General features: G+C 47.2%; 1 long non-coding RNA gene across 1 annotated transcript; it reads right to left on the reverse strand.

Moving 5' to 3' along the window:
* Positions 1-19,195: 19,195 nt before the first annotated feature.
* On the reverse strand, positions 19,196-48,332 carry LOC125774567 (uncharacterized). Its single transcript, XR_007421050.1, has 3 exons — positions 46,977-48,332; positions 34,699-34,768; positions 19,196-20,287 (listed from the first exon to the last, which is right to left on the reverse strand). It is a non-coding gene; the product is annotated as an uncharacterized LOC125774567 (long non-coding RNA).
* Between the last annotated feature and the right edge of the window lie 23,757 nt (positions 48,333-72,089).

Consider the following 72,089-nt stretch of genomic DNA (forward strand, 5'->3'; position numbering starts at 1 on the left):
GACACCTTAGCCAAGACACTTTAGCCGAGACACATTAGCCAAGACACCTTAGCCAAGACACCTTAGCCAAGACACATTGACAAAGACACCTTAGCCAAGACACCTTAGCCAAGACACATTAGCCAAGACACCTTAGCCAAGACACCTTAGCCAAGACACCTTAGCCAAGACACTTTAGCCGAGACACATTAGCCAAGACACCTTAGCCAAGACACCTTAGCCAAGACACATTAGCCAAGACACATTAGCCAAGACACCTTAGCCAAGACACCTTAGCCAAGACACATTAGCCAAGACACCTTAGCCAAGACACCTTAGCCGAGACACATTAGCCGAGACACATTAGCCAAGACACCTTAGCCAAGACACCTTAGCCAAGACACCTTAGCCAAGACACATTAGCCAAGACACATTAGCCAAGACACATTAGCCAAGACACATTAGCCAAGACACATTAGCCAAGACACCTTAGCCAAGACACATTAGCCAAGACACATTAGCCGAGACACATTAGCCAAGACACCTTAGCCAAGACACCTTAGCCAAGACACCTTAGCCAAGACACCTTAGCCGAGACACATTAGCCAAGACACTTTAGCCAAGACACCTTAGCCAAGACACATTAGCCGAGACACATTAGCCAAGACACCTTAGCCAAGACACCTTAGCCAAGACACATTAGCCAAGACACCTTAGCCAAGACACCTTAGCCAAGACACCTTAGCCAAGACACATTAGCCAAGACACCTTAGCCAAGACACTTTAGCCAAGACACATTAGCCAAGACACATTAGCCAAGACACCTTAGCCAAGACACCTTAGCCAAGACACCTTAGCCAAGACACCTTAGCCAAGACACATTAGCCAAGACACCTTAGCCGAGACACATTAGCCAAGACACCTTAGCCAAGACACATTAGCCAAGACACCTTAGCCAAGACACTTTAGCCAAGACACATTAGCCAAGACACCTTAGCCAAGACACCTTAGCCAAGACACCTTAGCCAAGACACCTTAGCCATGACACATTAGCCAAGACACCTTAGCCAAGACACTTTAGCCGAGACACATTAGCCAAGACACCTTAGCCAAGACACCTTAGCCAAGACACATTAGCCAAGACACATTTGCCAAGACACCTTAGCCAAGACACCTTAGCCAAGACACCTTAGCCAAGACACTTTAGCCGAGACACATTAGCCAAGACACCTTAGCCAAGACACCTTAGCCAAGACACATTAGCCAAGACACATTAGCCAAGACACCTTAGCCAAGACACCTTAGCCAAGACACATTAGCCAAGACACCTTAGCCAAGACACCTTAGCCGAGACACATTAGCCGAGACACATTAGCCAAGACACCTTAGCCAAGACACCTTAGCCAAGACACCTTAGCCAAGACACATTAGCCAAGACACCTTAGCCATGACACCTAAGCCAAGACACCTTAGCCAAGACACTTTAGCCGAGACACATTAGCCAAGACACCTTAGCCAAGACACCTTAGCCAAGACACATTAGCCAAGACACATTTGCCAAGACACCTTAGCCAAGACACCTTAGCCAAGACACCTTAGCCAAGACACTTTAGCCGAGACACATTAGCCAAGACACCTTAGCCAAGACACCTTAGCCAAGACACATTGACAAAGACACCTTAGCCAAGACACCTTAGCCAAGACACATTAGCCAAGACACCTTAGCCAAGACACCTTAGCCAAGACACCTTAGCCAAGACACTTTAGCCGAGACACATTAGCCAAGACACCTTAGCCAAGACACCTTAGCCAAGACACATTAGCCAAGACACATTAGCCAAGACACCTTAGCCAAGACACCTTAGCCAAGACACCTTAGCCGAGACACATTAGCCAAGACACATTAGCCAAGACACCTTAGCCAAGACACCTTAGCCAAGACACCTTAGCCAAGACACCTTAGCCAAGACACATTAGCCAAGACACCTTAGCCGAGACACATTAGCCAAGACACATTAGCCAAGACACCTTAGCCAAGACACCTTAGCCAAGACACATTAGCCAAGACACCTTAGCCGAGACACATTAGCCAAGACACCTTAGCCGAGACACATTAGCCAAGACACCTTAGCCAAGACACCTTAGCCAAGACACCTTAGCCGAGACACATTAGCCAAGACACCATAGCCAAGACACCTTAGCCAAGACACCTTAGCCAAGACACTTTAGCCGAGACACATTAGCCAAGACACCTTAGCCAAGACACCTTAGCCAAGACACTTTAGCCGAGACACATTAGCCAAGACACCTTAGCCAAGACACCTTAGCCAAGACACATTAGCCAAGACACATTAGCCAAGACACCTTAGCCAAGACACCTTAGCCAAGACACCTTAGCCAAGACACTTTAGCCAAGACACCTTAGCCAAGACACCTTAGCCAAGACACATTAGCCAAGACACCTTAGCCAAGACACTTTAGCCAAGACACATTAGCCAAGACACCTTAGCCAAGACACCTTAGCCAAGACACATTAGCCAAGACACCTCAGCCAAGACACCTTAGCCGAGACACATTAGCCAAGACACCTTAGCCAAGACACATTAGCCAAGACACCTTAGCCGAGACACATTAGCCAAGACACCTTAGCCAAGACACTTTAGCCAAGACACCTTAGCCAAGACACCTTAGCCGAGACACATTAGCCAAGACACCTTAGCCAAGACACCTTAGCCAAGACACCTTAGCCAAGACACTTTAGCCAAGACACATTAGCCAAGACACCTTAGCCAAGACACCTTAGCCAAGACACCTTAGCCAAGACACCTTAGCCAAGACACTTTAGCCAAGACACATTAGCCAAGACACCTTAGCCAAGACACCTTAGCCAAGACACTTTAGCCGAGACACATTAGCCAAGACACCTTAGCCAAGACACCTTAGCCAAGACACATTAGCCGAGACACATTAGCCAAGACACCTAAGCCAAGACACCTTAGCCAAGACACCTTAGCCAAGACACCTTAGCCAAGACACATTAGCCAAGACACCTTAGCCGAGACACATTAGCCAAGACACCTTAGCCAAGACACCTTAGCCAAGACACATTAGCCAAGACACCTTAGCCGAGACACATTAGCCAAGACACCTTAGCCGAGACACATTAGCCAAGACACCTTAGCCAAGACACCTTAGCCAAGACACCTTAGCCGAGACACATTAGCCAAGACACCTTAGCCAAGACACCTTAGCCAAGACACCTTAGCCAAGACACTTTAGCCGAGACACATTAGCCAAGACACCTTAGCCAAGACACCTTAGCCAAGACACATTAGCCAAGACACATTTGCCAAGACACCTTAGCCAAGACACATTAGCCAAGACACATTAGCCAAGACACCTTAGCCAAGACACCTTAGCCAAGACACCTTAGCCAAGACACCTTAGCCAAGACACCTTAGCCAAGACACCTTAGCCAAGACACTTTAGCCGAGACACATTAGCCAAGACACATTAGCCAAGACACCTTAGCCAAGACACCTTAGCCAAGACACATTAGCCGAGACACATTAGCCAAGACACCTTAGCCAAGACACCTTAGCCAAGACACTTTACCCGAGACACATTAGCCAAGACACCTTAGCCAAGACACATTAGCCAAGACACCTAAGCCAAGACACCTTAGCCAAGACACTTTAGCCGAGACACATTAGCCAAGACACCTTAGCCAAGACACCTTAGCCAAGACACCTTAGCCAAGACACTTTAGCCGAGACACATTAGCCAAGACACCTTAGCCAAGACACCTTAGCCAAGACACATTAGCCAAGACACCTTAGCCAAGACACATTAGCCGAGACACATTAGCCAAGACACCTTAGCCAAGACACCTTAGCCAAGACACATTAGCCAAGACACATTTGCCAAGACACCTTAGCCAAGACACATTAGCCAAGACACATTAGCCAAGACACCTTAGCCAAGACACCTTAGCCAAGACACCTTAGCCAAGACACCTTAGCCAAGACACCTTAGCCAAGACACCTTAGCCAAGACACCTTAGCCAAGACACATTAGCCAAGACACATTAGCCAAGACACCTTAGCCAAGACACCTTAGCCAAGACACCTTAGCCGAGACACATTAGCCAAGACACCTTAGCCAAGACACCTTAGCCAAGACACCTTAGCCAAGACACATTAGCCGAGACACATTAGCCAAGACACATTAGCCGAGACACCTTAGCCAAGACACCTTAGCCAAGACACATTAGCCAAGACACCTTAGCCAAGACACATTAGCCAAGACACCTTAGCCAAGACACATTAGCCAAGACACCTTAGCCAAGACACCTTAGCCAAGACACCTTAGCCAAGACACATTAGCCGAGACACATTAGCCAAGACACCTTAGCCAAGACACATTAGCCAAGACACCTTAGCCAAGACACCTTAGCCAAGACACATTAGCCGAGACACATTAGCCAAGACACATTAGCCAAGACACCTTAGCCAAGACACATTAGCCAAGACACCTTAGCCAAGACACATTAGCCAAGACACCTTAGCCAAGACACATTAGCCAAGACACCTTAGCCAAGACACCTTAGCCAAGACCCTTTAGCCGAGACACATTAGCCAAGACACATTAGCCAAGACACCTTAGCCAAGACACATTAGCCAAGACACCTTAGCCAAGACACATTAGCCAAGACACCTTAGCCAAGACACCTTAGCCAAGACACCTTAGCCAAGACACATTAGCCAAGACACATTAGCCAAGACACCTTAGCCAAGACACCTTAGCCAAGACACCTTAGCCAAGACACATTAGCCGAGACACCTTAGCCAAGACACCTTAGCCAAGACACATTAGCCAAGACACCTTAGCCAAGACACCTTAGCCAAGACACATTAGCCAAGACACCTTAGCCAAGACACATTAGCCAAGACACATTAGCCAAGACACCTTAGCCAAGACACATTAGCCAAGACACCTTAGCCAAGACACCTTAGCCAAGACACATTAGCCAAGACACCTTAGCCAAGACGCCTTAGCCAAGACACATTAGCCAAGACACCTTAGCCAAGACACATTAGCCAAGACACCTAAGCCAAGACACATTAGCCAAGACACCTTAGCCAAGACACATTAGCCAAGACACATTAGCCAAGACACCTTAGCCAAGACACCTTAGCCAAGACACCTTAGCCAAGACACATTAGCCAAGACACCTTAGCCAAGACACCTTAGCCAAGACACCTTAGCCAAGACACCTTAGCCAAGACACCTTAGCCAAGACACCTTAGCCAAGACACATTAGCCAAGACACCTTAGCCAAGACACCTTAGCCAAGACACCTTAGCCAAGACACCTTAGCCAAGACACCTTAGCCAAGACACCTTAGCCAAGACACCTTAGCCAAGACACATTAGCCAAGACACCTTAGCCAAGACACCTTAGCCAAGACACCTTAGCCAAGACACATTAGCCAAGACACATTAGCCAAGACACATTAGCCAAGACACCTTAGCCAAGACACTCTAGCCGAGACACATTAGCCAAGACACCTTAGCCAAGACACCTTAGCCAAGACACCTTAGCCAAGACACCTTAGCCAAGACACATTAGCCAAGACACATTTGCCAAGACACATTAGCCAAGACACCTTAGCCAAGACACATTAGCCAAGACACCTTAGCCAAGACACCTTAGCCAAGACACATTAGCCAAGACACTCTAGCCGAGACACATTAGCCAAGACACCTTAGCCAAGACACCTTAGCCAAGACACCTTAGCCAAGACACCTTAGCCAAGACACTTTAGCCGAGACACATTAGCCAAGACACCTTAGCCAAGACACCTTAGCCAAGACACATTAGCCAAGACACATTAGCCAAGACACATTAGCCAAAACACCTTAGCCAAGACACATTAGCCAAGACACATTAGCCAAGACACGTTAGCCAAGACACCTTAGCCAAGACACCTTAGCCAAGACACCTTAGCCAAGACACCTTAGCCAAGACACCTTAGCCAAGACACATTAGCCAAGACACATTAGCCAAGACACCTTAGCCAAGACACCTTAGCCAAGACACTCTAGCCGAGACACATTAGCCAAGACACCTTAGCCAAGACACCTTAGCCAAGACACCTTAGCCAAGACACCTTAGCCAAGACACCTTAGCCAAGACACCTTAGCCAAGACACCTTAGCCAAGACACCTTAGCCAAGACACATTAGCCAAGACACCTTAGCCAAGACACCTTAGCCAAGACACCTTAGCCAAGACACATTAGCCAAGACACCTTAGCCAAGACACCTTAGCCAAGACACATTAGCCAAGACACATTAGCCAAGACACATTAGCCAAGACACCTTAGCCAAGACACATTAGCCAAGACACATTAGCCAAGACACCTTAGCCAAGACACATAAGCCAAGACACATAAGCCGAGACACCTTAGCCAAGACACATTAGCCAAGACACCTTAGCCAAGACACCTTAGAAAAGACACATTAGCCAAGACATATTAGCCAAGACACATTAGCCAAGACACCTTAGCCAAGACACCTTAGCCAAGACACATTAGCCAAGACACATTAGCCAAGACACCTTAGCCAAGACACATTAGCCAAGACACCTTAGCCGAGACACATTAGCCGAGACACATTAGCCAAGACACATTAGCCAAGACACCTTAGCCAAGACACCTTAGCCAAGACACATTAGCCAAGACACCTTAGCCAAGACACATTAGCCAAGACACATTAGCCAAGACACATTAGCCAAGACACATTAGCCAAGACACCTTAGCCAAGACACATTAGCCAAGACACATTAGCCAAGACACCTTAGCCAAGACACCTTAGCCAAGACACATTAGCCAAGACACATTAGCCAAGACACCTTAGCCAAGACACCTTAGCCAAGACACATTAGCCAAGACACCTTAGCCAAGACACATTAGCCAAGACACCTTAGCCAAGACACCTTAGCCAAGACACTTTAGCCGAGACACATTAGCCAAGACACCTTAGCCAAGACACCTTAGCCAAGACACCTTAGCCAAGACACATTAGCCAAGACACATTAGCCAAGACACATTAGCCAAGACACCTTAGCCAAGACACCTTAGCCAAGACACCTTAGCCAAGACACATTAGCCAAGACACATTAGCCGAGATACCTTAGCCAAGACACACTAGCCAAGACACATTAGCCAAGACACGTTAGCCAAGACACCTTAGCCAAGACACATTAGCCAAGACACATAAGCCAAGACACCTTAGCCAAGACACATTAGCCAAGACACATTAGCCAAGACACATTAGCCAAGACACATTAGCCAAGACACATTAGCCAAGACACATTAGCCAAGACACCTTAGCCAAGACACCTTAGCCAAGACACTTTAGCCGAGACACATTAGCCAAGACACCTTAGCCAAGACACCTTAGCCAAGACACATTAGCCAAGACACATTAGCCAAGACACATTAGCCAAGACACCTTAGCCAAGACACATTAGCCAAGACACATTAGCCAAGACACATTAGCCAAGACACATTAGCCAAGACACCTTAGCCAAGACACCTTAGCCAAGACACATTAGCCAAGACACCTTAGCCAAGACACATTAGCCAAGACACCTTAGCCAAGACACCTTAGCCAAGACACTTTAGCCGAGACACATTAGCCAAGACACCTTAGCCAAGACACCTTAGCCAAGACACCTTAGCCAAGACACATTAGCCAAGACACATTAGCCAAGACACCTTAGCCAAGACACCTTAGCCAAGACACATTAGCCAAGATACCTTAGCCAAGACACATTAGCCAAGACACATTAGCCAAGACACATTAGCCAAGACACATTAGCCAAGACACATTAGCCAAGACACATTAGCCAAGACACCTTAGCCAAGACACCTTAGAAAAGACACATTAGCCAAGACACATTAGCCAAGACACATTAGCCAAGACACATTAGCCAAGACACCTTAGCCAAGACACCTTAGCCAAGACACATTAGCCAAGACACATTAGCCAAGACACATTAGCCAAGACACCTTAGCCAAGACACATTAGCCAAGACACATTAGCCAAGACACCTTAGCCAAGACACCTTAGCCAAGACACTCTAGCCGAGACACATGAGCCAAGACACCTTAGCCAAGACACCTTAGCCAAGACACCTTAGCCAAGACACCTTAGCCAAGACACATTAGCCAAGACACATTAGCCAAGACACATTAGCCAAGACACATTAGCCAAGACACACTAGCCAAGACACATTAGCCAAGACACGTTAGCCAAGACACCTTAGCCAAGACACATTAGCCAAGACACATAAGCCAAGACACCTTAGCCAAGACACATTAGCCAAGACACATTAGCCAAGACACATTAGCCAAGACACATTAGCCAAGACACATTAGCCAAGACACATTAGCCAAGACACCTAAGCCAAGACACCTTAGCCAAGACACTTTAGCCGAGACACCTTAGCCAAGACACCTTAGCCAAGACACATTAGCCAAGACACATTAGCCAAGACACATTAGCCAAGACACCTTAGCCAAGACACATTAGCCAAGACACATTAGCCAAGACACGTTAGCCAAGACACCTTAGCCAAGACACCTTAGCCAAGACACCTTAGCCAAGACACCTTAGCCAAGACACCTTAGCCAAGACACATTAGCCAAGACACATTAGCCAAGACACCTTAGCCAAGACACCTTAGCCAAGACACATTAGCCAAGACACCTTAGCCAAGACACATTAGCCAAGACACCTTAGCCAAGACACCTTAGCCAAGACACTTTAGCCGAGACACATTAGCCAAGACACCTTAGCCAAGACACCTTAGCCAAGACACCTTAGCCAAGACACATTAGCCAAGACACATTAGCCAAGACACATTAGCCAAGACACCTTAGCCAAGACACCTTAGCCAAGACACATTAGCCAAGACACATTAGCCAAGACACATTAGCCAAGACACCTTAGCCAAGACACCTTAGCCAAGACACCTTAGCCAAGACACATTAGCCAAGACACTTTAGCCAAGACACCTTAGCCAAGACACCTTAGCCAAGACACATTAGCCAAGACACATTAGCCAAGACACCTTAGCCAAGACACCTTAGCCAAGACACATTAGCCGAGACACATTAGCCAAGATACATTAGCCAAGACACCTTAGCCAAGACACCTTAGCCAAGACACATTAGCCAAGACACCTTAGCCAAGACACCTTAGCCAAGACACAATAGCCAAGACACCTTAGCCGAGACACATTAGCCAAGACACCTTAGCCAAGACACTTTAGCCAAGACACTTTAGCCAAGACACATTAGCCAAGACACCTTAGCCAAGACACCTTAGCCAAGACACCTTAGCCAAGACACATTAGCCAAGACACCTTAGCCAAGACACCTTAGCCAAGACACCTTAGCCAAGACACCTTAGCCAAGACACCTTAGCCAAGACACCTTAGCCAAGACACATTAGCCAAGACACCTTAGCCAAGACACCTTAGCCAAGACACCTTAGCCAAGACACCTTAGCCAAGACACCTTAGCCAAGACACCTTAGCCAAGACACCTTAGCCAAGACACCTTAGCCAAGACACATTAGCCAAGACACCTTAGCCAAGACACCTTAGCCAAGACACATTAGCCAAGACACATTAGCCAAGACACATTAGCCAAGACACATTAGCCAAGACACCTTAGCCAAGACACTCTAGCCGAGACACATTAGCCAAGACACCTTAGCCAAGACACCTTAGCCAAGACACCTTAGCCAAGACACCTTAGCCAAGACACATTAGCCAAGACACATTTGCCAAGACACATTAGCCAAGACACCTTAGCCAAGACACATTAGCCAAGACACCTTAGCCAAGACACCTTAGCCAAGACACATTAGCCAAGACACTCTAGCCGAGACACATTAGCCAAGACACCTTAGCCAAGACACCTTAGCCAAGACACCTTAGCCAAGACACCTTAGCCAAGACACTTTAGCCGAGACACATTAGCCAAGACACCTTAGCCAAGACACCTTAGCCAAGACACATTAGCCAAGACACATTAGCCAAGACACATTAGCCAAAACACCTTAGCCAAGACACATTAGCCAAGACACATTAGCCAAGACACGTTAGCCAAGACACCTTAGCCAAGACACCTTAGCCAACACACATTAGCCAAGACACATTAGCCAAGACACCTTAGCCAAGACACCTTAGCCAAGACACATTAGCCGAGACACATTAGCCAAGACACATTAGCCAAGACACCTTAGCCAAAACACATTAGCCAAGACACCTTAGCCAAGACACCTTAGCCAAGACACATTAGCCAAGACACATTAGCCGAGACACATTAGCCAAGACACCTTAGCCAAGACACCTTAGCCAAGACACCTTAGCCAAGACACATTAGCCAAGACACATTAGCCAAGACACATTAGCCAAGACACCTTAGCCAAGACACCTTAGCCAAGACACATTAGCCAAGACACCTTAGCCAAGACACATTAGCCAAGACACCTTAGCCAAGACACCTTAGCCAAGACACTTTAGCCGAGACACATTAGCCAAGACACCTTAGCCAAGACACCTTAGCCAAGACACCTTAGCCAAGACACATTAGCCAAGACACATTAGCCAAGACACATTAGCCAAGACACATTAGCCAAGACACCTAAGCCAAGACACCTTACCCAAGACACCTTAGCCAAGACACATTAGCCAAGACACCTTAGCCAAGACACCTTAGCCAAGACACATTAGCCAAGACACCTTAGCCAAGACACCTTAGCCAAGACACCTTAGCCAAGACACCTTAGCCAAGACACATTAGCCAAGACACCTTAGCCAAGACACCTTAGCCAAGACACCTGAGCCAAGACACATTAGCCAAGACACATTAGCCAAGACACATTAGCCAAGACACATTAGCCAAGACACCTTAGCCAAGACACTCTAGCCGAGACACATTAGCCAAGACACCTTAGCCAAGACACCTTAGCCAAGACACCTTAGCCAAGACACCTTAGCCAAGACACCTTAGCCAAGACACATTAGCCAAGACACATTTGCCAAGACACATTAGCCAAGACACCTTAGCCAAGACACATTAGCCAAGACACCTTAGCCAAGACACATTAGCCAAGACACTCTAGCCGAGACACATTAGCCAAGACACCTTAGCCAAGACACCTTAGCCAAGACACATTAGCCAAGACACCTTAGCCAAGACACATTAGCCAAGACACATTAGCCAAGACACCTTAGCCAAGACACATTAGCCAAGACACTTTAGCCAAGATACCTTAGCCAAGACACCTTAGCCAAGACACATTAGCCAAGACACATTAGCCAAGACACCTTAGCCAAGACACCTTAGCCAAGACACATTAGCCGAGACACATTAGCCAAGATACATTAGCCAAGACACCTTAGCCAAGACACCTTAGCCAAGACACATTAGCCAAGACACCTTAGCCAAGACACCTTAGCCAAGACACAATAGCCAAGACACCTTAGCCGAGACACATTAGCCAAGACACCTTAGCCAAGACACTTTAGCCAAGACACTTTAGCCAAGACACATTAGCCAAGACACCTTAGCCGAGACACAATAGCCAAGACACCTTAGCCAAGACACCTTAGCCAAGACACCTTAGCCAAGACACCTTAGCCAAGACACCTTAGCCAAGACACATTAGCCAAGACACCTTAGCCAAGACACCTTAGCCAAGACACCTTAGCCAAGACACATTAGCCAAGACACATTAGCCAAGACACATTAGCCAAGACACATTAGCCAAGACACATTAGCCAAGACACATTAGCCAAGACACCTTAGCCAAGACACATTAGCCAAGACACCTTAGCCAAGACACATTAGCCAAGACACCTTAGCCAAGACACCTTAGCCAAGACACTTTAGCCGAGACACATTAGCCAAGACACCTTAGCCAAGACACCTTAGCCAAGACACCTTAGCCAAGACACATTAGCCAAGACACATTAGCCAAGACACATTAGCCAAGACACCTTAGCCAAGACACCTTAGCCAAGACACCTTAGCCAAGACACATTAGCCAAGACACTTTAGCCAAGACACCTTAGCCAAGACACCTTAGCCAACACACATTAGCCAAGACACATTAGCCAAGACACCTTAGCCAAGACACCTTAGCCAAGACACATTAGCCGAGACACATTAGCCAAGACACATTAGCCAAGACACCTTAGCCAAAACACATTAGCCAAGACACCTTAGCCAAGACACCTTAGCCAAGACACATTAGCCAAGACACATTAGCCGAGACACATTAGCCAAGACACCTTAGCCAAGACACCTTAGCCAAGACACCTTAGCCAAGACACATTAGCCAAGACACATTAGCCAAGACACATTAGCCAAGACACCTTAGCCAAGACACCTTAGCCAAGACACATTAGCCAAGACACCTTAGCCAAGACACATTAGCCAAGACACCTTAGCCAAGACACCTTAGCCAAGACACTTTAGCCGAGACACATTAGCCAAGACACCTTAGCCAAGACACCTTAGCCAAGACACCTTAGCCAAGACACATTAGCCAAGACACATTAGCCAAGACACATTAGCCAAGACACCTTAGCCAAGACACCTTAGCCAAGACACCTTAGCCAAGACACATTAGCCAAGACACTTTAGCCAAGACACCTTAGCCAAGACACCTTAGCCAAGACACATTAGCCAAGACACATTAGCCAAGACACCTTAGCCAAGACACCTTAGCCAAGACACATTAGCCGAGACACATTAGCCAAGACACATTAGCCAAGACACCTTAGCCAAAACACATTAGCCAAGACACCTTAGCCAAGACACCTTAGCCAAGACACATTAGCCAAGACACATTAGCCGAGACACATTAGCCAAGACACCTTAGCCAAGACACCTTAGCCAAGACACATTAGCCAAGACACATTAGCCGAGACACATTAGCCAAGACACCTTAGCCAAGACACCTTAGCCAAGACACCTTAGCCAAGACACATTAGCCAAGACACATTAGCCAAGACACATTAGCCAAGACACCTTAGCCAAGACACCTTAGCCAAGACACATTAGCCAAGACACCTTAGCCAAGACACATTAGCCAAGACACCTTAGCCAAGACACCTTAGCCAAGACACTTTAGCCGAGACACATTAGCCAAGACACCTTAGCCAAGACACCTTAGCCAAGACACCTTAGCCAAGACACATTAGCCAAGACACATTAGCCAAGACACATTAGCCAAGACACCTTAGCCAAGACACCTTAGCCAAGACACCTTAGCCAAGACACATTAGCCAAGACACTTTAGCCAAGACACCTTAGCCAAGACACCTTAGCCAAGACACATTAGCCAAGACACATTAGCCAAGACACCTTAGCCAAGACACCTTAGCCAAGACACATTAGCCGAGACACATTAGCCAAGACACATTAGCCAAGACACCTTAGCCAAAACACATTAGCCAAGACACCTTAGCCAAGACACCTTAGCCAAGACACATTAGCCAAGACACATTAGCCGAGACACATTAGCCAAGACACCTTAGCCAAGACACATTAGCCAAGACACATTAGCCAAGACACCTTAGCCAAGACACATTAGTCAAGACACCTTAGCCAAGACACATTAGCCAAGACACCTTAGCCAAGACACCTTAGCCAAGACACCTTAGCCAAGACACCTTAACCAAGACACCTTAGCCAAGACACTTTAGCCGAGACACATTAGCCAAGACACCTTAGCCGAGACACCTTAGCCAAGACACATTAGCCAAGACACCTTAGCCAAGACACCTTAGCCAAGACACATTAGCCAAGACACCTTAGCCAAGACACCTTAGCCAAGACACATTAGCCGAGACACATTAGCCAAGACACATTAGCCAAGACACCTTAGCCAAAACACATTAGCCAAGACACCTTAGCCAAGACACCTTAGCCAAGACACATTAGCCGAGACACATTAGCCAAGACACCTTAGCCGAGACACATTAGCCAAGACACTTTAGCCAAGACACCTTAGCCGAGACACATTAGCCAAGACACCTTAGCCGAGACACATTAGCCAAGACACTTTAGCCAAGACACATTAGCCAAGACACATTAGCCGAGATACATTAGCCAAGACACCTTAGCCAAGACACCTTAGCCAAGACACAATAGCCAAGACACCTTAGCCGAGACACCTTAGCCAAGACACATTAGTCAAGACACCTTAGCCAAGACACATTAGCCAAGACACCTTAGCCGAGACACATTAGCCAAGACACCTTAGCCAAGACACCTTAGCCAAGACACCTTAGCCAAGACACCTTAGCCAAGACACATTAGCCAAGACACATTAGCCAAGACACCTTAGCCAAGACACCTTAGCCAAGACACATTAGCCAAGACACCTTAGCCAAGACACCTTAGCCGAGACACATTAGCCAAGACACCTTAGCCAAGACACCTTAGCCAAGACACCTTAGCCAAGACACCTTAGCCAAGACACATTAGCCAAGACATATTAGCCAAGACACCTTAGCCAAGACACCTTAGCCAAGACACCTTAGCCAAGACACAATAGCCAAGACACCTTAGCCGAGACACATTAGCCAAGACACCTTAGCCAAGACACATTAGCCGAGACACATTAGCCAAGACACCTTAGCCGAGACACATTAGCCAAGACACTTTAGCCAAGACACCTTAGCCGAGACACATTAGCCAAGACACCTTAGCCAAAACACATTAGCCAAGACACCTTAGCCAAGACACCTTAGCCAAGACACATTAGCCAAGACACATTAGCCGAGACACATTAGCCAAGACACCTTAGCCAAGACACATTAGCCAAGACACATTAGCCAAGACACCTTAGCCAAGACACATTAGTCAAGACACCTTAGCCAAGACACATTAGCCAAGACACCTTAGCCGAGACACATTAGCCAAGACACCTTAGCCAAGACACCTTAGCCAAGACACCTTAGCCAAGACACCTTAGCCAAGACACATTAGCCAAGACACATTAGCCAAGACACCTTAGCCAAGACACCTTAGCCGAGACACATTAGCCAAGACACCTTAGCCAAGACACCTTAGCCAAGACACCTTAGCCAAGACACCTTAGCCAAGACACATTAGCCAAGACATATTAGCCAAGACACCTTAGCCAAGACACCTTAGCCAAGACACCTTAGCCAAGACACCTTAGCCAAGACACAATAGCCAAGACACCTTAGCCGAGACACATTAGCCAAGACACCTTAGCCAAGACACTTTAGCCAAGACACCTTAGCCAAGACACCTTAGCCAAGACACAATAGCCAAGACACCTTAGCCGAGACACATTAGCCAAGACACCTTAGCCAAGACACTTTAGCCAAGACACTTTAGCCAAGACACATTAGCCAAGACACCTTAGCCGAGACACAATAGCCAAGACACCTTAGCCAAGACACCTTAGCCAAGACACCTTAGCCAAGACACCTTAGCCAAGACACCTTAGCCAAGACACAATAGCCAAGACACATTAGCCAAGACACATTAGCCGAGACACATTAGCCAAGACACCTTAGCCAAGACACCTTAGCCAAGACACCTTAGCCAAGACACCTTAGCCAAGACACATTAGCCAAGACACCTTAGCCGAGACACATTAGCCAAGACACTTTAGCCAAGACACCTTAGCCGAGACACATTAGCCAAGACACCTTAGCCGAGACACATTAGCCAAGACACTTTAGCCAAGACACATTAGCCAAGACACATTAGCCGAGATACATTAGCCAAGACACCTTAGCCAAGACACCTTAGCCAAGACACCTTAGCCAAGACACCTTAGCCAAGACACCTTAGCCAAGACACCTTAGCCAAGACACCTTAGCCAAGACACCTTAGCCAAGACACCTTAGCCAAGACACATTAGCCAAGACACATTAGCCAAGACACATTAGCCAAGACACATTAGCCGAGACACCTTAGCCGAGACACATTAGCCAAGACACCTTAGCCAAGACACCTTAGCCAAGACACCTTAGCCAAGACACCTTAGCCAAGACACAGTAGCCAAGACACATTAGCCGAGACACATTAGCCAAGACACCTTAGCCAAGACACATTAGCCAAGACACATTAGCCGAGACACCTTAGCCAAGACACATTAGCCAAGACACCTTAGCCAAGACACCTTAGCCAAGACACATTAGCCAAGACACATTAGCCGAGACACATAAGCCAAGACACCTTAGCCAAGACACCTTAGCCAAGACACCTTAGCCAAGACACATTAGCCAAGACACATTAGCCAAGACACCTTAGCCAAGACACATTAGCCAAGACACCTTAGCCGAGACACATTAGCCAAGACACCTTAGCCAAGACACCTTAGCCAAGACACCTTAGCCAAGACACCTTAGCCAAGACACCTTAGCCAAGACCCATTTGCCAAGACACCTTAGCCAAGACACCTTAGCCAAGACACATTAGCCAAGACACCTTAGCCAAGACACATTAGCCAAGACACATTAGCCAAGACACATTAGCCAAGACACATTAGCCAAGACACATTAGCCAAGACACCTTAGCCAAGACATATTAGCCAAGACACATTAGCCGAGACACCTTAGCCAAGAAACATTAGCCAAGACACCTAAGCCAAGACACCTTAGCCAAGACACATTAGCCAAGACACATTAGCCGAGACACATTAGCCAAGACACCTTAGCCAAGACACCTTAGCCAAGACACATTAGCCAAGACACATTAGCCAAGACACATTAGCCAAGACACATTAGCCAAGACACATTAGCCAAGACACCTTAGCCAAGACACATTAGCCAAGACACCTTAGCCAAGACACATTAGCCAAGACACCTTAGCCAAGACACCTTAGCCAAGACACCTTAGCCAAGACACCTTAGCCAAGACACATTAGCCAAGACACCTTAGCCAAGACACATTAGCCAAGACATATTAGCCAAGACACCTTAGCCAAGACACCTTAGCCAAGACACCTTAGCCAAGACACAATAGCCAAGACACCTTAGCCGAGACACATTAGCCAAGACACCTTAGTCAAGACACTTTAGCCAAGACACTTTAGCCAAGACACATTAGCCAAGACACCTTAGCCGAGACACATTAGCCAAGACACCTTAGCCAAGACACCTTAGCCAAGACACCTTAGCCAAGACACCTTAGCCAAGACACCTTAGCCAAGACACATTAGCCAAGACACCTTAGGTTGGCCGAGACACATTAGCCAAGACACATTAGCCAAGACACCTTAGCCGAGACACATTAGCCAAGACACCTTAGCCAAGACACCTTAGCCAAGACACCTTAGCCAAGACACCTTAGCCAAGACACCTTAGCCGAGACACATTAGCCAAGACACCTTAGCCAAGACACCTTAGCCAAGACACCTTAGCCAAGACACCTTAACCAAGACACCTTAGCCAAGACACTTTAGCCGAGACACCTTAGCCAAGACACAGTAGCCAAGACACATTAGCCGAGACACATTAGCCAAGACACCTTAGCCAAGACACATTAGCCAAGACACATTAGCCGAGACACCTTAGCCAAGACACATTAGCCAAGACACCTTAGCCAAGACACCTTAGCCAAGACACATTAGCCAAGACACATTAGCCGAGACACATAAGCCAAGACACCTTAGCCAAGACACCTTAGCCAAGACACCTTAGCCAAGACACATTAGCCAAGACACATTAGCCAAGACACCTTAGCCAAGACACATTAGCCAAGACACCTTAGCCGAGACACATTAGCCAAGACACCTTAGCCAAGACACCTTAGCCAAGACACCTTAGCCAAGACACCTTAGCCAAGACACCTTAGCCAAGACACATTTGCCAAGACACCTTAGCCAAGACACCTTAGCCAAGACACATTAGCCAAGACACCTTAGCCAAGACACATTAGCCAAGACACATTAGCCAAGACACATTAGCCAAGACACATTAGCCAAGACACATTAGCCAAGACACCTTAGCCAAGACACATTAGCCAAGACACATAAGCCGAGACACCTTAGCCAAGAAACATTAGCCAAGACACCTTAGCCAAGACACCTTAGCCAAGACACATTAGCCAAGACACATTAGCCGAGACACATTAGCCAAGACACCTTAGCCAAGACACCTTAGCCAAGACACATTAGCCAAGACACATTAGCCAAGACACATTAGCCAAGACACATTAGCCAAGACACATTAGCCAAGACACCTTAGCCAAGACACATTAGCCAAGACACCTTAGCCAAGACACATTAGCCAAGACACCTTAGCCAAGACACCTTAGCCAAGACACCTTAGCCAAGACACATTAGCCAAGACACCTTAGCCAAGACACATTAGCCAAGACATATTAGCCAAGACACCTTAGCCAAGACACCTTAGCCAAGACACCTTAGCCAAGACACAATAGCCAAGACACCTTAGCCGAGACACATTAGCCAAGACACCTTAGTCAAGACACTTTAGCCAAGACACTTTAGCCAAGACACATTAGCCAAGACACCTTAGCCGAGACACAATAGCCAAGACACCTTAGCCAAGACACCTTAGCCAAGACACCTTAGCCAAGACACCTTAGCCAAGACACCTTAGCCAAGACACATTAGCCAAGACACCTTAGGTTGGCCGAGACACATTAGCCAAGACACATTAGCCAAGACACATTAGCCGAGACACATTAGCCAAGACACCTTAGCCAAGACACCTTAGCCAAGACACCTTAGCCAAGACACCTTAGCCAAGACACATTAGCCAAGACACCTTAGCCAAGACACCTTAGCCAAGACACATTAGCCAAGACACCTTAGCCGAGATACATTAGCCAAGACACCTTAGCCAAGACACCTTAGCCAAGACACCTTAGCCAAGACACCTTAGCCAAGACACCTTAGCCGAGACACATTAGCCAAGACACATTAGCCAAGACACATTAGCCGAGAAACATTAGCCAAGACACCTTAGCCAAGACACCTTAGCCAAGACACCTTAGCCAAGACACCTTAGCCAAGACACATTAGCCAAGACACCTTAGCCAAGACACCTTAGCCAAGACACATTAGCCAAGACACCTTAGCCGAGATACATTAGCCAAGACACCTTAGCCAAGACACCTTAGCCAAGACACCTTAGCCAAGACACCTTAGCCAAGACACCTTAGCCGAGACACATTAGCCAAGACACTTTAGCCAAGACACCTTAGCCGAGACACATTAGCCAAGACACCTTAGCCGAGACACATTAGCCAAGACACTTTAGCCAAGACACCTTAGCCAAGACACATTAGCCAAGACACCTTAGCCAAGACACCTTAGCCAAGACACCTTAGCCAAGACACCTTAGCCAAGACACATTAGCCGAGACACATTAGCCAAGACACCTTAGCCAAGACACCTTAGCCAAGACACATTAGCCGAGACACATTAGCCAAGACACATTAGCCAAGACACCTTAGCCAAAACACATTAGCCAAGACACCTTAGCCAAGACACCTTAGCCAAGACACATTAGCCAAGACACATTAGCCGAGACACATTAGCCAAGACACCTTAGCCAAGACACATTAGCCAAGACACATTAGCCAAGACACCTTAGCCAAGACACATTAGTCAAGACACCTTAGCCAAGACACATTAGCCAAGACACCTTAGCCAAGACACCTTAGCCACGACACCTTAGCCAAGACACCTTAACCAAGACACCTTAGCCAAGACACTTTAGCCGAGACACATTAGCCAAGACACCTTAGCCGAGACACCTTAGCCAAGACACATTAGCCAAGACACCTTAGCCAAGACACCTTAGCCAAGACACATTAGCCAAGACACCTTAGCCAAGACACCTTAGCCAAGACACATTAGCCGAGACACATTAGCCAAGACACATTAGCCAAGACACCTTAGCCAAAACACATTAGCCAAGACACCTTAGCCAAGACACCTTAGCCAAGACACATTAGCCAAGACACATTAGCCGAGACACATTAGCCAAGACACCTTAGCCAAGACACATTAGCCAAGACACATTAGCCAAGACACCTTAGCCAAGACACATTAGTCAAGACACCTTAGCCAAGACACATTAGCCAAGACACCTTAGCCGAGACACCTTAGCCAAGACACCTTAGCCAAGACACCTTAGCCAAGACACCTTAGCCAAGACACCTTAGCCAAGACACATTAGCCAAGACACATTAGCCAAGACACCTTAGCCAAGACACCTTAGCCGAGACACATTAGCCAAGACACCTTAGCCAAGACACCTTAGCCAAGACACCTTAGCCAAGACACCTTAGCCAAGACACATTAGCCAAGACATATTAGCCAAGACACCTTAGCCAAGACACCTTAGCCAAGACACCTTAGCCAAGACACAATAGCCAAGACACCTTAGCCGAGACACATTAGCCAAGACACCTTAGCCAAGACACTTTAGCCAAGACACCTTAGCCAAGACACCTTAGCCAAGACACAATAGCCAAGACACCTTAGCCGAGACACATTAGCCAAGACACCTTAGCCAAGACACTTTAGCCAAGACACTTTAGCCAAGACACATTAGCCAAGACACCTTAGCCGAGACACAATAGCCAAGACACCTTAGCCAAGACACCTTAGCCAAGACACCTTAGCCAAGACACCTTAGCCAAGACACATTAGCCAAGACACATTAGCCAAGACACATTAGCCGAGACACATTAGCCAAGACACCTTAGCCAAGACACCTTAGCCAAGACACCTTAGCCAAGACACATTAGCCAAGACACATTAGCCAAGACACATTAGCCAAGACACCTTAGCCAAGACACCTTAGCCAAGACACATTAGCCAAGACACCTTAGCCGAGACACATTAGCCAAGACACATTAGCCAAGACACCTTAGCCGAGACACATTAGCCAAGACACCTTAGCCGAGACACATTAGCCAAGACACTTTAGCCAAGACACATTAGCCAAGACACATTAGCCGAGATACATTAGCCAAGACACCTTAGCCAAGACACATTAGCCAAGACACATTAGCCGAGACACCTTAGCCGAGACACATTAGCCAAGACACCTTAGCCAAGACACCTTAGCCAAGACACCTTAGCCAAGACACCTTAGCCAAGACACAGTAGCCAAGACACATTAGCCGAGACACATTAGCCAAGACACCTTAGCCAAGACACATTAGCCAAGACACATTAGCCGAGACACCTTAGCCAAGACACATTAGCCAAGACACCTTAGCCAAGACACCTTAGCCAAGACACATTAGCCAAGACACATTAGCCGAGACACATAAGCCAAGACACCTTAGCCAAGACACCTTAGCCAAGACACCTTAGCCAAGACACATTAGCCAAGACACATTAGCCAAGACACCTTAGCCAAGACACATTAGCCAAGACACCTTAGCCGAGACACATTAGCCAAGACACCTTAGCCAAGACACCTTAGCCAAGACACCTTAGCCAAGACACCTTAGCCAAGACACCTTAGCCAAGACACATTTGCCAAGACACCTTAGCCAAGACACCTTAGCCAAGACACATTAGCCAAGACACCTTAGCCAAGACACATTAGCCAAGACACATTAGCCAAGACACATTAGCCAAGACACATTAGCCAAGACACATAAGCCAAGACACCTTAGCCAAGACACATTAGCCAGGACACATTAGCCGAGACACCTTAGCCAAGACACATTAAACAAGACACATTAGCCAAGACACCTTAGCCAAGACACATTAGCCAAGACACATTAGCCAAGACACCTTAGCCAAGACACCTTAGCCAAGACACCTTAGCCAAGACACATTAGCCAAGACACATTAGCCAAGACACATTAGCCAAGACACATTAGCCAAGACACCTTAGCCAAGACACCTTAGCCAAGACACCTTAGCCAAGACACATTAGCCAAGACACCTTAGCCAAGACACATTAGCCAAGACATATTAGCCAAGACACATTAGCCAAGACACCTTAGCCGAGACACATTAGCCAAGACACCTTAGCCAAGACACATTAGCCAAGACACATTAAACAAGACACATTAGCCAAGACACATTAGCCAAGACACATTAGCCAAGACACCTTAGCCAAGACACCTTAGCCAAGACACCTTAGCCAAGACACATTAGCCAAGACACATTAGCCGAGACACATTAGCCAAGACACCTTAGCCAAGACACATTAGCCAAGACACATTAGCCGAGACACCTTAGCCAAGACACATTAGCCAAGACACCTTAGCCAAGACACATTAGCCAAGACACCTTAGCCGAGACACATTAGCCAAGACACCTTAGCCAAGACACCTTAGCCAAGACACCTTAGCCAAGACACCTTAGCCAAGACACCTTAGCCAAGACACATTTGCCAAGACACCTTAGCCAAGACACCTTAGCCAAGACACATTAGCCAAGACACCTTAGCCAAGACACATTAGCCAAGACACATTAGCCAAGACACATTAGCCAAGACACATTAGCCAAGACACATTAGCCAAGACACCTTAGCCAAGACACATTAGCCAGGACACATTAGCCGAGACACCTTAGCCAAGACACATTAAACAAGACACATTAGCCAAGACACATTAGCCAAGACACATTAGCCAAGACACCTTAGCCAAGACACCTTAGCCAAGACACCTTAGCCAAGACACATTAGCCAAGACACATTAGCCGAGACACATTAGCCAAGACACCTTAGCCAAGACACCTTAGCCAAGACACATTAGCCAAGACACATTAGCCAAGACACATTAGCCAAGACACATTAGCCAAGACACATTAGCCAAGACACCTTAGCCAAGACACATTAGCCAAGACACCTTAGCCAAGACACATTAGCCAAGACACCTTAGCCAAGACACCTTAGCCAAGACACCTTAGCCAAGACACCTTAGCCAAGACACATTAGCCAAGACACCTTAGCCAAGACACATTAGCCAAGACATATTAGCCAAGACACCTTAGCCAAGACACCTTAGCCAAGACACGTTAGCCAAGACACAATAGCCAAGACACCTTAGCCGAGACACATTAGCCAAGACACCTTAGTCAAGACACTTTAGCCAAGACACTTTAGCCAAGACACATTAGCCAAGACACCTTAGCCGAGACACAATAGCCAAGACACCTTAGCCAAGACACCTTAGCCAAGACACCTTAGCCAAGACACCTTAGCCAAGACACCTTAGCCAAGACACATTAGCCAAGACACCTTAGGTTGGCCGAGACACATTAGCCAAGACACATTAGCCAAGACACCTTAGCCGAGACACATTAGCCAAGACACCTTAGCCAAGACACCTTAGCCAAGACACCTTAGCCAAGACACCTTAGCCAAGACACCTTAGCCGAGACACATTAGCCAAGACACCTTAGCCAAGACACCTTAGCCAAGACACCTTAGCCAAGACACCTTAACCAAGACACCTTAGCCAAGACACTTTAGCCGAGACACATTAGCCAAGACACCTTAGCCGAGACACCTTAGCCAAGACACATTAGCCAAGACACCTTAGCCAAGACACCTTAGCCAAGACACATTAGCCGAGACACATAAGCCAAGACACCTTAGCCAAGACACCTTAGCCAAGACACCTTAGCCAAGACACATTAGCCAAGACACATTAGCCAAGACACATTAGCCAAGACACATTAGCCAAGACACCTTAGCCGAGACACATTAGCCAAGACACCTTAGCCAAGACACCTTAGCCAAGACACCTTAGCCAAGACACCTTAGCCAAGACACCTTAGCCAAGACACATTAAACAAGACACATTAGCCAAGACACCTTAGCCAAGACACATTAGCCAAGACACATTAGCCAAGACACCTTAGCCAAGACACCTTAGCCAAGACACCTTAGCCAAGACACATTAGCCAAGACACATTAGCCAAGACACATTAGCCAAGACACATTAGCCGAGACACCTTAGCCGAGACACATTAGCCAAGACACCTTAGCCAAGACACCTTAGCCAAGACACCTTAGCCAAGACACCTTAGCCAAGACACATTAGCCAAGACACATTAGCCGAGACACATTAGCCAAGACACATTAGCCAAGACACATTAGCCAAGACACCTTAGCCAAGACACCTTAGCCAAGACACCTTAGCCAAGACACATTAGCCAAGACACCTTAGCCGAGATACATTAGCCAAGACACCTTAGCCAAGACACCTTAGCCAAGACACCTTAGCCAAGACACCTTAGCCAAGACACCTTAGCCAAGACACCTTAGCCGAGACACATTAGCCAAGACACTTTAGCCAAGACACCTTAGCCGAGACACATTAGCCAAGACACCTTAGCCGAGACACATTAGCCAAGACACTTTAGCCAAGACACATTAGTCAAGACACATTAGCCAAGACACCTTAGCCAAGACACATTAGCCAAGACACATTAGCCAAGACACCTTAGCCAAGACACCTTAGCCAAGACACCTTAGCCAAGACACATTAGCCAAGACACCTTAGCCAAGACACCTTAGCCAAGACACATTAGCCGAGACACCTAAGCCGAGACACATTAGCCAAGACACCTTAGCCAAGACACCTTAGCCAAGACACCTTAGCCAAGACACCTTAGCCAAGACACATTAGCCAAGACACATTAGCCGAGACACATTAGCCAAGACACCTTAGCCAAGACACCTTAGCCAAGACACCTTAGCCAAGACACCTTAGCCAAGACACATTAGCCAAGACACCTTAGCCAAGACACCTTAGCCAAGACACATTAGCCAAGACACCTTAGCCGAGATACATTAGCCAAGACACCTTAGCCAAGACACCTTAGCCAAGACACCTTAGCCAAGACACCTTAGCCAAGACACCTTAGCCGAGACACATTAGCCAAGACACATTAGCCGAGACACATTAGCCAAGACACCTTAGCCAAGACACCTTAGCCAAGACACCTTAGCCAAGACACCTTAGCCAAGACACATTAGCCAAGACACCTTAGCCAAGACACCTTAGCCAAGACACATTAGCCAAGACACCTTAGCCGAGATACATTAGCCAAGACACCTTAGCCAAGACACCTTAGCCAAGACACCTTAGCCAAGACACCTTAGCCAAGACACCTTAGCCGAGACACATTAGCCAAGACACTTTAGCCAAGACACCTTAGCCGAGACACATTAGCCAAGACACCTTAGCCGAGACACATTAGCCAAGACACTTTAGCCAAGACACCTTAGCCAAGACACATTAGCCAAGACACCTTAGCCAAGACACCTTAGCCAAGACACCTTAGCCAAGACACCTTAGCCAAGACACATTAGCCGAGACACATTAGCCAAGACACCTTAGCCAAGACACATTAGCCAAGACACATTAGCCAAGACACATTAGCCGAGACACCTTAGCCAAGACACATTAGCCAAGACACCTTAGCCAAGACACCTTAGCCAAGACACATTAGCCAAGACACATTAGCCGAGACACATTAGCCAAGACACCTTAGCCAAGACACCTTAGCCAAGACACATTAGCCAAGACACATTAGCCAAGACACATTAGCCAAGACACCTTAGCCAAGACACCTTAGCCAAGACACCTTAGCCAAGACACCTTAGCCAAGACACATTAGCCAAGACACATTAGCCAAGACACATTAGCCAAGACACCTTAGCCAAGACACCTTAGCCAAGACACCTTAGCCAAGACACCTTAGCCAAGACACCTTAGCCAAGACACCTTAGCCAAGACACCTTAGCCAAGACACATTAGCCAAGACACATTAGCCAAGACACATTAGCCAAGACACCTTAGCCAAGACACCTTAGCCAAGACACCTTAGCCAAGACACCTTAGCCAAGACACATTAGCCAAGACACCTTAGCCAAGACACATTAGCCAAGACAACTTAGCCGAGACACATTAGCCAAGACACCTTAGCCAAGACACCTTAGCCAAGACACATTAGCCAAGACACCTTAGCCGAGACACATTAGCCAAGACACCTTAGCCAAGACACCTTAGCCAAGACACCTTAGCCAAGACACCTTAGCCAAGACACCTTAGCCAAGACACTTTAGCCGAGACACATTAGCCAAGACACCTTAGCCAAGACACCTTAGCCAAGACACCTTAGCCAAGACACCTTAGCCAAGACACATTAGCCAAGACACATTAGCCAAGACACCTTAGCCAAGACACCTTAGCCAAGACACCTTAGCCAAGACACCTTAGCCAAGACACAATAGCCAAGACACCTTAGCCAAGACACTTTAGCCAAGACACTTTAGCCAAGACACATTAGCCAAGACACCTTAGCCGAGACACAATAGCCAAGACACCTTAGCCAAGACACCTTAGCCAAGACACCTTAGCCGAGACACATTAGCCAAGACACATTAGCCAAGACACATTAGCCAAGACACCTTAGCCTAGACACCTTAGCCAAGACACCTTAGCCAAGACACCTTAGCCAAGACACCTTAGCCAAGACACATTAGCCAAGACACCTTAGCCAAGACACCTTAGCCAAGACACCTTAGCCAAGACACATTAGCCAAGACACCTTAGCCAAGACACATTAGCCAAGACACCTTAGCCAAGACACATTAGCCAAGACAACTTAGCCGAGACACATTAGCCAAGACACCTTAGCCAAGACACCTTAGCCAAGACACCTTAGCCAAGACACATTAGCCAAGACACCTTAGCCAAGACACCTTAGCCAAGACACCTTAGCCAAGACACATTAGCCAAGACACCTTAGCCAAGACACCTTAGCCAAGACACCTTAGCCAAGACACCTTAGCCAAGACACCTTAGCCAAGACACATTAGCCGAGACACATTAGCCAAGACACCTTAGCCGAGACACATTAGCCAAGACACCTTAGCCAAGACACCTTAGCCAAGACACAATAGCCAAGACACCTTAGCCAAGACACTTTAGCCAAGACACTTTAGCCAAGACACATTAGCCAAGACACCTTAGCCAAGACACATTAGCCAAGACACCTTAGCCAAGACACATTAGCCAAGACACCTTAGCCAAGACACCTTAGCCAAGACACCTTAGCCAAGACACCTTAGCCAAGACACCTTAGCCAAGACACATTAGCCAAGACACATTAGCCAAGACACCTTAGCCAAGACACCTTAGCCAAGACACCTTAGCCAAGACACCTTAGCCAAGACACAATAGCCAAGACACCTTAGCCAAGACACTTTAGCCAAGACACTTTAGCCAAGACACATTAGCCAAGACACCTTAGCCAAGACACCTTAGCCAAGACACCTTAGCCGAGACACATTAGCCAAGACACCTTAGCCAAGACACCTTAGCCAAGACACCTTAGCCAAGACACATTAGCCAAGACACCTTAGCCAAGACACCTTAGCCAAGACACCTTAGCCAAGACACATTAGCCAAGACAACTTTGCCGAGACACATTAGCCAAGACACCTTAGCCAAGACACCTTAGCCAAGACACCTTAGCCAAGACACATTAGCCAAGACACCTTAGCCAAGACACCTTAGCCAAGACACATTAGCCAAGACACCTTAGCCAAGACACCTTAGCCAAGACACCTTAGCCAAGACACCTTAGCCAAGACACCTTAGCCAAGACACATTAGCCGAGACACATTAGCCAAGACACCTTAGCCGAGACACATTAGCCAAGACACTTTAGCCAAGACACCTTAGCCGAGACACATTAGCCAAGACACCTTAGCCAAGACACCAAAGCCAAGACACCTTAGCCAAGACACCTTAGCCAAGACACTTTTGCCGAGACACCTTAGCCAAGACACCTTAGCCAAGACACCTTAGCCAAGACACATTAGCCAAGACACCTTAGCCAAGACACCTTAGCCGAGACTAATTAGCCAAGACACCTTAGCCAAGACACCTTAGCCAAGACACATTAGCCAAGACACCTTAGCCAAGACACCTTAGCCAAGACACATTAGCCAAGACACATTAGCCAAGACACCTTAGCCAAGACACCTTAGCCAAGACACCTTAACCGAGACACATTAGCCAAGACACCTTAGCCAAGACACATTAGCCAAGACACCTTAGCCAAGACACCTTAGCCAAGACACCTTAGCCAAGACACATTAGCCAAGACACCTTAGCCAAGACACATTAGCCAAGACACCTTAGCCAAGACACATTAGCCAAGACACCTTAGCCGAGACACATTAGCCAAGACACATTAGCCAAGACACCTTAGCCAAGACACCTTAGCCAAGACACCTTAACCGAGACACATTAGCCAAGACACCTTAGCCAAGACACATTAGCCAAGACACCTTAGCCAAGACACCTTAGCCACGACACCTTAGCCAAGACACCTTAGCCAAGACACCTTAGCCGAGACACATTAGCCAAGACACCTTAGCCAAGACACCTTAGCCAAGACACCTTAGCCAAGACACATTAGCCAAGACACCTTAGCCAAGACACCTTAGCCAAGACACCTTAGCCAAGACACATTAGCCAAGACAACTTAGCCGAGACACATTAGCCAAGACACCTTAGCCAAGACACCTTAGCCAAGACACCTTAGCCAAGACACCTTAGCCAAGACACATTAGCCAAGACACCTTAGCCAAGACACCTTAGCCAAGACACATTAGCCAAGACACCTTAGCCAAGACACCTTAGCCAAGACACCTTAGCCAAGACACATTAGCCAAGACACATTAGCCAAGACACCTTAGCCAAGACACCTTAGCCAAGACACCTTAACCGAGACACATTAGCCAAGACACCTTAGCCAAGACACATTAGCCAAGACACCTTAGCCAAGACACCTTAGCCAAGACACCTTAGCCAAGACACATTAGCCAAGACACCTTAGCCAAGACACCTTAGCCAAGACACATTAGCCAAGACACCTTAGCCAAGACACCTTAGCCAAGACACCTTAGCCAAGACACATTAGCCAAGACACCTTAGCCAAGACACATTAGCCAAGACACCTTAGCCAAGACACATTAGCCAAGACAACTTAGCCGAGACACATTAGCCAAGACACCTTAGCCAAGACACCTTAGCCAAGACACCTTAGCCAAGACACATTAGCCAAGACACCTTAGCCAAGACACCTTAGCCAAGACACATTAGCCAAGACACCTTAGCCAAGACACCTTAGCCAAGACACCTTAGCCAAGACACCTTAGCCAAGACACCTTAGCCAAGACACATTAGCCGAGACACATTAGCCAAGACACCTTAGCCGAGACACATTAGCCAAGACACTTTAGCCAAGACACCTTAGCCGAGACACATTAGCCAAGACACCTTAGCCAAGACACCTTAGCCAAGACACCTTAGCCAAGACACCTTAGCCAAGACACCTTAGCCAAGACACTTTTGCCGAGACACATTAGCCAAGACACCTTAGCCAAGACACCTTAGCCAAGACACATTAGCCAAGACACCTTAGCCAAGACACATTAGCCAAGACACTTTAGCCAAGACACATTAGCCAAGACACATTAGCCAAGACACATTAGCCAAGGCACATTAGCCAAGACACCTTAGCCAAGACACATTAGCCAAGACACTTTAGCCAAGACACATTAGCCAAGACACCTTAGCCAAGACACTTTAGCCAAGACACATTAGCCAAGACACCTTAGCCAAGACACATTAGCCAAGACACATTAGCCAAGACACCTTAGCCAAGACACATTAGCCAAGACACATTAGCCAAGACACCTTAGCCAAGACACCTTAGCCACGACACATTAGCCAAGACACATTAGCCAAGACACATTAGCCAAGACACCTTAGCCAAGACACCTTAGCCAAGACACCTTAGCCAAGACACCTTAGCCGAGACACATTAGCCAAGACACTTTAGCCAAGACACCTTAGCCAAGACACATTAGCCAAGACACATTAGTCAGGATACATTAGTCAAGACACATAAGCCAAGACACATTAGCCAAGACACCTTAGCCAAGACACATTAGCCAAGACACCTTAGCCAAGACACCTTAGCCAAGACACCTTAGCCAAGACACCTTAGCCAAGACACATTAGCCAAGACACCTTAGCCAAGACACCTTAGCCAAGACACATTAGCAAAGACACATTTGCCAAGACACCTTAGCCGAGACACATTAGCCAAGACAACTAAGCCAAGACACCTTAGCCAAGACACATTAGCCAAGACACATTAGCCAAGACACATTAGCAAAGACACATTTGCCAAGACACCTTAGCCGAGACACATTAGCCAAGACAACTAAGCCAAGACACCTTAGCCAAGACACATTAGCCAAGACACCTTAGCCAAGACACCTTAGCCAAGACACCTTAGCCAAGACACATTAGCCAAGACACCTTAGCCAAGACACCTTAGCCAAGACACCTTAACCGAGACACATTAGCCAAGACACCTTAGCCAAGACACCTTAGCCAAGACACATTAGCCAAGACACCTTAGCCAAGACACCTTAGCCAAGACACCTTAGCCAAGACACATTAGCCAAGACACATTAGCCAAGACACCTTAGCCAAGACACCTTAGCCAAGACACATTAGCCAAGACACCTTAGCCGAGACACATTAGCCAAGACATTTTAGCCAAGACACCTTAGCCGAGGCACCTTAGCCAAGACACCTTAGCCAAGACACTTTAGCCGAGACACATTAGCCAAGACACCTTAGATAAGATACCTTAGCCAAGACACATTAGCCAAGACACCTTAGCCAAGACACATTAGCCGAGACACTTTAGCCAAGACACATTAGCCGAGACACATTAGCCAAGACACATTAGCCAAGACACCTTAGCCAAGACACATTAGCCAAGACACCTTAGCCAAGACACCTTAGCCAAGACACATTAGCCAAGACACCTTAGCCAAGACACCTTAGCCGCGACACATTAGCCAAGACACCTTAGCCAAGACACCTTAGCCAAGACACCTTAGCCAAGACACTTTAGCCGAGACACATTAGCCAAGACACCTTAGCCAAGACACCTTAGCCAAGACACTTTAGAGAAGACACATTAGCCAAGACACATTAGCCAAGACACCTTAGCCAAGACACCTTAGCCAAGACACATTAGCCAAGACACCTTAGCCAAGACACATTAGCCAAGACACCTTAGCCGAGACACATTAGCCAAGACATTTTAGCCAAGACACCTTAGCCGAGACACCTTAGCCAAGACACCTTAGCCAAGACACCTTAGCCGAGACACATTAGCCAAGACACCTTAGCCAAGATACCTTAGCCAAGACACATTAGCCAAGACACCTTAGCCAAGACACATTAGCCGAGACACTTTAGCCAAGGCACATTAGCCGAGACACATTAGCCAAGACACATTAGCCAAGACACCTTAGCCAAGACACATTAGCCAAGACACCTTAGCCAAGACACCTTAGCCAAGACACATTAGCCAAGACACCTTAGCCAAGACACCTTAGCCGCGACACATTAGCCAAGACACCTTAGCCAAGACACCTTAGCCAAGACACTTTAGCCGAGACACATTAGCCAAGACACCTTAGCCAAGACACCTTAGCCAAGACACCTTAGCCAAGACACATTAGCCAAGACACTTTAGCCAAGACACATTAGCCAAGACACATTAGCCAAGACACCTTAGCCAAGACACCTTAGCCAAGACACATTAGCCAAGACACCTTAGCCAAGACACATTAGCCAAGACACCTTAGCCGAGACACATTAGCCGAGACACATTAGCCAAGACACCTTAGCCAAGACACCTTAGCCAAGACACCTTAGCCAAGACACATTAGCCAAGACACTTTAGCCAAGACACATTAGCCGAGACACATTAGCCAAGACACATTAGCCAAGACACCTTAGCCAAGACACCTAAGCCAAGACACATTAGCCAAGACACCTTAGCCAAGACACATTAGCCAAGACACATTAGCCAAGACACCTTAGCCAAGACACTTTAGCCAAGACACCTTAGCCAAGACACCTTAGCCAAGACGCATTAGCCAAGACACATTAGCCAAGACACATTAGCCAAGACACCTTAGCCAAGACACATTAGCCAAGACACCTTAGCCAAGACACATTAGCCAAGACACATTAGCCAAGACACCTTAGCCAAGACACCTTAGCCAAGACACATTAGCCAAGACACCTTAGCCAAGACACTTTAGCCGAGACACATTAGCCAAGACACCTTAGCCAAGACACCTTAGCCAAGACACATAAGCCAAGACACCTTAGCCAAGACACATTAGCCAAGACATCTAAGCCGAGACACATTAGCCAAGACACTTTAGCCAAGACACCTTTGCCGAGACACCTTAGCCAAGACACCTTAGCCAAGACACCTTAGCCAAGACACCTTAGCCAAGACACCTTAGCCAGGACACATTAGCCAAGACACCTTAGCCAAGACACCTTAGCCAAGACACATTAGCCAAGACACCTTAGCCAAGACACCTTAGCCAAGACACATTAGCCAAGACACCTTAGCCAAGACACCTTAGCCAAGACACATTAGCCAAGACACATAAGCCAAGACACATAAACCAAGACACCTTAGCCGAGACACATTAGCCAAGACACCTTAGCCAAGACACCTTAGCCAAGACACCTTAGCCAAGACACCTTAGCCAAGACACTTTAGCCGAGACACATTAGCCAAGACACCTTAGCCAAGACACCTTAGCCAAGACACCTTAGCCAAGACACATTAGCCAAGACACTTTAGCCAAGACACATTAGCCAAGACACATAATCCAAGACACATTAGCCAAGACACCTTAGCCAAGACGCTTTAGCCAAGACACCTTAGCCAAGACACATTAGCCAAGACACCTTAGCCAAGACGCATTAGCCAAGACACATTAGCCAAGACACATTAGCCAAGACACCTTAGCCAAGACACCTTAGCCAAGACACATTAGCCAAGACACCTTAGCCAAGACACCTTAGCCAGGACACCTTAGCCAAGACACCTTAGCCAAGACACCTTAGCCAAGACACATTAGCCAAGACACCTTAGCCAAGACACATAAGCCAAGACACCTTAGCCGAGACACATTAGCCAAGACACCTTAGCCAAGACACCTTAGCCAAGACACCTTAGCCAAGACACCTTAGCCAAGACACTTTAGCCGAGACACATTAGCCAAGACACCTTAGCCAAGACACCTTAGCCAAGACACCTTAGCCAAGACACATTAGCCAAGACACTTTAGCCAAGACACATTAGCCAAGACACATTAGCCAAGACACATTAGCCAAGACACCTAAGCCAAGACACCTTAGCCAAGACACCTTAGCCAAGACACATTAGCCAAGACACATTAGCCAAGACACCTTAGCCAAGACACATTAGCCAAGACACCTTAGCCAAGACACCTTAGCGAAGACACCTTAGCCAAGACACATTAGCCAAGACACATTAGCCAAGAAACCTTAGCCAAGACACATTAGCCAAGACACCTTAGCCGAGACACCTTAGCCAAGACACCTTAGCCAAGACACCTTAGCCAGGACACCTTAGCCAAGACACATTAGCCAAGACACCTTAGCCAAGACACATTAGCCAAGACACCTTAGCCAAGACACCTTAGCCAAGACACCTTAGCCAAGACACATTAGCCAAGACACATTAGCCAAGACACCTTAGCCAAGACACATTAGCCAAGACACCTTAGCCAAGACACCTTAGCCAAGACACATTAGCCAAGACACCTTAGCCAAGACACATAAGCCAAGACACCTTAGCCGAGACACATTAGCCAAGACACCTTAGCCAAGACACCTTAGCCAAGACACCTTAGCCAAGACACCTTAGCCAAGACACTTTAGCCGAGACACATTAGCCAAGACACCTTAGCCAAGACACCTTAGCCAAGACACCTTAGCCAAGACACATTAGCCAAGACACTTTAGCCAAGACAAATTAGCCAAGACACATTAGCCAAGACACATTAGCCAAGACACCTTAGCCAAGACACTTTAGCCAAGACACCTTTGCCAAGACACATTAGCCAAGACACCTTAGCCAAGACGCATTAGCCAAGACACATTAGCCAAGACACATTAGCCAAGACACCTTAGCCAAGACACCTTAGCCGAGACACCTTAGCCGAGACACATTAGCCAAGACACCTAAGCCAAGACACCTTAGCCAAGACACATTAGCCAAGACACATTAGCCAAGACACCTTAGCCAAGACACATTAGCCAAGACACCTTAGCCAAGACACCTTAGCCAAGACACATTAGCCAAGGCACATTAGCCGAGACACATTAGCCAAGACATTTTAGCCAAGACACCTTAGCCGAGACACATTAGCCAAGACACCTTAGCCAAGACACCTTAGCCAAGACACTTTAGACGAGACACATTAGCCAAGACACCTTAGCCAAGATACCTTAGCCAAGACACATTAGCCAAGACACCTTAGCCAAGACACATTAGCCAAGACACCTTAGCCAAGACACATTAGCCGAGACACATTAGCCAAGACACATTAGCCAAGACACCTTAGCCAAGACACTTTAGCCAAGACACCTTAGCCAAGACACATTAGCCAAGACACCTTAGCCAAGACGCATTAGCCAAGACACATTAGCCAAGACACATTAGCCAAGACACCTTAGCCAAGACACCTTAGCCAAGACACCTTAGCCGAGACACATTAGCCAAGACACCTAAGCCAAGACACATAAGCCAAGACACCTTAGCCAAGACACATTAGCCAAGACACATTAGCCAAGACACCTTAGCCAAGACACATTAGCCAAGACACCTTAGCCAAGACACCTTAGCCAAGACACATTAGCCAAGACACATTAGCCAAGAAACCTTAGCCAAGACACATTAGCAAAGACACCTTAGCCGAGACACATTAGCCAAGACACCTTAGCCAAGACACCTTAGCCAAAACACCTTAGCCAAGACACATTAGCCAAGACACCTTAGCCAAGACACATTAGCCAAGACACCTTAGCCAAGACACCTTAGCCAAGACACCTTAGCCAAGACACATTAGCCAAGACACATTAGCCAAGACGCATTAGCCAAGACACATTAGCCAAGACACATTAGCCAAGACACCTTAGCCAAGACACATTAGCCAAGACACCTTAGCCAAGACACCTTAGCCAAGACACCTTAGCCAAGACACATTAGCCAAGACACATTAGCCAAGACACCTTAGCCAAGACACCTTAGCCAAGACACATTAGCCAAGACACCTTAGCCAAGACACATAAGCCAAGACACCTTAGCCGAGACACATTAGCCAAGACACCTTAGCCAAGACACCTTAGCCAAGACACCTTAGCCAAGACACCTTAGCCAAGACACTTTAGCCGAGACACATTAGCCAAGACATCTTAGCCAAGACACCTTAGCCAAGACACCTTAGCCAAGACACATTAGCCAAGACACTTTAGCCAAGACACATTAGCCAAGACACCTTAGCCAAGACACATTAGCCAAGACACCTTAGCCAAGACACTTTAGCCAAGACACCTTAGCCAAGACACATTAGCCAAGACACCTTAGCCAAGACGCATTAGCCAAGACACATTAGCCAAGACACATTAGCCAAGACACCTTAGCCAAGACACCTTAGCCAAGACACCTTAGCCGAGACACATTAGCCAAGACACCTAAGCCAAGACACATAAGCCAAGACACCTTAGCCAAGACACATTAGCCAAGACACCTTAGCCAAGACACATTAGCCAAGACACCTTAGCCAAGACACCTTAGCCAAGACACATTAGCCAAGACACATTAGCCAAGAAACCTTAGCCAAGACACATTAGCAAAGACACCTTAGCCGAGACACATTAGCCAAGACACCTTAGCCAAGACACCTTAGCCAAAACACCTTAGCCAAGACACATTAGCCAAGACACCTTAGCCAAGACACATTAGCCAAGACACCTTAGCCAAGACACCTTAGCCAAGACACCTTAGCCAAGACACATTAGCCAAGACACATTAGCCAAGACACCTTAGCCAAGACACATTAGCCAAGACACCTTAGCCGAGACACATTAGCCAAGACACCTTAGCCAAGACACCTTAGCCAAGACACCTTAGCCAAGACACCTTAGCCAAGACACCTTAGCCGAGACACATTAGCCAAGACACTTTAGCCAAGACACCTAAGCCGAGACACATTAGCCAAGACACATAAGAAAAGACACCTTAGCCAAGACACATTAGACAAGACACCTAAGCCGAGACACATTAGCCAAGACACCTTAGCCAAGACACCTTAGCGAAGACACCTTAGCCAAGACACATTAGCCAAGACACATTAGCCAAGAAACCTTAGCCAAGACACATAAGCCAAGACACCTTAGCCGAGACACATTAGCCAAGACACCTTAGCCAAGACACCTTAGCCAAGACACCTTAGCCAAGACACCTTAGCCAAGACACTTTAGCCGAGACACATTAGCCAAGACACCTTAGCCAAGACACCTTAGCCAAGACACCTTAGCCAAGACACATTAGCCAAGACACTTTAGCCAAGACACATTAGCCAAGACACATTAGCCATGACACATTAGCCAAGACACCTAAGCCAAGACACCTTAGCCAAGACACCTTAGCCAAGACACATTAGCCAAGACACATTAGCCAAGACACCTTAGCCAAGACACATTAGCCAAGACACCTTAGCCAAGACACCTTAGCGAAGACACCTTAGCCAAGACACATTAGCCAAGACACATTAGCCAAGAAACCTTAGCCAAGACACATTAGCCAAGACACCTTAGCCGAGACACATTAGCCAAGACACCTTAGCCAAGACACCTTAGCCAGGACACCTTAGCCAAGACACATTAGCCAAGACACCTTAGCCAAGACACATTAGCCAAGACACATTAGCCAAGACACCTTAGCCAAGACACCTTAGCCAAGACACATTAGCCAAGACACCTTAGCCAAGACACATAAGCCAAGACACCTTAGCCGAGACACATTAGCCAAGACACCTTAGCCAAGACACCTTAGCGAAGACACCTTAGCCAAGACACATTAGCCAAGACACATTAGCCAAGAAACCTTAGCCAAGACACATTAGCCAAGACACCTTAGCCAAGACACATTAGCCAAGACACCTTAGCCAAGACACATTAGCCAAGACACATTAGCCGAGACACATTAGCCAAGACACATTAGCCAAGACACCTTAGCCAAGACACATTAGCCAAGACACCTTAGCCAAGACACCTTAGCCAAGACACATTAGCCAAGACACCTTAGCCAAGACACATAAGCCAAGACACCTTAGCCGAGACACATTAGCCAAGACACCTTAGCCAAGACACCTTAGCCAAGACACCTTAGCCAAGACACCTTAGCCAAGACACCTTAGCCAAGACACTTTAGCCGAGACACATTAGCCAAGACACCTTAGCCAAGACACCTTAGCCAAGACACCTTAGCCAAGACACATTAGCCAAGACACTTTAGCCAAGACAAATTAGCCAAGACACATTAGCCAAGACACATTAGCCAAGACACCTTAGCCAAGACACTTTAGCCAAGACACCTTTGCCAAGACACATTAGCCAAGACACCTTAGCCAAGACGCATTAGCCAAGACACATTAGCCAAGACACATTAGCCAAGACACCTTAGCCAAGACACCTTAGCCGAGACACCTTAGCCGAGACACATTAGCCAAGACACCTAAGCCAAGACACCTTAGCCAAGACACATTAGCTAAGACACATTAGCCAAGACACCTTAGCCAAGACACCTTAGCCAAGACACCTTAGCCAAGACACCTTAGCCAAGACACATTAGCCAAGGCACATTAGCCGAGACACATTAGCCAAGACATTTTAGCCAAGATACCTTAGCCGAGACACATTAGCCAAGACACCTTAGCCAAGACACCTTAGCCAAGACACTTTAGACGAGACACATTAGCCAAGACACCTTAGCCAAGATACCTTAGCCAAGACACATTAGCCAAGACACCTTAGCCAAGACACATTAGCCAAGACACCTTAGCCAAGACACATTAGCCGAGACACATTAGCCAAGACACATTAGCCAAGACACCTTAGCCAAGACACATTAGCCAAGACACCTTAGCCAAGACACCTTAGCCAAGACACATTAGCCAAGACACCTTAGCCAAGACACATAAGCCAAGACACCTTAGCCGAGACACATTAGCCAAGACACCTTAGCCAAGACACCTTAGCCAAGACACCTTAGCCAAGACACCTTAGCCAAGACACTTTAGCCGAGACACATTAGCCAAGACACCTTAGCCAAGACACCTTAGCCAAGACACCTTAGCCAAGACACATTAGCCAAGACACTTTAGCCAAGACACATTAGCCAAGACACCTTAGCCAAGACACATTAGCCAAGACACCTTAGCCAAGACACTTTAGCCAAGACACCTTAGCCAAGACACATTAGCCAAGACACCTTAGCCAAGACGCATTAGCCAAGACACATTAGCCAAGACACATTAGCCAAGACACCTTAGCCAAGACACCTTAGCCAAGACACCTTAGCCGAGACACATTAGCCAAGACACCTAAGCCAAGACACCTTAGCCAAGACACCTTAGCCAAGACACATTAGCCAAGACACATTAGCCAAGACACCTTAGCCAAGACACATTAGCCAAGACACCTTAGCCAAGACACCTTAGCCAAGACACATTAGCCAAGACACATTAGCCAAGAAACCTTAGCCAAGACACATTAGCAAAGACACCTTAGCCGAGACACATTAGCCAAGACACCTTAGCCAAGACACCTTAGTCAAGACACCTTAGCCAAGACACATTAGCCAAGACACCTTAGCCAAGACACATTAGCCAAGACACCTTAGCCAAGACACCTTAGCCAAGACACCTTAGCCAAGACACATTAGCCAAGACACATTAGCCAAGACACCTTAGCCAAGACACATTAGCCAAGACACCTTAGCCGAGACACATTAGCCAAGACACCTTAGCCAAGACACCTTAGCCAAGACACATTAGCCAAGACACCTTAGCCGAGACACATTAGCCAAGACACTTTAGCCAAGACACCTAAGCCGAGACACATTAGCCAAGACACATAAGAAAAGACACCTTAGCCAAGACACATTAGCCAAGACACCTAAGCCGAGACACATTAGCCAAGACACTTTAGCCAAGACACCTTTGCCGAGACACATTAGCCAAGACACCTTAGCCAAGACACCTTAGCCAAGACACCTTAGCCAAGACACCTTAGCCAGGACACATTAGCCGAGACACATTAGCCAAGACACCTTAGCCAAGACACATTAGCCAAGACACCTTAGCCAAGACACCTTAGCCAAGACACTTTAGCCAAGACACATTAGCCAAGACACATTAGCCAAGACACATTAGCCAAGACACCTTAGCCAAGACACATTAGCCAAGACACCTTAGCCAAGACACCTTAGCCAAGACACATTAGCCAAGACACCTTAGCCAAGACACATTAGCCAAGACACATTAGCCGAGACACCTTAGCCAAGACACATTAGCCAAGACACATTAGCCAAGACACCTTAGCCAAGACACATTAGCCAAGACACATTAGCCAAGACACCTTAGCCAAGACACATTAGCCAAGACACATTAGCCAAGACACCTTAGCCAAGACACCTTAGCCACGACACATTAGCCAAGACACCTTAGCCAAGACACCTTAGCCAAGACACATTAGCCAAGACACATTAGTCAGGATACATTAGCCAAGACACATAAGCCAAGACACATTAGCCAAGACACCTTAGCCAAGACACATTAGCCAAGACACCTTAGCCGAGACACATTAGCCAAGACACATTAGCCAGGACACATTAGCCAAGACACCTTAGCCAAGACACCTTAGCCAAGACACCTTAGCCAAGACACATTAGCCAAGACACCTTAACCAAGACACCTTAGCCAAGACACATTAGCCAAGACACCTAAGCCAAGACACCTTAGCCAAGACACCTTAGCCGAGACACATTAGCCAAGACACCTTAGCCAAGACACCTTAGCCAAGACACCTTAGTCAAGACACATTAGCCAAGACACCTTAGCCAAGACACCTTAGCCAAGACACATTAGCCAAGACACTTTAGCCAAGACATATTAGCCAAGACACTTTAGCCAAGACACCTTAGCCGAGACACATTAGCCAAGACACCTTAGCCAAGACACCTTAGCCAAGACACCTTAGAAAAGACACCTTAGCCAAGACACTTTAGCCGAGACACATTAGCCAAGACACCTTAGCCAAGACACCTTAGCCAAGACACATTAGCCAAGACACCTTAGCCAAGACACATTAGCCAAGACACTTTAGCCAAGACACATTAGCCGAGACACATTAGCCAAGACACATTAGCCAAGACACCTTAGCCAAGACACATTAGCCAAGACACCTTAGCCAAGACACCTTAGCCAAGACACATTAGCCAAGACACCTTAGCCAAGACACATTAGCCAAGACACCTTAGCCGAGACACATTAGCCAAGACACCTTAGCCAAGACACCTTAGCCAAGACACCTTAGCCAAGACACCTTAGCCAAGACACTTTAGCCGAGACACATTAGCCAAGACACCTTAGCCAAGACACCTTAGCCAAGACACATTAGCCAAGACACTTTAGCCAAGACACATTAGCCAAGACACATTAGCCAAGACACCTTAGCCAAGACACCTTAGCCAAGACACATTAGCCAAGACACCTTAGCCGAGACACATTAGCCAAGACACCTTAGCCAAGACACCTTAGCCAAGACACCTTAGCCAAGACACCTTAGCCAAGACACATTAGCCAAGACACCTTAGCCGAGACACATTAGCCAAGACACCTTAGCCAAGACACATTAGCCAAGACACCTTAGCCAAGACACCTTAGCCAAGACACATTAGCCAAGACACATTAGCCAAGACACCTTAGCCAAGACACATTAGCCAAGACACATTAGCCGAGACACCTTAGCCAAGACACATTAGCCAAGACACCTTAGCCAAGACACATTAGCCAAGACACATTAGCCAAGACACCTTAGCCAAGACACATTAGCCAAGACACATTAGCCAAGACACCTTAGCCAAGACACCTTAGCCACGACACATTAGCCAAGACACCTTAGCCAAGACACCTTAGCCAAGACACATTAGCCAAGACACATTAGTCAGGATACATTAGCCAAGACACATAAGCCAAGACACATTAGCCAAGACACCTTAGCCAAGACACATTAGCCAAGACACCTTAGCCGAGACACATTAGCCAAGACACATTAGCCAGGACACATTAGCCAAGACACCTTAGCCAAGACACCTTAGCCAAGACACCTTAGCCAAGACACATTAGCCAAGACACCTTAGCCAAGACACCTTAGCCAAGACACATTAGCCAAGACACCTAAGCCAAGACACCTTAGCCAAGACACCTTAGCCGAGACACATTAGCCAAGACACCTTAGCCAAGACACCTTAGCCAAGACACCTTAGCCAAGACACCTTAGTCAAGACACATTAGCCAAGACACCTTAGCCAAGACACCTTAGCCAAGACACATTAGCCAAGACACTTTAGCCAAGACATATTAGCCAAGACACTTTAGCCAAGACACCTTAGCCGAGACACATTAGCCAAGACACCTTAGCCAAGACACCTTAGCCAAGACACCTTAGCCAAGACACCTTAGCCAAGACACTTTAGCCGAGACACATTTGCCAAGACACCTTAGCCAAGACACCTTAGCCAAGACACATTAGCCAAGACACCTTAGCCAAGACACATTAGCCAAGACACTTTAGCCAAGACACATTAGCCGAGACACATTAGCCAAGACACATTAGCCAAGACACCTTAGCCAAGACACATTAGCCAAGACACCTTAGCCAAGACACCTTAGCCAAGACACATTAGCCAAGACACCTTAGCCAAGACACATTAGCCAAGACACCTTAGCCGAGACACATTAGCCAAGACACCTTAGCCAAGACACCTTAGCCAAGACACCTTAGCCAAGACACCTTAGCCAAGACACTTTAGCCGAGACACATTAGCCAAGACACCTTAGCCAAGACACCTTAGCCAAGACACATTAGCCAAGACACTTTAGCCAATACACATTAGCCAAGACACATTAGCCAAGACACCTTAGCCAAGACACCTTAGCCAAGACACATTAGCCAAGACACCTTAGCCGAGACACATTAGCCAAGACACCTTAGCCAAGACACCTTAGCCAAGACACCTTAGCCAAGACACTTTAGCCGAGACACATTAGCCAAGACACCTTAGCCAAGACACCTTAGCCAAGACACCTTAGCCAAGACACATTAGCCAAGACACTTTAGCCAAGACACATTAGCCGAGACACATTAGCCAAGACACATTAGCCAAGACACCTTAGCCAAGACACATTAGCCAAGACACCTTAGCCAAGACACCTTAGCCAAGACACATTAGCCAAGGCACATTAGCCGAGACACATTAGCCAAGACATTTTAGCCAAGACACCTTAGCCGAGACACATTAGCCGAGACACCTTAGCCAAGACACCTTAGCCAAGACACCTTAGCCAAGACACCTTAGCCAAGACACCTTAGCCAAGACACCTTAGCCAAGACACTTTAGACGAGACACATTAGCCAAGACACCTTAGCCAAGACACCTTAGCCAAGACACTTTAGACGAGACACATTAGCCAAGACACCTTAGCCAAGACACCTTAGCCAAGACACTTTAGACGAGACACATTAGCCAAGACACCTTAGCCAAGACACCTTAGCCAAGACACCTTAGCCAAGACACTTTAGACGAGACACATTAGCCAAGACATTTTAGCCAAGACACCTTAGCCGAGACACATTAGCCGAGACACCTTAGCCAAGACACCTTACCCAAGACACCTTAGCCAAGACACCTTAGCCAAGACACCTTAGCCAAGACACATTAGCCAAGACACCTTAGCCAAGACACCTTAGCCAAGACACCTTAGCCAAGACACCTTAGCCAAGACACTTTAGACGAGACACATTAGCCAAGACACCTTAGCCAAGACACCTTAGCCAAGACACTTTAGACGAGACACATTAGCCAAGACACTTTAGCCGAGACACATTAGCCAAGACACCTTAGCCAAGACACCTTAGCCAAGACACATTAGCCAAGACACTTTAGCCAATACACATTAGCCAAGACACTTTAGACGAGACACATTAGCCAAGACACCTTAGCCAAGACACCTTAGCCAAGACACTTTAGACGAGACACATTAGCCAAGACACTTTAGCCGAGACACATTAGCCAAGACACCTTAGCCAAGACACCTTAGCCAAGACACATTAGCCAAGACACTTTAGCCAAGACACCTTAGCCAAGACACCTTAGCCAAGACACATTAGCCAAGACACCTTAGCCAAGACACCTTAGCCAAGACACTTTAGACGAGACACATTAGCCAAGACACCTTAGCCAAGACACCTTAGCCAAGACACTTTAGACGAGACACATTAGCCAAGACACTTTAGCCGAGACACATTAGCCAAGACACCTTAGCCAAGACACCTTAGCCAAGACACATTAGCCAAGACACTTTAGCCAATACACATTAGCCAAGACACATTAGCCAAGACACCTTAGCCAAGACACCTTAGCCAAGACACATTAGCCAAGACACCTTAGCCGAGACACATTAGCCAAGACACCTTAGCCAAGACACCTTAGCCAAGACACCTTAGCCAAGACACTTTAGCCGAGACACATTAGCCAAGACACCTTAGCCAAGACACCTTAGCCAAGACACCTTAGCCAAGACACATTAGCCAAGACACTTTAGCCAAGACACATTAGCCGAGACACATTAGCCAAGACACATTAGCCAAGACACCTTAGCCAAGACACATTAGCCAAGACACCTTAGCCAAGACACCTTAGCCAAGACACTTTAGACGAGACACATTAGCCAAGACACCTTAGCCAAGACACCTTAGCCAAGACACTTTAGACGAGACACATTAGCCAAGACATTTTAGCCAAGACACCTTAGCCGAGACACATTAGCCGAGACACCTTAGCCAAGACACCTTAGCCAAGACACCTTAGCCAAGACACCTTAGCCAAGACACCTTAGCCAAGACACATTAGCCAAGACACCTTAGCCAAGACACCTTAGCCAAGACACCTTAGCCAAGACACCTTAGCCAAGACACTTTAGACGAGACACATTAGCCAAGACACCTTAGCCAAGACACCTTAGCCAAGACACTTTAGACGAGACACATTAGCCAAGACACCTTAGCCAAGACACCTTAGCCAAGACACCTTAGCCAAGACACCTTAGCCAAGACACATTAGCCAAGACACCTTAGCCAAGACACATTAGCCAAGACACCTTTGCCGAGACACATTAGCCAAGACACCTTAGCCAAGACACCTTAGCCAAGACACCTTAGCCAAGACACCTTAGCCAGGACACATTAGCCGAGACACATTAGCCAAGACACCTTAGCCAAGACACATTAGCCAAGACACCTTAGCCAAGACACCTTAGCCAAGACACTTTAGCCAAGACACATTAGCCAAGACACATTAGCCAAGACACATTAGCCAAGACACCTTAGCCAAGACACATTAGCCAAGACACCTTAGCCAAGACACCTTAGCCAAGACACATTAGCCAAGACACCTTAGCCAAGACACATTAGCCAAGACACATTAGCCGATACACCTTAGCCAAGACACATTAGCCAAGACACATTAGCCAAGACACCTTAGCCAAGACACATTAGCCAAGACACATTAGCCAAGACACCTTAGCCAAGACACATTAGCCAAGACACCTTTGCCGAGACACATTAGCCAAGACACCTTAGCCAAGACACCTTAGCCAAGACACCTTAGCCAAGACACCTTAGCCAGGACACATTAGCCAAGACACCTTAGCCAAGACACATTAGCCAAGACACCTTAGCCAAGACACATTAGCCAAGACACCTTTGCCGAGACACATTAGCCAAGACACCTTAGCCAAGACACCTTAGCCAAGACACCTTAGCCAAGACACCTTAGCCAGGACACATTAGCCGAGACACATTAGCCAAGACACCTTAGCCAAGACACATTAGCCAAGGCACATTAGCCGAGACACATTAGCCAAGACATTTTAGCCAAGACACCTTAGCCGAGACACATTAGCCGAGACACCTTAGCCAAGACACCTTAGCCAAGACACCTTAGCCAAGACACCTTAGCCAAGACACTTTAGACGAGACACATTAGCCAAGACACCTTAGCCAAGACACCTTAGCCAAGACACTTTAGACGAGACACATTAGCCAAGACACCTTAGCCAAGACACCTTAGCCAAGACACCTTAGCCAAGACACCTTAGCCAAGACACATTAGCCAAGACACCTTAGCCAAGACACATTAGCCAAGACACCTTTGCCGAGACACATTAGCCAAGACACCTTAGCCAAGACACCTTAGCCAAGACACCTTAGCCAAGACACCTTAGCCAGGACACATTAGCCGAGACACATTAGCCAAGACACCTTAGCCAAGACACATTAGCCAAGACACCTTAGCCAAGACACCTTAGCCAAGACACTTTAGCCAAGACACATTAGCCAAGACACATTAGCCAAGACACATTAGCCAAGACACCTTAGCCAAGACACATTAGCCAAGACACCTTAGCCAAGACACCTTAGCCAAGACACATTAGCCAAGACACCTTAGCCAAGACACATTAGCCAAGACACATTAGCCGATACACCTTAGCCAAGACACATTAGCCAAGACACATTAGCCAAGACACCTTAGCCAAGACACATTAGCCAAGACACATTAGCCAAGACACCTTAGCCAAGACACATTAGCCAAGACACATTAGCCAAGACACCTTAGCCAAGACACCTTAGCCACGACACATTAGCCAAGACACCTTAGCCAAGACACCTTAGCCAAGACACATTAGCCAAGACACATTAGTCAGGATACATTAGCCAAGACACATAAGCCAAGACACATTAGCCAAGACACCTTAGCCAAGACACATTAGCCAAGACACCTTAGCCGAGACACATTAGCCAAGACACATTAGCCAGGACACATTAGCCAAGACACCTTAGCCAAGACACCTTAGCCAAGACACATTAGCCAAGACACCTTAGCCAAGACACCTTAGCCACGACACATTAGCCAAGACACCTTAGCCAAGACACATTAGCCAAGACACATTAGCCAAGACACCTTAGCCAAGACACATTAGCCAAGACACATTAGCCAAGACACCTTAGCCAAGACACCTTAGCCACGACACATTAGCCAAGACACCTTAGCCGAGACACATTAGCCAAGACACCTTAGCCAAGACACCTTAGCCAAGACACCTTAGCCAAGACACCTTAGCCAAGACACCTTAGCCAAGACACCTTAGCCAAGACACCTTAGCCAAGACACATTAGCCAAGACACCTTAGCCAAGACACATTAGCCAAGACACCTTTGCCGAGACACATTAGCCAAGACACCTTAGCCAAGACACCTTAGCCAAGACACCTTAGCCAAGACACCTTAGCCAGGACACATTAGCCGAGACACATTAGCCAAGACACCTTAGCCAAGACACATTAGCCAAGACACCTTAGCCAAGACACCTTAGCCAAGACACTTTAGCCAAGACACATTAGCCAAGACACATTAGCCAAGACACATTAGCCAAGACACCTTAGCCAAGACACATTAGCCAAGACACCTTAGCCAAGACACCTTAGCCAAGACACATTAGCCAAGACACCTTAGCCAAGACACATTAGCCAAGACACATTAGCCGATACACCTTAGCCAAGACACATTAGCCAAGACACATTAGCCAAGACACCTTAGCCAAGACACATTAGCCAAGACACATTAGCCAAGACACCTTAGCCAAGACACATTAGCCAAGACACCTTAGCCAAGACACATTAGCCAAGACACCTTAGCCAAGACACCTTAGCCAAGACACTTTAGCCAAGACACATTAGCCGAGACACATTAGCCAAGACACATTAGCCAAGACACCTTAGCCAAGACACATTAGCCAAGACACCATAGCCAAGACACCTTAGCCAAGACACTTTAGCCAAGACACATTAGCCAAGACACATTAGCCAAGACACATTAGCCAAGACACCTTAGCCAAGACACCTTAGCCACGACACATTAGCCAAGACACCTTAGCCAAGACACCTTAGCCAAGACACATTAGCCAAGACACATTAGTCAGGATACATTAGCCAAGACACATAAGCCAAGACACATTAGCCAAGACACCTTAGCCAAGACACATTAGCCAAGACACCTTAGCCAAGACACATTAGCCAAGACACATTAGCCAAGACACCTTAGCCAAGACACCTTAGCCGAGACACATTAGCCAAGACACATTAGCCAAGACACCTTAGCCAAGACACATTAGCCAAGACACTTTAGCCAAGACACATTAGCCGAGACACATTAGCCAAGACACATTAGCCAAGACACCTTAGCCAAGACACATTAGCCAAGACACCTTAGCCAAGACACCTTAGCCAAGACACATTAGCCAAGACACCTTAGCCAAGACACATTAGCCAAGACACATTAGCCAAGACACCTTAGCCAAGACACATTAGCCAAGACACATTAGCCAAGACACCTTAGCCAAGACACATTAGCCAAGACACATTAGCCGAGACACCTTAGCCAAGACACATTAGCCAAGACACATTAGCCAAGACACCTTAGCCAAGACACATTAGCCAAGACACATTAGCCAAGACACCTTAGCCAAGACACATTAGCCAAGACACATTAGCCAAGACACCTTAGCCAAGACACCTTAGCCACGACACATTAGCCAAGACACCTTAGCCAAGACACCTTAGCCAAGACACATTAGCCAAGACACATTAGTCAGGATACATTAGCCAAGACACATAAGCCAAGACACATTAGCCAAGACACCTTAGCCAAGACACATTAGCCAAGACACCTTAGCCGAGACACATTAGCCAAGACACATTAGCCAGGACACATTAGCCAAGACACCTTAGCCAAGACACCTTAGCCAAGACACCTTAGCCAAGACACATTAGCCAAGACACCTTAGCCAAGACACCTTAGCCAAGACACATTAGCCAAGACACCTAAGCCAAGACACCTTAGCCAAGACACCTTAGCCGAGACACATTAGCCAAGACACCTTAGCCAAGACACCTTAGCCAAGACACCTTAGCCAAGACACCTTAGTCAAGACACATTAGCCAAGACACATTAGCCAAGACACCTTAGCCAAGACACATTAGCCAAGACACTTTAGCCAAGACATATTAGCCAAGACACTTTAGCCAAGACACCTTAGCCGAGACACATTAGCCAAGACACCTTAGCCAAGACACCTTAGCCAAGACACCTTAGCCAAGACACCTTAGCCAAGACACTTTAGCCGAGACACATTAGCCAAGACACCTTAGCCAAGACACCTTAGCCAAGACACATTAGCCAAGACACCTTAGCCAAGACACATTAGCCAAGACACTTTAGCCAAGACACATTAGCCGAGACACATTAGCCAAGACACATTAGCCAAGACACCTTAGCCAAGACACATTAGCCAAGACACCTTAGCCAAGACACCTTAGCCAAGACACATTAGCCAAGACACCTTAGCCAAGACACATTAGCCAAGACACCTTAGCCGAGACACATTAGCCAAGACACCTTAGCCAAGACACCTTAGCCAAGACACCTTAGCCAAGACACCTTAGCCAAGACACTTTAGCCGAGACACATTAGCCAAGACACCTTAGCCAAGACACCTTAGCCAAGACACATTAGCCAAGACACTTTAGCCAAGACACATTAGCCAAGACACATTAGCCAAGACACCTAAGCCAAGACACCTTAGCCAAGACACATTAGCCAAGACACCTTAGCCGAGACACATTAGCCAAGACACCTTAGCCAAGACACCTTAGCCAAGACACCTTAGCCAAGACACCTTAGCCAAGACACATTAGCCAAGACACCTTAGCCGAGACACATTAGCCAAGACACCTTAGCCAAGACACATTAGCCAAGACACCTTAGCCAAGACACCTTAGCCAAGACACATTAGCCAAGACACCTTAGCCAAGACACATTAGCCAAGACACATTAGCCAAGACACCTTAGCCAAGACACATTAGCCAAGACACATTAGCCAAGACACCTTAGCCAAGACACATTAGCCAAGACACATTAGCCAAGACACCTTAGCCAAGACACATTAGCCAAGACACATTAGCCAAGACACCTTAGCCAAGACACCTTAGCCACGACACATTAGCCAAGACACCTTAGCCAAGACACCTTAGCCAAGACACATTAGCCAAGACACATTAGTCAGGATACATTAGCCAAGACACATAAGCCAAGACACATTAGCCAAGACACCTTAGCCAAGACACATTAGCCAAGACACCTTAGCCGAGACACATTAGCCAAGACACATTAGCCAAGACACATTAGCCAAGACACCTTAGCCAAGACACCTTAGCCAAGACACCTTAGCCAAGACACATTAGCCAAGACACCTTAGCCAAGACACCTTAGCCAAGACACATTAGCCAAGACACCTAAGCCAAGACACCTTAGCCAAGACACCTTAGCCGAGACACATTAGCCAAGACACCTTAGCCAAGACACCTTAGCCAAGACACCTTAGCCAAGACACCTTAGTCAAGACACATTAGCCAAGACACCTTAGCCAAGACACCTTAGCCAAGACACATTAGCCAAGACACTTTAGCCAAGACATATTAGCCAAGACACTTTAGCCAAGACACCTTAGCCGAGACACATTAGCCAAGACACCTTAGCCAAGACACCTTAGCCAAGACACCTTAGCCAAGACACCTTAGCCAAGACACTTTAGCCGAGACACATTAGCCAAGACACCTTAGCCAAGACACCTTAGCCAAGACACATTAGCCAAGACACCTTAGCCAAGACACATTAGCCAAGACACTTTAGCCAAGACACATTAGCCGAGACACATTAGCCAAGACACATTAGCCAAGACACCTTAGCCAAGACACATTAGCCAAGACACCTTAGCCAAGACACCTTAGCCAAGACACATTAGCCAAGACACCTTAGCCAAGACACATTAGCCAAGACACCTTAGCCGAGACACATTAGCCAAGACACCTTAGCCAAGACACCTTAGCCAAGACACCTTAGCCAAGACACCTTAGCCAAGACACTTTAGCCGAGACACATTAGCCAAGACACCTTAGCCAAGACACCTTAGCCAAGACACATTAGCCAAGACACTTTAGCCAAGACACATTAGCCAAGACACATTAGCCAAGACACCTTAGCCAAGACACCTTAGCCAAGACACATTAGCCAAGACACCTTAGCCGAGACACATTAGCCAAGACACCTTAGCCAAGACACCTTAGCCAAGACACCTTAGCCAAGACACATTAGCCAAGACACTTTAGCCAAGACACATTAGCCGAGACACATTAGCCAAGACACATTAGCCAAGACACCTTAGCCAAGACACATTAGCCAAGACACCATAGCCAAGACACCTTAGCCAAGACACCTTAGCCAAGACACCTTAGCCGAGACACATTAGCCAAGACACCTTAGCCAAGACACCTTAGCCAAGACACCTTAGCCAAGACACATTAGCCAAGACACTTTAGCCAAGACACATTAGCCGAGACACATTAGCCAAGACACATTAGCCAAGACACCTTAGCCAAGACACATTAGCCAAGACACATTAGCCAAGACACCTTAGCCAAGACACCTTAGCCAAGACACATTAGCCAAGACACCTTAGCCAAGACACTTTAGCCGAGACACATTAGCCAAGACACCTTAGCCAAGACACCTTAGCCAAGACACATAAGCCAAGACACCTTAGCCAAGACACATTAGCCAAGACACCTAAGCCGAGACACATTAGCCAAGACACTTTAGCCAAGACTCCTTTGCCGAGACACCTTAGCCAAGACACCTTAGCCAAGACACCTTAGCCAAGACACCTTAGCCAAGACACATTAGCCAAGACACATTAGCCGAGACACCTTAGCCAAGACACATTAGCCAAGACACATTAGCCAAGACACCTTAGCCAAGACACATTAGCCAAGACACATTAGCCAAGACACCTTAGCCAAGACACATTAGCCAAGACACATTAGCCAAGACACCTTAGCCAAGACACATTAGCCAAGACACCTTAGCCAAGACACTTTAGCCGAGACACATTAGCCAAGACACCTTAGCCAAGACACATTAGCCAAGACACATAAGCCAAGACACCTTAGCCAAGACACATTAGCCAAGACACCTAAGCCGAGACACATTAGCCAAGACACTTTAGCCAAGACACATTAGCCAAGACACCTTAGCCAAGACACCTTAGCCAAGACACATTAGCCAAGACACCTTAGCCAAGACACATTAGCCAAGACACATTAGCCGAGACACCTTAGCCAAGACACATTAGCCAAGACACATTAGCCAAGACACCTTAGCCAAGACACATTAGCCAAGACACATTAGCCAAGACACCTTAGCCAAGACACCTTAGCCAAGACACATTAGCCAAGACACCTTAGCCAAGACACCTTAGCCACGACACATTAGCCAAGACACCTTAGCCAAGACACCTTAGCCAAGACACATTAGCCAAGACACATAAGTCAGGATACATTAGCCAAGACACATAAGCCAAGACACATTAGCCAAGACACCTTAGCCAAGACACATTAGCCAAGACACCTTAGCCGAGACACATTAGCCAAGACACATTAGCCAAGACACATTAGCAAAGACACATTTGCCAAGACACCTTAGCCAAGACACATTAGCCAAGACACCTTAGCCAAGACACCTTAGCCAAGACACCTTAGCCAAGACACATTAGCCAAGACACCTTAGCCAAGACACCTTAGCCAAGACACATTAGCCAAGACACCTTAGCCAAGACACCTTAGCCAAGACACCTTAGCCGAGACACATTAGCCAAGACACCTTAGCCAAGACACCTTAGCCAAGACACATTAGCCAAGACACCTTAGCCAAGACACCTTAGCCAAGACACCTTAGCCAAGACACCTTAGTCAAGACACATTAGCCAAGACACCTTAGCCAAGACACCTTAGCCAAGACACATTAGCCAAGACACTTTAGCCAAGACATATTAGCCAAGACACTTTAGCCAAGACACCTTAGCCGAGACAAATTAGCCAAGACACCTTAGCCAAGACACCTTAGCCAAGACACCTTAGCCAAGACACCTTAGCCAAGACACTTTAGCCGAGACACATTAGCCAAGACACCTTAGCCAAGACACCTTAGCCAAGACACATTAGCCAAGACACCTTAGCCAAGACACATTAGCCAAGACACTTTAGCCAAGACACATTAGCCGAGACACATTAGCCAAGACACATTAGCCAAGACACCTTAGCCAAGACACATTAGCCAAGACACCTTAGCCAAGACACCTTAGCCAAGACACATTAGCCAAGACACCTTAGCCAAGACACATTAGCCGAGACACCTTAGCCGAGACACATTAGCCAAGACACCTTAGCCAAGACACCTTAGCCAAGACACCTTAGCCAAGACACCTTAGCCAAGACACTTTAGCCGAGACACATTAGCCAAGACACCTTAGCCAAGACACCTTAGCCAAGACACATTAGCCAAGACACTTTAGCCAAGACACATTAGCCAAGACACATTAGCCAAGACACCTTAGCCAAGACACCTTAGCCAAGACACATTAGCCAAGACACCTTAGCCGAGACACATTAGCCAAGACACCTTAGCCAAGACACCTTAGCCAAGACACCTTAGCCAAGACACATTAGCCAAGACACTTTAGCCAAGACACATTAGCCGAGACACATTAGCCAAGACACATTAGCCAAGACACCTTAGCCAAGACACATTAGCCAAGACACCATAGCCAAGACACCTTAGTCAAGACACCTTAGCCAAGACACCTTAGCCGAGACACATTAGCCAAGACACCTTAGCCAAGACACCTTAGCCAAGACACCTTAGCCAAGACACATTAGCCAAGACACTTTAGCCAAGACACATTAGCCGAGACACATTAGCCAAGACACATTAGCCAAGACACCATAGCCAAGACACCTTAGCCAAGACACCTTAGCCAAGACACATTAGCCAAGACACCTTAGCCAAGACACATTAGCCAAGACACATTAGCCAAGACACCTTAGCCAAGACACCTTAGCCAAGACACATTAGCCAAGACACCTTAGCCAAGACACTTTAGCCGAGACACATTAGCCAAGACACCTTAGCCAAGACACCTTAGCCAAGACACATAAGCCAAGACACCTTAGCCAAGACACATTAGCCAAGACACCTAAGCCGAGACACATTAGCCAAGACACTTTAGCCAAGACACCTTTGCCGAGACACCTTAGCCAAGACACCTTAGCCAAGACACCTTAGCCAAGACACCTTAGCCAAGACACCTTAGCCAGGACACATTAGCCAAGACACCTTAGCCAAGACACCTTAGCCAAGACACATTAGCCAAGACACCTTAGCCAAGACACATTAGCCAAGACACCTTAGCCAAGACACCTTAGCCAAGACACATTAGCCAAGACACCTTAGCCAAGACACATAAACCAAGACACCTTAGCCGAGACACATTAGCCAAGACACCTTAGCCAAGACACCTTAGCCAAGACACCTTAGCCAAGACACCTTAGCCAAGACACTTTAGCCGAGACACATTAGCCAAGACACCTTAGCCAAGACACCTTAGTCAAGACACCTTAGCCAAGACACATTAGCCAAGACACTTTAGCCAAGACACATTAGCCAAGACACATTAGCCAAGACACATTAGCCAAGACACCTTAGCCAAGACGCTTTAGCCAAGACACCTTAGCCAAGACACATTAGCCAAGACACCTTAGCCAAGACGCATTAGCCAAGACACATTAGCCAAGACACATTAGCCAAGACACCTTAGCCAAGACACATTAGCCAAGACACATTAGCCAAGACACCTTAGCCAAGACACCTTAGCCAGGACACCTTAGCCAAGACACCTTAGCCAAGACACCTTAGCCAAGACACATTAGCCAAGACACCTTAACCAAGACACATAAGCCAAGACACCTTAGCCGAGACACATTAGCCAAGACACCTTAGCCAAGACACCTTAGCCAAGACACCTTAGCCAAGACACCTTAGCCAAGACACTTTAGCCGAGACACATTAGCCAAGACACCTTAGCCAAGACACCTTAGCCAAGACACCTTAGCCACGACACATTAGCCAAGACACTTTAGCCAAGACACATAAGCCAAGACACATTAGCCAAGACACATTAGCCAAGACACCTAAGCCAAGACACCTTAGCCAAGACACCTTAGCCAAGACACATTAGCCAAGACACATTAGCCAAGACACCTTAGCCAAGACACATTAGCCAAGACACCTTAGCCAAGACACCTTAGCGAAGACACCTTAGCCAAGACACATTAGCCAAGACACATTAGCCAAGAAACCTTAGCCAAGACACATTAGCCAAGACACCTTAGCCGAGACACATTAGCCAAGACACCTTAGCCAGGACACCTTAGCCAAGACACATTAGCCAAGACACCTTAGCCAAGACACATTAGCCAAGACACCTTAGCCAAGACACATTAGCCAAGACACATTAGCCAAGACACACTAGCCAAGACACATTAGCCAAGACACCTTAGCCAAGACACATTAGCCAAGACACATTAGCCGAGACACATTAGCCAAGACACATTAGCCAAGACACCTTAGCCAAGACACATTAGCCAAGACACCTTAGCCAAGACACCTTAGCCAAGACACATTAGCCAAGACACCTTAGCCAAGACACATAAGCCAAGACACCTTAGCCGAGACACATTAGCCAAGACACCTTAGCCAAGACACCTTAGCCAAGACACCTTAGCCAAGACACCTTAGCCAAGACACTTTAGCCGAGACACATTAGCCAAGACACCTTAGCCAAGACACCTTAGCCAAGACACCTTAGCCAAGACACATTAGCCAAGACACTTTAGCCAAGACACATTAGCCAAGACACATTAGCCAAGACACATTAGCCAAGACACCTTAGCCAAGACACTTTAGCCAAGACACCTTTGCCAAGACACATTAGCCAAGACACCTTAGCCAAGACGCATTAGCCAAGACACATTAGCCAAGACACATTAGCCAAGACACCTTAGCCAAGACACCTTAGCCGAGACACCTTAGCCGAGACACATTAGCCAAGACACCTAAGCCAAGACACCTTAGCCAAGACACATTAGCCAAGACACATTAGCCAAGACACCTTAGCCAAGACACATTAGCCAAGACACCTTAGCCAAGACACCTTAGCCAAGACACATTAGCCAAGGCACATTAGCCGAGACACATTAGCCAAGACATTTTAGCCAAGACACCTTAGCCGAGACACATTAGCCGAGACACCTTAGCCAAGACACCTTAGCCAAGACACCTTAGCCAAGACACCTTAGCCAAGACACTTTAGACGAGACACATTAGCCAAGACACCTTAGCCAAGATACCTTAGCCAAGACACATTAGCCAAGACACCTTAGCCAAGACACATTAGCCAAGACACTTTAGCCAAGACACATTAGCCGAGACACATTAGCCAAGACACATTAGCCAAGACACCTTAGCCAAGACACATTAGCCAAGACACCTTAGCCAAGACACCTTAGCCAAGACACATTAGCCAAGACACCTTAGCCAAGACACATAAGCCAAGACACCTTAGCCGAGACACATTAGCCAAGACACCTTAGCCAAGACACCTTAGCCAAGACACCTTAGCCAAGACACCTTAGCCAAGACACTTTAGCCGAGACACATTAGCCAAGACACCTTAGCCAAGACACCTTAGCCAAGACACCTTAGCCAAGACACATTAGCCAAGACACTTTAGCCAAGACACATTAGCCAAGACACCTTAGCCAAGACACATTAGCCAAGACACCTTAGCCAAGACACATTAGCCAAGACACCTTAGCCAAGACACTTTAGCCAAGACACCTTAGCCAAGACACATTAGCCAAGACACCTTAGCCAAGACGCATTAGCCAAGACACATTAGCCAAGACACATTAGCCAAGACACCTTAGCCAAGACACCTTAGCCAAGACACCTTAGCCGAGACACATTAGCCAAGACACCTAAGCCAAGACACCTTAGCCAAGACACCTTAGCCAAGACACATTAGCCAAGACACATTAGCCAAGACACCTTAGCCAAGACACATTAGCCAAGACACCTTAGCCAAGACACCTTAGCCAAGACACATTAGCCAAGACACATTAGCCAAGAAACCTTAGCCAAGACACATTAGCAAAGACACCTTAGCCGAGACACATTAGCCAAGACACCTTAGCCAAGACACCTTAGCCAAGACACCTTAGCCAAGACACATTAGCCAAGACACCTTAGCCAAGACACATTAGCCAAGACACCTTAGCCAAGACACCTTAGCCAAGACACCTTAGCCAAGACACATTAGCCAAGACACATTAGCCAAGACACCTTAGCCAAGACACATTAGCCAAGACACCTTAGCCGAGACACATTAGCCAAGACACCTTAGCCAAGACACCTTAGCCAAGACACCTTAGCCAAGACACCTTAGCCGAGACACATTAGCCAAGACACTTTAGCCAAGACACCTAAGCCGAGACACATTAGCCAAGACACATAAGAAAATACACCTTAGCCAAGACACATTAGCCAAGACACCTAAGCCGAGACACATTAGCCAAGACACTTTAGCCAAGACACCTTTGCCGAGACACATTAGCCAAGACACCTTAGCCAAGACACCTTAGCCAAGACACCATAGCCAAGACACCTTAGCCAGGACACATTAGCCGAGACACATTAGCCAAGACACCTTACCCAAAACACATTAGCCAAGACACCTTAGCCAAGACACCTTAGCCAAGACACTTTAGCCAAGACACATTAGCCAAGACACATTAGCCAAGACACATTAGCCAAGACACCTTAGCCAAGACACATTAGCCAAGACACCTTAGCCAAGACACCTTAGCCAAGACACATTAGCCAAGACACCTTAGCCAAGACACATTAGCCAAGACATATTAGCCGAGACACCTTAGCCAAGACACATTAGCCAAGACACATTAGCCAAGACACCTTAGCCAAGACACATTAGCCAAGACACGTTAGCCAAGACACCTTAGCCAAGACACATTAGCCAAGACACATTAGCCAAGACACCTTAGCCAAGACACCTTAGCCACGACACATTAGCCAAGACACCTTAGCCAAGACACCTTAGCCAAGACACATTAGCCAAGACACATTAGTCAGGATACATTAGCCAAGACACATAAGCCAAGACACATTAGCCAAGACACCTTAGCCAAGACACATTAGCCAAGACACCTTAGCCGAGACACATTAGCCAAGACACATTAGCCAAGACACATTAGCAAAGACACATTTGCCAAGACACCTTAGCCGAGACACATTAGCCAAGACAACTAAGCCAAGACACCTTAGCCAAGACACATTAGCCAAGACACCTTAGCCAAGACACCTTAGCCAAGACACCTTAGCCAAGACACATTAGCCAAGACACCTTAGCCAAGACACCTTAGCCAAGACACCTTAGCCGAGACACATTAGCCAAGACACCTTAGCCAAGACACCTTAGCCAAGACACATTAGCCAAGACACCTTAGCCAAGACACCTTAGCCAAGACACCTTAGCCAAGACACCTTAGTCAAGACACATTAGCCAAGACACCTTAGCCAAGACACCTTAGCCAAGACACATTAGCCAAGACACTTTAGCCAAGACATATTAGCCAAGACACTTTAGCCAAGACACCTTAGCCGAGACACATTAGCCAAGACACCTAAGCCAAGACACCTTAGCCAAGACACCTTAGCCAAGACACCTTAGCCAAGACACTTTAGCCGAGACACATTAGCCAAGACACCTTAGCCAAGACACCTTAGCCAAGACACATTAGCCAAGACACCTTAGCCAAGACACATTAGCCAAGACACTTTAGCCAAGACACATTAGCCGAGACACATTAGCCAAGACACATTAGCCAAGACACCTTAGCCAAGACACATTAGCCAAGACACATTAGCCAAGACACCTTAGCCAAGACACCTTAGCCAAGACACATTAGCCAAGACACCTAAGCCAAGACACATTAGCCAAGACACCTTAGCCGAGACACATTAGCCAAGACACCTTAGCCAAGACACCTTAGCCAAGACACCTTAGCCAAGACACCTTAGCCAAGACACTTTAGCCGAGACACATTAGCCAAGACACCTTAGCCAAGACACCTTAGCCAAGACACATTAGCCAAGACACTTTAGCCAAGACACATTAGCCAAGACACATTAGCCAAGACACCTTAGCCAAGACACCTTAGCCAAGACACATTAGCCAAGACACCTTAGCCGAGACACATTAGCCAAGACACCTTAGCCAAGACACCTTAGCCAAGACACCTTAGCCAAGACACATTAGCCAAGACACTTTAGCCAAGACACATTAGCCGAGACACATTAGCCAAGACACATTAGCCAAGACACCTTAGCCAAGACACCATAGCCAAGACACCTTAGCCAAGACACCTTAGCCCAGACACCTTAGCCGAGACACATTAGCCAAGACACCTTAGCCAAGACACCTTAGCCAAGACACCTTAGCCAAGACACATTAGCCAAGACACTTTAGCCAAGACACATTAGCCGAGACACATTAGCCAAGACACATTAGCCAAGACACCTTAGCCAAGACACATTAGCCAAGACACCTTAGCCAAGACACATTAGCCAAGACACCTTAGCCAAGACACATTAGCCAAGACACCTTAGCCGAGACACATTAGCCAAGACACTTTAGCCAAGACACCTAAGCCGAGACACATTAGCCAAGACACATTAGCCAAGACACATTAGCCAAGACACCTTAGCCAAGACACCTTAGCCAAGACACATTAGCCAAGACACTTTAGCCAAGACACATTAGCCGAGACACATTAGCCAAGACACATTAGCCAAGACACCTTAGCCAAGACACATTAGCCAAGACACCATAGCCAAGACACCTTAGCCAAGACACCTTAGCCAAGACACCTTAGCCGAGACACATTAGCCAAGACACCTAAGCCAAGACACCTTAGCCAAGACACATTAGCCAAGACACCTAAGCCAAGACACCTTAGCCAAGACACCTTAGCCAAGACACATTAGCCAAGACACATTAGCCAAGACACCTTAGCCAAGACACATTAGCCAAGACACCTTAGCCAAGACACCTTAGCGAAGACACCTTAGCCAAGACACATTAGCCAAGACACATTAGCCAAGAAACCTTAGCCAAGACACATTAGCCAAGACACCTTAGCCGAGACACATTAGCCAAGACACCTTAGCCAGGACACCTTAGCCAAGACACATTAGCCAAGACACCTTAGCCAAGACACATTAGCCAAGACACCTTAGCCAAGACACCTTAGCCAAGACACCTTAGCCAAGACACATTAGCCAAGACACCTTAGCCAAGACACCTTAGCGAAGACACCTTAGCCAAGACACATTAGCCAAGACACATTAGCCAAGAAACCTTAGCCAAGACACATTAGCCAAGACACCTTAGCCGAGACACATTAGCCAAGACACCTTAGCCAGGACACCTTAGCCAAGACACATTAGCCAAGACACCTTAGCCAAGACACATTAGCCAAGACACCTTAGCCAAGACACCTTAGCCAAGACACCTTAGCCAAGACACATTAGCCAAGACACATTAGCCAAGACACCTTAGCCAAGACACATTAGCCAAGACACCTTAGCCAAGACACATTAGCCAAGACACATTAGCCGAGACACATTAGCCAAGACACATTAGCCAAGACACCTTAGCCAAGACACATTAGCCAAGACACCTTAGCCAAGACACCTTAGCCAAGACACATTAGCCAAGACACATTAGCCAAGACACATAAGCCAAGACACCTTAGCCGAGACACATTAGCCAAGACACCTTAGCCAAGACACCTTAGCCAAGACACCTTAGCCAAGACACCTTAGCCAAGACACTTTAGCCGAGACACATTAGCCAAGACACCTTAGCCAAGACACCTTAGCCAAGACACCTTAGCCAAGACACATTAGCCAAGACACTTTAGCCAAGACACATTAGCCAAGACACATTAGCCAAGACACATTAGCCAAGACACCTTAGCCAAGACACTTTAGCCAAGACACCTTTGCCAAGACACATTAGCCAAGACACCTTAGCCAAGACGCATTAGCCAAGACACCTTAGCCAAGACACATTAGCCAAGACACCTTAGCCAAGACACCTTAGCCGAGACACCTTAGCCGAGACACATTAGCCAAGACACCTAAGCCAAGACACCTTAGCCAAGACACATTAGCCAAGACACATTAGCCAAGACACCTTAGCCAAGACACATTAGCCAAGACACCTTAGCCAAGACACCTTAGCCAAGACACATTAGCCAAGGCACATTAGCCGAGACACATTAGCCAAGACATTTTAGCCAAGACACCTTAGCCGAGACACATTAGCCGAGACACCTTAGCCAAGACACCTTAGCCAAGACACCTTAGCCAAGACACCTTAGCCAAGACACTTTAGACGAGACACATTAGCCAAGACACCTTAGCCAAGATACCTTAGCCAAGACACATTAGCCAAGACACCTTAGCCAAGACACATTAGCCAAGACACTTTAGCCAAGACACATTAGCCGAGACACATTAGCCAAGACACATTAGCCAAGACACCTTAGCCAAGACACATTAGCCAAGACACCTTAGCCAAGACACCTTAGCCAAGACACATTAGCCAAGACACCTTAGCCAAGACACATAAGCCAAGACACCTTAGCCGAGACACATTAGCCAAGACACCTTAGCCAAGACACCTTAGCCAAGACACCTTAGCCAAGACACCTTAGCCAAGACACTTTAGCCGAGACACATTAGCCAAGACACCTTAGCCAAGACACCTTAGCCAAGACACCTTAGCCAAGACACATTAGCCAAGACACTTTAGCCAAGACACATTAGCCAAGACACCTTAGCCAAGACACATTAGCCAAGACACCTTAGCCAAGACACTTTAGCCAAGACACCTTAGCCAAGACACATTAGCCAAGACACCTTAGCCAAGACGCATTAGCCAAGACACATTAGCCAAGACACATTAGCCAAGACACCTTAGCCAAGACACCTTAGCCAAGACACCTTAGCCGAGACACATTAGCCAAGACACCTAAGCCAAGACACCTTAGCCAAGACACCTTAGCCAAGACACATTAGCCAAGACACATTAGCCAAGACACCTTAGCCAAGACACATTAGCCAAGACACCTTAGCCAAGACACCTTAGCCAAGACACATTAGCCAAGACACATTAGCCAAGAAACCTTAGCCAAGACACATTAGCAAAGACACCTTAGCCGAGACACATTAGCCAAGACACCTTAGCCAAGACACCTTAGCCAAGACACCTTAGCCAAGACACATTAGCCAAGACACCTTAGCCAAGACACATTAGCCAAGACACCTTAGCCAAGACACCTTAGCCAAGACACCTTAGCCAAGACACATTAGCCAAGACACATTAGCCAAGACACCTTAGCCAAGACACATTAGCCAAGACACCTTAGCCGAGACACATTAGCCAAGACACCTTAGCCAAGACACCTTAGCCAAGACACCTTAGCCAAGACACCTTAGCCGAGACACATTAGCCAAGACACTTTAGCCAAGACACCTAAGCCGAGACACATTAGCCAAGACACATAAGAAAATACACCTTAGCCAAGACACATTAGCCAAGACACCTAAGCCGAGACACATTAGCCAAGACACTTTAGCCAAGACACCTTTGCCGAGACACATTAGCCAAGACACCTTAGCCAAGACACCTTAGCCAAGACACCTTAGCCAAGACACCTTAGCCAGGACACATTAGCCGAGACACATTAGCCAAGACACCTTACCCAAAACACATTAGCCAAGACACCTTAGCCAAGACACCTTAGCCAAGACACTTTAGCCAAGACACATTAGCCAAGACACATTAGCCAAGACACATTAGCCAAGACACCTTAGCCAAGACACATTAGCCAAGACACCTTAGCCAAGACACCTTAGCCAAGACACCTTAGCCAAGACACATTAGCCAAGACACCTTAGCCAAGACACATTAGCCAAGACACATTAGCCGAGACACCTTAGCCAAGACACATTAGCCAAGACACATTAGCCAAGACACCTTAGCCAAGACACATTAGCCAAGACACATTAGCCAAGACACCTTAGCCAAGACACATTAGCCAAGACACATTAGCCAAGACACCTTAGCCAAGACACCTTAGCCACGACACATTAGCCAAGACACCTTAGCCAAGACACCTTAGCCAAGACACATTAGCCAAGACACATTAGTCAGGATACATTAGCCAAGACACATAAGCCAAGACACATTAGCCAAGACACCTTAGCCAAGACACATTAGCCAAGACACCTTAGCCGAGACACATTAGCCAAGACACATTAGCCAAGACACATTAGCAAAGACACATTTGCCAAGACACCTTAGCCGAGACACATTAGCCAAGACAACTAAGCCAAGACACCTTAGCCAAGACACATTAGCCAAGACACCTTAGCCAAGACACCTTAGCCAAGACACCTTAGCCAAGACACATTAGCCAAGACACCTTAGCCAAGACACCTTAGCCAAGACACCTTAGCCGAGACATATTAGCCAAGACACCTTAGCCAAGACACCTTAGCCAAGACACATTAGCCAAGACACCTTAGCCAAGACACCTTAGCCAAGACACCTTAGCCAAGACACCTTAGTCAAGACACATTAGCCAAGACACCTTAGCCAAGACACCTTAGCCAAGACACATTAGCCAAGACACTTTAGCCAAGACATATTAGCCAAGACACTTTAGCCAAGACACCTTAGCCGAGACACATTAGCCAAGACACCTAAGCCAAGACACCTTAGCCAAGACACCTTAGCCAAGACACCTTAGCCAAGACACTTTAGCCGAGACACATTAGCCAAGACACCTTAGCCAAGACACCTTAGCCAAGACACATTAGCCAAGACACCTTAGCCAAGACACATTAGCCAAGACACTTTAGCCAAGACACATTAGCCGAGACACATTAGCCAAGACACATTAGCCAAGACACCTTAGCCAAGACACATTAGCCAAGACACATTAGCCAAGACACCTTAGCCAAGACACCTTAGCCAAGACACATTAGCCAAGACACCTTAGCCAAGACACATTAGCCAAGACACCTTAGCCGAGACACATTAGCCAAGACACCTTAGCCAAGACACCTTAGCCAAGACACCTTAGCCAAGACACCTTAGCCAAGACACTTTAGCCGAGACACATTAGCCAAGACACCTTAGCCAAGACACCTTAGCCAAGACACATTAGCCAAGACACTTTAGCCAAGACACATTAGCCAAGACACATTAGCCAAGACACCTTAGCCAAGACACCTTAGCCAAGACACATTAGCCAAGACACCTTAGCCGAGACACATTAGCCAAGACACCTTAGCCAAGACACCTTAGCCAAGACACCTTAGCCAAGACACATTAGCCAAGACACCTTAACCAAGACACCTTAGAAAAGACACATTAACCAAGACACATTAGCCAAGACACATTAGCCGAGACACATTAGCCAAGACACATTAGCCAAGACACCTTAGCCAAGACACATTAGCCAAGACACCATAGCCAAGACACCTTAGCCAAGACACCTTAGCCCAGACACCTTAGCCGAGACACATTAGCCAAGACACCTTAGCCAAGACACCTTAGCCAAGACACCTTAGCCAAGACACATTAGCCAAGACACTTTAGCCAAGACACATTAGCCGAGACACATTAGCCAAGACACATTAGCCAAGACACCTTAGCCAAGACACATTAGCCAAGACACCTTAGCCAAGACACATTAGCCAAGACACCTTAGCCAAGACACATTAGCCAAGACACCTTAGCCGAGACACATTAGCCAAGACACTTTAGCCAAGACACCTAAGCCGAGACACATTAGCCAAGACACATTAGCCAAGACACATTAGCCAAGACACATTAGCCAAGACACCTTAGCCAAGACACCTTAGCCAAGACACATTAGCCAAGACACTTTAGCCAAGACACATTAGCCGAGACACATTAGCCAAGACACATTAGCCAAGACACCTTAGCCAAGACACATTAGCCAAGACACCATAGCCAAGACACCTTAGCCAAGACACCTTAGCCAAGACACCTTAGCCGAGACACATTAGCCAAGACACCTAAGCCAAGACACCTTAGCCAAGACACCTTAGCCAAGACACATTAGCCAAGACACATTAGCCAAGACACCTTAGCCAAGACACATTAGCCAAGACACCTTAGCCAAGACACCTTAGCCAAGACACATTAGCCAAGACACATTAGCCAAGACACCTTAGGAAAGACACATTAGCCAAGACACCTTAGCTGAGTTACATTAGCCAAGACACCTTAGCCAAAACACCTTAGCCAAGACACCTTAGCCAAGACACCTTAGCCAAGACACCTTAGCCAAGACACCTTAGCCAAGACACCTTAGCCAAGACACCTTAGCCAAGACACCTTAGCCAAGACACATTAGCCAAGACACATTAGCCAAGACACCTTAGCCAAGACACATTAGCCAAGACACCTTAGCCGAGACACATTAGCCAAGACACCTTAGCCAAGACACCTTAGCCAAGACACCTTAGCCAAGACACCTTAGCCGAGACACATTAGCCAAGACACTTTAGCCAAGACACCTGAGCCGAGACACTTTAGCCAAGACACCTTAGCCAAGACACCTTAGCCAAGACACCTTAGCCAAGACACATTAGTCAAGACACCTTAGCCAAGACACCTTAGCCAAGACACATTAGCCAAAACACCTTAGCCAAGACACATTAGCAAAGACACATTAGCCGAGACACCTTAGCCAAGACACATTAGCCAAGACACCTTAGCCAAGACACATTAGCCAAGACACATTAGCCGAGACACCTTAGCCGAGACACATTAGCCAAGACACCTTAGCCAAGACACCTTAGCCAAGACACTTTAGCCGACACACATTAGCCAAGACACCTTAGCCAAGACACCTTAGCCAAGACACCTTAGCCAAGACACATTAGCCAAGACACTTTAGCCAAGACACCTTAGCCAAGACACCTTAGCCAAGACACCTTAGCCAAGACACATTAGCCAAGACACCTTAGCCAAGACACATAAGCCAAGACACCTTAGCCAAGACACATTAGCCAAGACACCTTAGCCAAGACACCTTAGCCAAGACACCTTAGCCAAGACACATTAGCCAAGACACTTTAGCCAAGACACATTAGCCGAGACACATTAGCCAGGACACATTAGCCAAGACACCTTAGCCAAGACACATTAGCCAAGACACCATAGCCAAGACACCTTAGCCAAGACACCTTAGCCAAGACACCTTAGCCGAGACACATTAGCCAAGACACCTAAGCCAAGACACCTTTGCCAAGACACCTTAGCCAAGACACATTAGCCAAGACACATTAGCCAAGACACCTTAGCCAAGACACATTAGCCAAGACACCTTAGCCAAGACACATTAGCCAAGACACATTAGCCAAGACACCTTAGCCAAGACACATTAGCCAAGACACCTTAGCCGAGACACATTAGCCAAGACACCTTAGCCAAGACACCTTAGCCAAGACACCTTAGCCAAGACACCTTAGCCAAGACACCTTAGCCAAGACACATTAGCCAAGACACCTTAGCCAAGACACCTTAGCCAAGACACCTTAGCCAAGACACATTAGCCAAGACACATTAGCCAAGACACCTTAGCCAAGACACATTAGCCAAGACACCTTAGCCGAGACACATTAGCCAAGACACCTTAGCCAAGACACCTTAGCCAAGACACCTTAGCCAAGACACCTTAGCCGAGACACATTAGCCAAGACACCTTAGCCAAGACACCTAAGCCGAGACACATTAGCCAAGACACATTAGCCAAGACACATTAGCCAAGACACATTAGCCAAGACACATTAGCCAAGACACCTTAGCCAAGACACCTTAGCCAAGACACTTTAGCCGAGACACATTAGCCAAGACACCTTAGCCAAGACACATTAGCCAAGACACCTTAGCCAAGACACCTTAGCCAAGACACATTAGCCAAGACACCTTAGCCAAGACACCTTAGCCAAGACACATTAGCCAAGACACCTTAGCCAAGACACATTAGCCAAGACACATTAGCCGAGACACCTTTGCCAAGACACATTAGCCAAGACACCTTAGCCAAGACACATTAGCCAAGACACATTAGCCGAGACACATAAGCCAAGACACCTTAGCCAAGACACCTTAGCCAAGACACCTTAGCCAAGACACCTTAGCCAAGACACATTAGCCAAGACACCTTAGCCAAGACACATTAGCCAAGACACATTAGTCAAGACACCTTAGCCAAGACACCTTAGCCAAGACACCTTAGCCAAGACACCTTAGCCAAGACACCTTAGCCAAGACACATTAGCCAAGACACATTAGCCAAGACACCTTAGCCAAGACACCTTAGCCAAGACACATTAGCCAAGACACTTTAGCCAAGACACCTAAGCCGAGACACATTAGCCAAGACACCTTAGCCAAGACACCTTAGCCAAGACACTTTAGCCGAGACACATTAGCCAAGACACATTAGCCAAGACACCTTAGCCAAGACACATAAGCCAAGACACCTTAGCCAAGACACATTAGCCAAGACACGTAAGCCGAGACACATTAGCCAAGACACTTTAGCCAAGACACATTAGCCGAGACACATTAGCCAAGACACCTTAGCCAAGACACCTTAGCCAAGACACCTTAGCCAAGACACCTTAGCCAGGACACATTAGCCGAGACACATTAGCCAAGACACCTTAGCCAAGACACATTAGCCAAGACACATTAACCGAGACACCTTAGCCAAGACACTTTAGCCAAGACACATTAGCCAAGACACATTAGCCAAGACACATTAGCCAAGACACCTTAGCCAAGACACATTAGCCAAGACACCTTAGCAAAGACACCTTAGCCAAGACACATTAGCCAAGACACCTTAGCCAAGACACATTAGCCAAGACACATTAGCCGAGACACCTTAGCCAAGACACCTTAGCCAAGACACATTAGCCGAGACACATAAGCCAAGACACCTTAGCCAAGACACCTTAGCCAAGACACCTTAGCCAAGACACATTAGCCAAGACACATTAGCCAAGACACCTTAGCCAAGACACATTAGCCAAGACACCTTAGCCGAGACACATTAGCCAAGACACCTTAGCCAAGACACCTTAGCCAAGACACCTTAGCCAAGACACCTTAGCCAAGACACATTAGCCAAGACACCTTAGCCAAGACACATTAGCCAAGACACCTTAGCCAAGACACCTTAGCCAAGACACCTTAGCCAAGACACATTAGCCAAGACACCTTAGCCAAGACACATTAGCCAAGACACCTTAGCCAAGACACCTTAGCCAAGACACCTTAGCCAAGACACCTTAGCCAAGACACCTTAGCCAAGACACATTAGCCAAGACACCTTAGCCAAGACACCTTAGCCAAGACACCTTAGCCAAGACACATTAGCCAAGACACCTTAGCCAAGACACATTAGCCAAGACACCTTAGCCGAGACACATTAGCCAAGACACCTTAGCCAAGACACCTTAGCCAAGACACCTTAGCCAAGACACCTTAGCCGAGACACATTAGCCAAGACACTTTAGCCAAGACACCTAAGCCGAGACACATTAGCCAAGACACCTTAGCCAAGACACCTTAGCCAAGACACCTTAGCCAAGACACATTAGCCTAGACACCTTAGCCAAGACACATTAGCCAAGACACCTTAGCCAAGACACCTTAGCCAAGACACCTTAGCCAAGACACATTAGCCAAGACACCTTAGCCGAGACACATTAGCCAAGACACCTTAGCCAAGACACCTTAGCCAAGACACCTTAGCCAAGACACCTAAGCCGAGACACATTAGCCAAGACACTTTAGCCAAGACACCTAAGCCGAGACACATTAGCCAAGACACCTTAGCCAAGACACCTTAGCCAAGACACCTTAGCCAAGACACATTAGCCTAGACACCTTAGCCAAGACACCTTAGCCAAGACACATTAGCCAAGACACCTTAGCCAAGACACATTAGCCAAGACACCTTAGCCAAGACACCTTAGCCAAGACACATTAGCCGAGACACCTTAGCCAAGACACCTTAGCCAAGACACATTAGCCTAGACACCTTAGCCAAGACACCTTAGCCAAGACACATTAGCCAAGACACCTTAGCCAAGACACATTAGCCAAGACACCTTAGCCAAGACACATTAGCCAAGACACATTAGCCGAGACACCTTAGCCAAGACACCTTAGCCAAGACACATTAGCCAAGACACATTAGCCAAGACACATTAGCCTAGACACCTTAGCCAAGACACCTTAGCCAAGACACCTTAGCCAAGACACATTAGCCAAGACACATTAGCCAAGACACCTTAGCCAAGACACATTAGCCAAGACACCTTAGCCGAGACACATTAGCCAAGACACCTTAGCCAAGACACCTTAGCCAAGACACCTTAGCCAAGACACCTTAGCCAAGACACATTAGCCAAGACACCTTAGCCAAGACACATTAGCCGAGACACATAAGCCAACACACCTTTGCCAAGACACCTTAGCCAAGACACCTTAGCCAAGACACATTAGCCAAGACACATTAGCCAAGACACCTTAGCCAAGCACCTTAGCCAAGACACCTTAGCCAAGACACCTTAGCCAAGACACCTTAGCCAAGACACCTTAGCCAAGACACATTAGCCAAGACACCTTAGCCGAGACACATTAGCCAAGACACCTTAGCCAAGACACCTTAGCCAAGACACCTTAGCCAAGACACCTTAGCCAAGACACCTTAGCCAAGACACATTAGCCAAGACACATTAGCCAAGACACCTTAGCCAAGACACATTAGCCAAGACACCTTAGCCAAGACACCTTAGCCAAGACACCTTAGCCAAGACACATGAGCCAAGACACATTAGCCAAGACACCTTAGCCAAGACACCTTAGCCAAGACACATTAGCCAAGACACATTAGCCAAGACACATTAGCCTAGACACCTTAGCCAAGACACCTTAGCCAAGACACATTAGCCACGACACCTTAGCGAAGACACCTTAGCCAAGACACATTAGCCAAGACACCTTAGCCAAGACACCTTAGCCAAGACACCTTAGCCAAGACACCTTAGCCAAGACACCTTAGCCAAGACACATTAGCCAAGACACCTTAGCCAAGACACATTAGCCAAGACACCTTAGCCGAGACACATTAGCCAAGACACCTTAGCCAAGACACCTTAGCCAAGACACCTTAGCCAAGACACCTTAGCCAAGACACATTAGCCAAGACACTTTAGCCAAGACACCTTAGCCAAGACACCTTAGCCAAGACACATTAGCCAAGACACATTAGCCAAGACACCTTAGCCGAGACACATTAGCCAAGACACCTTAGCCGAGACACATTAGCCAAGACACCTTAGCCAAGACACCTTAGCCAAGACACCTTAGCCAAGACACCTTAGCCGAGACACATTAGCCAAGACACTTTAGCCAAGACACCTAAGCCGAGACACATTAGCCAAGACACCTTAGCCAAGACACCTTAGCCAAGACACCTTAGCCAAGACACATTAGCCTAGACACCTTAGCCAAGACACCTTAGCCAAGACACATTAGCCAAGACACCTTAGCCAAGACACATTAGCCAAGACACCTTAGCCAAGACACCATAGCCAAGACACATTAGCCAAGACACATTAGCCAAAACACCTTAGCCAAGACACATTAGCCAAGACACATTAGCCAAGACACCTTAGCCAAGACACATTAGCCAAGACACCTTAGCCGAGACACATTAGCCAAGACACCTTAGCCAAGACACCTTAGCCAAGACACCTTAGCCAAGACACCTTAGCCAAGACACCTTAGCCAAGACACATAAGCCAAGACACCTTAGCCAAGACACCTTAGCCAAGACACCTTAGCCAAGACACCTTAGCCAAGACACATTAGCCAAGACACATTAGCCAAGACACCTTAGCCAAGACACATATGCCAAGACACCTAAGCCGAGACACATTAGCCAAGACACCTTAGCAAAGACACCTTAGCCAAGACACCTTAGCCAAGACACCTTAGCCGAGACACATTAGCCAAGACACTTTAGCCAAGACACCTAAGCCGAGACACATTAGCCAAGACACCTTAGCCAAGACACCTTAGCCAAGACACCTTAGCCAAGACACATTAGCCTAGACACCTTAGCCAAGACACCTTAGCCAAGACACATTAGCCAAGACACCTTAGCCAAGACACCTTAGCCAAGACACCTTAGCCAAGACACATTAGCCAAGACACATTAGCCGAGACACATTAGCCAAGACACTTTAGCCAAGACACCTAAGCCGAGACACATTAGCCAAGACACCTTAGCCAAGACACCATAGCCAAGACACCTTAGCCAAGACACCTTAGCCAAGACACATTAGCCAAGACACCTTAGCCAAGACACATTAGCCGAGACACATAAGCCAAGACACCTTTGCCAAGACACCTTAGCCAAGACACCTTAGCCAAGACACATTAGCCAAGACACATTAGCCAAGACACCTTAGCCAAGACACATTAGCCAAGACACCTTAGCCGAGACACATTAGCCAAGACACCTTAGCCAAGACACCTTAGCCAAGACACCTTAGCCAAGACACCTTAGCCAAGACACATTAGCCAAGACACATTAGCCAAGACACCTTAGCCAAGACACATTAGCCAAGACACATTAGCCAAGACACATTAGCCAAGACACCTTAGCCAAGACACATTAGCCAAGACACATTAGCCAAGACACATTAGCCAAGACACATTAGCCAAGACACATTAGCCAAGACACCTTAGCCAAGACACATTAGCCAAGACACCTTAGCCGAGACACATTAGCCAAGACACCTTAGCCAAGACACCTTAGCCAAGACACCTTAGCCAAGACACCTTAGCCAAGACACATTAGCCAAGACACCTTAGCCAAGACACATTAGCCGAGACACATAAGCCAAGACACCTTTGCCAAGACACCTTAGCCAAGACACCTTAGCCAAGACACATTAGCCAAGACACATTAGCCAAGACACCTTAGCCAAGACACATTAGCCAAGACACCTTAGCCGAGACACATTAGCCAAGACACCTTAGCCAAGACACCTTAGCCAAGACACCTTAGCCAAGACACCTTAGCCAAGACACCTTAGCCAAGACACATTAGCCAAGACACATTAGCCAAGACACCTTAGCCAAGACACATTAGCCAAGACACCTTAGCCAAGACACCTTAGCCAAGACACCTTAGCCAAGACACATTAGCCAAGACACATTAGCCAAGACACCTTAGCCAAGACACCTTAGCCAAGACACATTAGCCAAGACACATTAGCCAAGACACATTAGCCTAGACACCTTAGCCAAGACACCTTAGCCAAGACACATTAGCCACGACACCTTAGCGAAGACACCTTAGCCAAGACACATTAGCCAAGACACCTTAGCCAAGACACCTTAGCCAAGACACCTTAGCCAAGACACCTTAGCCAAGACACATTAGCCAAGACACATTAGCCAAGACACCTTAGCCAAGACACATTAGCCAAGACACATTAGCCAAGAC

Source organism: Anopheles funestus, unplaced genomic scaffold (assembly GCF_943734845.2).
Source record: "Anopheles funestus unplaced genomic scaffold, idAnoFuneDA-416_04 scaffold_31_ctg1, whole genome shotgun sequence".
Lineage (NCBI taxonomy): Eukaryota > Metazoa > Arthropoda > Insecta > Diptera > Culicidae > Anopheles > Anopheles funestus.